General features: G+C 45.1%; 1 protein-coding gene across 2 annotated transcripts; it reads right to left on the bottom strand.

Annotated features, from left to right (window-relative positions):
• Positions 1-19,174: 19,174 nt before the first annotated feature.
• LOC148537844 (NEDD4-binding protein 2-like 2) lies at positions 19,175-71,125 on the bottom strand. 2 transcript variants are annotated; one of them, XM_088460237.1, is made up of 9 exons: positions 70,944-71,125; positions 68,516-69,876; positions 66,938-67,062; positions 62,574-62,662; positions 61,925-62,001; positions 61,463-61,606; positions 28,826-30,111; positions 23,780-23,865; positions 19,175-19,318 (listed from the first exon to the last, which is right to left on the bottom strand). In XM_088460237.1, exons 1-9 carry the CDS (start codon positions 70,986-70,988, stop codon positions 19,286-19,288), a joined length of 3,246 nt encoding a protein of 1,081 aa, XP_088316363.1. In that variant the 5' UTR covers positions 70,989-71,125; the 3' UTR covers positions 19,175-19,285. The 2 variants fall into 2 exon arrangements, with proteins under 2 accessions (XP_088316363.1, XP_088316364.1); XM_088460238.1 differs by lacking the exons at positions 19,175-19,318; positions 23,780-23,865; positions 28,826-30,111 and having other exon boundaries at positions 60,857-61,606; positions 70,944-71,121.
• Between the last annotated feature and the right edge of the window lie 964 nt (positions 71,126-72,089).

Here is a 72,089-nt window from a genome sequence, read left to right as displayed (position 1 = left end):
ATTGGGCACTGTAGTATGCTACTGGCCTCACCATGTTTTTGTGTAAGGACACCTGCGCACAACCATCAGCTTCCGTACAATACAAATCAAAAGGCTTTTCATAATCAGGTATTCCCAATGCAGGAGCTCTTGTCAGACTATCCTTAAGATTAAGGAAAGCCTGTTCTGATTCCTCTGTGTGTATGACACAATCGAGCTTTGAGGAAGAGACTAATTCCTGTAAAGGTAAGGCCAAAATAGAAAAGCCTGGTATCCACATTCTACAATATCCACACATTCCCAAGAAGGTACGAATTTCCTGTTGATTCTGCGGCAGTGTCATGTTTTGTATGGCCTGGATTCTATCTGTTGTGAGGTGTCGTAACCCCAGGGTTAGGCAGTGTCCCAAATATTTTACTCTGGATTGGCACGGCTGTAGTTTGTCCTTAGCCACCTTGTGTCCTGTTTGTGAGAGATGAAGTAACAAAAGTTTAGTATCATTCAAACATGACATAAACGAGTCAGAACATAGCAATAAATCGTCCACATATTGTATTAGAACAGATCCATTGGCAGGTTGAAAAGATTGTAAACAGTCGTGCAATGCCTGGGAGAAGATACTGGGGCTGTCTATGAAACCTTGGAGTAATCGTGTCCATGTGTATTGTAAACCTCTGTATGTAAATGCGAATAGATACTGACAGTCAGGATGGAGAGGCACAGAGAAGAAAGCTGAACAGAGGTCAATGACAGTGAAATGGGTTGCATTTGGTGGGATCTGCATCAAAATGACAGCTGGATTTGGCACTACAGGGAATTGGCTCTCTACTCCTTATTAACACCTCTAAGGTCTTGTACCAGCCTATAACCCCTCCCACCACTCTTCTTTACCGGGAAGATGGGACTGTTGGCTACACTAGCTGTGCGGACTAAAATTCCCTGTTGTAATAATCGCTCAATTATTGGAAAAAACCCTAATTCTACCTCCTGTTTTAGTGGGTACTGGGGAATTTTTGGAGCTTGCCTTCCGTTTTTTAAATTTACCATTACTGGGCTTACGTTTGCCATTAATCCAGTGTCCTGTCCATCGTTAGTCCAAAGGGAATCTGGAATTAGGGACAACATTTCATCTACCTGTGATGGAGTTTCCTTTAAAACTGTAGAGTGATACATTATCCTTTGAGGAGTGTCTAACATATCCCGCACCTCGTATACCATTCTCTCTGGGATATCTAAAAATACACCATCAGGGGTGCAATATATAACACATCCCATCTTACATAACAAGTCTCTGCCCAGTAGGTTAGTAGGAGCCGCAGCAGCCAGGAGAAAAGAATGCCTGGTATGCAACGGCCCAATAGTAACCTCTGTGGACTTTGTTAAAGGATAATGTTCCACTTTACCTGTTACACCCATTGTTGGTACTGTCTCGTTGGTCACCTGCAAATTAACGGGAGATTTTATCACTGACCTGGTCGCCCCTGTGTCTACAGGAAAGGGATATTCAGTACCAGCTACATCAACCATCATGACTGGTTCTTCCCTACTACTTCCCGTTAACCTGACCATCTGTAGACTACAGGTATGACCTGACCCCTAGCGTTGGCTACCATTCTCCAATAAAGCATTTACGGCTACAATTGGAGCTTGTGCCTGCTGAACATTTGCTGGCCTCTGTGCATATCCATTATGGGGATATCTAGGTCTTCCCTGATGTGGGATCACTACTCCTTTTACTGTACAGTTTCTACTTAAGTGTCCTGTTTGTTTACAATTAAAACATGTTCGTGTTTCGGGTGAAGACATGTGGTGTTGTGAGGTTTGCGCAGAGGGTAAAGGTGGTGGATATGGGTAAGGATAGGGAGGGTAAGGGTATTGTGGGGGATAAGAAGTTGGTGGATAGCCTGGGACCTGTGTTTGCATCGGGTTAGTGGGATAGAGTGGTGTTTGTTGTTGAGTGGGGTTAGTGAGAGCACATACTCGTTCAGACGTGAGTGTGTGTGCAAGTGTGTCTGTTGGCTGTGATGTTACCGTCATTCTCTCCAGAGCTTGTATACTGACAGCCATTAGTTTTTTGCTCTGGGCTTCGTGCGTGTTTTTATCATGTTCAATGGCGGTTTCTATGAGGGTATCTATGGTGAGTCCCCGCCAGCCAGGCTGTGAGGTCTGAACCCAAGTTTTTAAACTCTCTTTCAGACCGTCCACAAGTACTGTGACTGTCATCCCCTGGTGGTGAGTGCTATCTTTAATATCCTCTATCCCAGTGTACTTGGTGATAGCTTGCAGAGCCCGATCGCAATAATCTTCTGCAGTCTCACTCTCTTTCTGCGTAATGGTGAAAATTTTGTTCCAGTTAACTACTACTGGAAAATATATACCCAATTGAGTTACAATGCGGGAAATGTTACCTTGGTTTACTTGGTCTGTTAAGGGAACGTCACCATTCAATACACAATCCGTGATAAATTTTGTCACGTCGGTATTGCGTGGCAGACAGGCCCTTAACACCACACGCCAATCTTTATTAGTGGGTTCATGTGAACTACCCAAATTTCTCAAAAATCTTTGACATTTGCCTAATTCCTTTTTGGGATCGGGGAAATCATTTATGATGAAATTTAGGGCCTGATTCAGAGCCGCTCGTAAGCGGCCGCTCATTCGTTCCGAGCGATGTTTGCCCAACTGCGCATGCGTACGGATTTTAATACGCATGCGCGAACCAGTCAGTGCGGCCAAAAATTGTTTGTTCGCTAAATAGCGAATGCCTGCTATTTTGAAGGAGAGGAGGAGGCGTATGTGGGTGGTAACAGGGGAAGGTGCTTGAAAACGGGGAGTGGAGATCCAAACGCGGGCGTGCTTAAAGGTCAAAACGGGCGTTTTATGGGTGTGCATAATTAATACAGCAGCGTTATTGACCACGTCACTGGGTTATTTTATAGTCAGAACTGCTCGCAAGATTGTGGCAGGAAAAACCAACCACAAGAATAGCGAGCAGTTCATACGCTGGTCGATGTACTCGATTAATCTAATAAATAGCGGACATGACGTAGGATGCGAGCGGCCAGGGGGCGTAGTTATCCAAAAAACGACCACAAGTTTTGTTCGCTTGTTCAGACATGGAGGCGTCAACAGACCGCAAAGAGTGAACGGTTCATTTGAATAGCCACCCCCTTTTCCTGAACGACCGTCCGCAAATAGCGCCCGGCTCTGAATCAGGCCCTTAGTTCTGCTCTTGTCCAAGGACAATGCATTACTACTTCCCTCGTGGGCACTATACCGTTTGCGTCTGCATTTCCATTTGGAACAGTTATTGTCCGAATGGGATGCAGACCGGTAGCGCTGCTACCTTTGACCTGATTACCTGGTTGGGGGTTTAGTCTGCTGCTGCTACGTATGGTATGAACAACTTCCTCTACGGGTGCAGAGGGTGTTAACACTTCCCTTGCTGTTACCGATGGAGATGGAGGAACCACTCGTGATTGTGGTGATGCAGCATCTATCATCTGCACAGCATGGGAAATGGCAGACATTACAATAGGCTCATCATCCGTGTCATGAACATTTTCTTTATAGTTGCTTAAGAGAGGGTACAAGTTGCTTGTTACATTTTTATGGGTATTTTTGGTAACTGTACTTGCACCTCCATCCACATAAGGTGGGGGAGGTGAGCGTGAACTGCTGGCAATACTCTCCATGACGCTACCGTGCCGCACGTGCGCGCCATTTTGCGGCTCGCCCGTATTGCAATTCATCGTCGTGGTTGTATTTTCTGGCAATTTGCTCACGATGCTAGTTTGCGTCGTTTGCACATTTTTAAGCCACGCATCCCCTTCATGCTGCCACAGTTTTAAACATTCAAAATATTTAACCTTTTTCTCTCGGGAGCGCATCAAACTGATGTGATCCTGGACATTATCTAACACATTTTTATCAAAACTACCAATTCTGGGAAACGGTCTAACACTCTTCCTCGTCATATTAAACCATAAATCACAACACCTTATTGCATAAGTACCGTACTTGGTATGCATGATACGACGGGCCGATCTGATCGGCGCCTCCATTAGCAGCACATCATTGCCTAACATCTCTACTGTTTGCGTGGCTCCCATTCTGAGACAAAATCCTACGCTTTTCAATAAAGATTTAAACCAGTGAAAGACAATCAAGACACTTTCACTTACCTGTGGACGATTTAAGTCGACGGCGCCCACACACCTGGATAAGATTTAGTAAGGCAACTTCCACACCTGGATATGATTTGAAAAAGGCAACTTCCACACCCGGATAAGATTTAGTAAGGCAACTTCCACACCTATGAGTTTATATGTCGGCTACTCTCATGCACCTCTCTACAACAAAGACAACATGTACACCTGCTACTGTGTATAGAACGGTAAAGCTGCTTACCGAGCGGCTAGACTAACCCTTGCACCTATGCCTTTAGGATCATACGATACCCTTAACTTTGGTCAACAAATATTCACTGCTTTTTTTCCTGCGCAGAAAAATACACGTTAACCCAGATATTGGTAATAGAAAAAAATGTAAACCTCAATGGCTTTGTTCAAACACGTGGCAGCACGACCGGAAGTACGTATACGCTATTGTGCGACCAGTCGCATACACAATAATGCGACTACCACACAACCGTATAATGGCGTTTTAACTGTGTACGCAAAAGTGCATCTTTGCTATGCGCAAACCTGCGACTTAGCCGTGTACTCAGTACTGCGACACCCCTTTAAACGTAAGGTTCTATCAACAGAGGAAAACAAACTTTTTCCTCTCTTGTCCCTGGATTCTAGTCAGCTTCCTTGATTCACACGGAGACGGATAGCGATCTTTCAGCACAAAGCGGTTGCAGGCAAACCCTGCATGTGGCCACTCCATCCTTTGCTGCAATATCAATAGACATATGTACCGTGTGAGCAGGTAAGTGACTTCACTACGAGCCCCCAACTAATGATACTGGATCAGAACCTCTATACACACCTTCCTATACCTTCTAATGTCCTGCCTATACCTTCTAAGGATGACGCTAATTTGCGTTCGCAGTCATACCATAAATAAAGACTTATACATGGAATCTGTGGTTCCAAAGCACAAGTGTTATTCAGGTAAAATTTCAGTCAGTTACACGCAATTGATCTAGACACAATTTAGGCGCAAAAGAAAAATTATACAGACCCAAGTACAGTATACATAAGCAGGCGCTTCCGGACCCGGAGATAGGCATCAGCAAGAGACCCCTAGTCATACAGCGTTCAGCACGAAGACTGAGAACCAGCGTTCGTGCACACATATTTATACCCCCCCAGAATAAACAGGACAATAGGGAAGTTTGTTGCTGATGTCATTGGTTCCCAGGGGAGAAGCATCTGTTACAGCACATTTAACAGGCTGGTTCAAATAGACTCTCCCTGCCTCTAACAGCTGGGGATCTTTCTCTTCACACTCCCTGCAACATTCTAACAGTTCATGAAATATACATTTTGTTGCTTGTAGGTTCTGCGATCCATAACTTGAGTTTGCATGATGCAACCTCCCCACCGATAACACCAGAATACTGTAAAAAGAGTACGCATCAGTACAAGACCAAACACGACTTGTTTAGCATGTATAATACCTTCGTTATCAAATACCTTTATTTCTCAGCATTTAAACTAACTGAACCAACTTAAATCATACACTTTAAAGCTTATTGAACCTTATGTGTGAATATGTAATGTGTGGGTATTCAGGGTTTGATATAAGGATGCTAGTTAACTTGGGGCAGATGCGTGCGCATAAAACTAATAAAACAGCGGTTTCATACAAAGTCCTATGCATTCGCTAATATGCGACTAGTTAACAGCGCAATTGTGCGTATTAATGTGTGTATGAGAAATGGTGAAAAATGCAATCACATGGTGCTAATAGTATCATCGCCACATGTACTAAAATGTGAGTATCTAAAATGGCACTTAGGCGGCCATTCGCAAAATGGCGTCTTGCGATCTCATTTTCAAGATGGCGTCTTGCGGCCAGTCACAAGATGGCATCGTCGCAATTAAATATTAAACTGAACTTGTCTCAGCCAATTATTCAGCTTCGACAAACTGCAGCAGAAAATTAACCCTGAAAGAAGGGAGAGTCATCATGACCTTCCAGACACACCGCACAGCCTCGTCCTGGGAGGAAGCTACAGTACCAGTGTATCCGGTTCCTCCCCATTGAAGGTAAGTCACTTACTGTACTGTACATGTTATACTTATGATTTATTACTTATGTGTAGTATAATTAATAAATCATTAAATGTACTTGTGATTTCTACATTTATTAGAAGCGAAGAGTACTGGAGGTTACGTCATTCTAAATGTAAACATGATGACATCAACACCATAATGTCGACATTCAGGATGTCAACATATTCACAATGTCAACATTGGTGTGAATGTCGACCGCCAGAATGTCGACACATTAATTTACGGTTAGGATTAGGCTGAGGTTAGGTTTAGACTGCCATTAGGGTAAGGCTGCAGTTACATAAGGGTTAGGATGAGGCTGCAGTTAGGGTTAGCCAGCAGTTAGGGTGGGGTTGGATTTGCCTTCAGTTATGGTTATGCTGTAGTTGGGGTAGGTTTAGAATTAGGCTGCAGTTAGGGTTAGGCTGCGGTTAGGGTTAGATTGCAGTTAGCGTATGGTTAGGGTTAGGCTGCAGTTAGGGTGGGGTTAGGATTAGGCTATGGTTAGGGTTAGACTGCAGTTAGCGTATGCTTAGAATTAGGCTGCGGTTAGGGTTAGGCTGCAGTTATGGTTAGCCTGTTAGGTTAGGATTAGGCTGCTGTTATGGTAAGGCTCCAGTTAGGGTAGGGTTAGAATTAGGCTGCGGTTAGGGTAGGCAAGGAATAAAACTGCATTTAGGGTTAGGCTGTAGTGAGGGTAAGGTTAGAATTAAGATGTAGTTAGGGTAGGGTTAGGCTGCAGTCAGGGTTAGTCTATAGTGAGGTTTGGGTTAGGCTGTAGTGAGGGTAGGGTTAGGATTAAGCTGTGGTTAGGGTTAGGCTGTATTTAGGGATTGTTAGGATTAGGCTGCGGTAAGGGTTAAGGGGCCTATCCATTAGCAGATAAATTGAACGACTAAATGAGATATCGTTCAATTTATCTGCTAATGGATAGGCCCTGAATGATGACAGATGCACACTCCCGCGGTCGATACAATTTATCTTTCGTCTCCATGTTGGTCAATTATCGCATATCGCTGCCAGATATTAGAAATATTTGGCATTTTATATGCGGTAAACGCCGAACGATATTAACAGCAGCTACAAAGCACTGGAGAGAAAAAAATCCACTCCCTGAATGATGTCATGCAATATCGTTCATCTTTTGCCAAAATTTGTCATGTACATGACAGATATCTTTCAGCACAGCCACCGGAATTTTCAATAGATATCTTTTGTCTTTCATCGTTCAGAAAAACATCTGCTAATGGATAGGCCCCTTTAGACTGTAGTGAGGATTGGGTTAGGGTTAGGCTATATTTAGGGTATGGTTAGGGTTCAGATGAGGTTAGGCTGCAGTTAGGGTTGGCTGCAGTTAGGGTTACAGTGCAATTAGTGTGCGCAATATGCAGGGCCGGATTAAGGTCTGTGGGGGCCCCTGGGCAACAAACTTGTGGGGGCCCCTATATACCACCGTTTCTCGTCACCCTAGGATTTTTTTTTTCTTTCTATTCACCTTAATGTCCCTCTTGCAATCCCCACTGTAGAAGTGCCCCTTATGCAATGTCCCCAGTAATGGTCCCCCTTATACAGTGCACCTTATGCAGTGCCCCCTGTAGTAGAGTCCCTTATATAATGCCCACAGTAGTGGTCCCCCCTATACAGTGCCCTCAGTAGTGTTTCCCCCCCCTATGCATTGCCCGCAGCAGTAGTCCACCCCTATACAGTGCCCCCAGTAGTTGTCCCCCCTATGCATTTCCCTCAGTTGTAGTTCCCCCCTATGCATTGCCCGCAGTAGTAGTCCACCCCTATACAGTGCCCCCAGTAGTAATCCACCCTATGCAGTGTCCTTTATATAGTGCTCCCAGTAGTATTCCCCCAAAAGCATTGCCCCAGTAGTAGTCCCCCCCTATACAGTGCCCCCAGTAGTAGTCCCCCCCATGCTCTGCCCCCAGTAGGAGTCCCTCCCTATACAGTGCCCCCCAGTAGTAGTCTCTCCATGCTCTGCACCCAGTAGTAGTTCCCCCCCTATACAGTGCCCCCATGAAGTGGCCCCCCTATACAGGGACACCTGTAGCGCTCCCCCCTATCCAGTGACAGTGCCCCAAACACACACACGAAAAAAAAAAAAAAAAAAAAAAACTTATATGAATCCCCGCTCCTGACGCGAGCCCGGCTCTTCTGTTGCACAGTTGGGAGAGACATCAGCGTCATGACGTCTTCCATCATCAGCAGCTGCGGGGGGGAGTCTGCTCCCTCAGTTGATGAAGCAGCCAATGAGAGTCTGTCTGACTCTCATCGGCTGCTGTAACATACACACAGCTGCCGCCGGCGGCTGTGTGTATGTCACTGTGTAGTGTGGCTGCGCTCACTGTGCTGTCTACACTACACTAGCGGTGGGCGCAGACAGCGCATCACTGCTACTGGGGGCCCCTCCATGTTTGGGGGCCCAGGGACGACCGCCCCTGTCGCCAACCCCCCTTAATCCGGCTCTGGCAATATGGTGCATTTTAGGTGAAGGTTAGGGTTATTATAAAATTGTCAACATCCGAAAGCATGAACAGGTGCAGCACTGTAGATAGAGGTGTATCTCTAGATGCATTGGGGTCAGACTAGCATGTGTTATAGCATGTGGAGGCATGTGGTGTGGTCAGAGTGGCGTGTTGTGGTATGTGGAAGCAGGTGGGATGGTCAGAGGGGTAAGTGTGTTGAAAGCAGGTGGGGTGGTTAGAGTTACATCTGGAGACACGTGAGGAGGTCCGAGTAGTATGTGCTCTCACTGCTCTGCCATCCTCTTTTTAAGGTGTGTGGATAGGGACACTTTGGTGTTGGCTCCGCCTACAGTTGATTTGGTGCCGCCCATGTGAGGCCACTTCGACAAATTTTTCCAGGGCCACTTTTAGTTCCCAATCCGCCCCTGCAGGGGACTCAGTACACGCTGATGTCACGGGCCCTCCCTCGTGTGCAGCAGTAGGACGTATAGTGACGGTCAGCCAGAATGGCAGCAGGACAATGTGCAGTGCAGGAACACTGAGAGATGGAGGTATCAGGTTTCATGAGCTGCCTATGGAGCTTCCAGACCAGAGGTGAGGTAGGAGCTGTAAGTACCTGTTAATAAATAAGTGACCCAGGGATCCAAGCTCACCCACCCCATAGGGTTGTCAATGTGATGTGCACCAGGGTTATCAGATTGTAGTCCCTCATCCAGCCTAAACGTACACATGACAGAGTGGGGGAACGAGGCATACACAGCTTTCTATAAACAGCGCACACTGGGGCTAATTCATTATTGTGTGCAAGTGCAATGCTCTACGCAGATTCCCGATTACCGGGAATCTGCTCGTGTGCAGGAGGTGTTCTGCAAACGTGCAGAATGGGCCCTGCGCGATCGCACACAGCCCCTTCTATGCTTCTGCCTGATTGACATAGGCATTTAAGGGGCGGGGAGGGCCAGCGTTCCCGGAAACGGGGTTGTGTCCACCTCATTTTCCGGGAGTGGTAAGGCCAGGGGCTGTGTCCATGGATGCCGTCTCCTGGCCTCGCAAGCTGGCCTGCCTGAGTAAGCTGAGGCTTACTCAGCGGCCCAGCGCCGTCAACCATTGCAGTTATCTCAGCCTGCAACCTCAGTCACAGTGCTGGGATAGCAAATGCAGCAGTGGTGTTATATACCTCCTGCTGCATTTGCAGGTTTTCAAGGACGGAATTGCAAAGCTGCTTGCATGCAGGATTTAGTCGGCATCTCGAAAGTCAGAAACCCGATGCTCATTATACCTGCTGCGAGATCCCAATGGGTCAAAATGCAGACAACTTCAAAGGGTTTGGCTGTTGGAGGGTAGGTTGTGCACGTGTGACATGATGAGGATGCCCACTAGCAGCTGGGCAGGGCTACTGCTCACTGAATCAGACATGGAGAACACTGTGCCAGTTGCTGTGACTGATTCCCTGCACCTTGCTCCTATTAAAGTCACTATGGATCCTAAAAACCTTCATAAAAGGAGAGTGGAAGTATCTTCTTCTTCCTCCTCAAAGGCAGATTCATGACACAGGTAGGGAGGTCAAGTTTTTGGATTTCTTCTGGTGAAATTAAATGAAAAAATACCTTCACAGTCACGCGGTCTCTCACAGGGAAGCCAGTTCAGGCAGAACACCAAATTTCCCTGGTATTGCCCGAAGCAGGCAAACTTTTAAAGTTCATACCGGACCACATTCTCCTTCCTGTAGGAGGTAGAACTTTCCAGCCTGTAGCTGCCATTAACCTGTTCCCAGCTCTAAGCATGTATTACAGGGTCCAGCCCATATTACAGACATCCGCAGGTAGTGGACTGGGAGTCTGAGGAGGTAGTCCAGAGCTTGCTTTTCCAAAAGGGGAGAATGGAGAGACATTCAGATGGCTAGAGTAGCCCTAGCAGGTAAAACACCACCAGCTAAGCTGTACCGCACATGCTGGGCCTTGTCAGAAATTCTGAGGTGTTTAATTCACTGGCCTTTAGTTCTGCTCTGATTAAGGATGAATGGGTTCTACATAGGCATGCAGGTTTACTTGATATACCTGCTTTATTCGCTGCATGTATAGATCCTTCCCTGAATGCCTTACTGGGACACTCCTGACCTGACCTGATAAGACCTTTACAAAAACTCCAAAATAAAATTGCAGATTCCTCTTTCACTTTATTGTATGTCCAAGGCTGAAAGAGAAGGCAAGCCCATCCCATCCATTGTCACTAGGAGCTTCTAAATTTGCTTTGCTCGAGGCAGTCAGTAGAGCAAAATTATACAGTAGAGAAAATTTTTAATCACATTAATAATTTACACAGGGCTCCTTGTCTTACTAGGGTTGGTCTCTCTGGTCTTGCTCTCAAAGCCATTAATTTTCCAAGTTTCTGATGAAAATGTATTTGGCCCTGAATTTATTAATGAGGTCTGCTCCTGTTATAGTGCTAGAAAGTCCTTTGCTGACCATAAACCAAAAATTCATGAAGTCAGGAAGAAACCCGGGTCAAGCAGCCTGAGCCAGGGCCCTGACCCAAAACATTTGTGGCTTCATCAGTTCTCAGAGAGAAGTTTTCACATCCAAGTCCACAAAATGCAGGAAAAGCCCCACCACCTCTTGGTCCAATCCAGCCAGAGGAAGGATGGCCAGTGAGTACTCCTCCCCATGTAACTCTGTCACATTGCTTTCACAAATGGGCCCAGATTACCTCAGATGCATGGTATTCATTTTAGCCTAAATCTGCCTCTAATCTCTTTTCATCAGAAGCCCTGTACACAAAAGAACTGCAGTTGAGGTTTAGATGCCACATTGCAGTCTCAGACCTTGCCAGAAAGGGCTGGATAAGCCATATTTTCTTCATCTTAAAACAGGACGGCTCAGTTTCTCCATTGTTAAATGTAAAGGCTCTGACTAGTTTTCTGAAAGACAAAAAGTTCCATATGGAAGGTGTGACCATCGCAATGGGTTACGGCGATTCCTCAAAGTCAGAATCTCCCTTGCTCCATGTAAATGGCAACATTGCTAGGCTGTTGCCGGACTTACCCCTAGCTACATCCACAACAGCTCTTATTGACGCTTCCTTGAGACCAAGGACGAAAGCTAGATTTTCTACAATGATTAAGGAGTTTATTTCTCAGATCTCTGATTCTCATAGGGCATCTATTCTTCAAGTAGGCCTAGATTTCTTGGCCCACAAATTTGAATTAGGGATGATATCAGCCACTATCAGATCATAAGAATCAGAATTTAATCTTTTGACTCCGCAGGATTCAAGGATAATAGAATTTACCTACACTTGCTAAGATATATTCTTCTTTCTAAACCTGCTGGGTACACACTGGCCGATATATTGGCCAGTGTGTACAGACGATATGTCTGTGAACGGCGTCGTTGACAGACAAATCGCATTGGCTGTGCTGCACAGCCAATTAACAGATATGACTGCAGACATATCTGTCCATCGTCAAGTGTGTACGGGCGGATCAGCCAATTGTCCGTACACAGGGGTGCAGAGAGGGGGGGGAGCCGCGTGCGGGTACTACTTACCCGACTCCGGCACAGCTCCTCATCCACAACAGCCCAGCACATGCTGCTGTGTGCTGGGCTGCACTAGGAGACTAAGCAGTCTCCTATGCCAAAGGGGGGGGGAGCGATCATGCTGATCGCGCCCCCATTTGGCTGTGCGCCGGGCTGAGGGACACACAGCGCCCCCCTCCCCAGCACGCAGCACCGCGTCGGAAATGTGTTTTTTTTCCTGAAGGGGGCGTGGCCACGCCTCCCACAATTAGGCCATGCCCCCCACCCGTCCCCAGTCCGGATTGACCTGCTGCAGCAGCAGATGAAACCACATATTCTCATAACTCAGACCTCAGGACCCCAAACAGTGCATGTTTTCCATGCTTGCCGACAAAGTCAAATTATTAGCTCTACCTGTGGATCTTTTAAAATGTGGAAAAGGGTCCTAAGACTGCACACCCTGAATATTTATAATGGGAGGTGCTACCTGTTGGGACTATTGTTGCAGACACAAAAAGAAAAAGTACAAGTGCACAACACCAACATTACTAATTATATATAAATACATTTTGCAATAAAATATGGCAATAATTAAATAGAGGTTTTAGCATAATCATGGCCAAGGTTATGGGCCTACCTACCGCATCCAGGTAACCTCTTGAGGTAGGTCCCTAACATACTGGGGTTGAAAACCAGAGCGCAGGACCTCCCCAAACCAGCCCACTGCAGTTTCTACATAATTTTATTTTTAAAAGCAGCTTGATAAATCGGCTTCCTAGTCTTTTATGTCTGAGTAAGGTAGGTTATCAGTAAGTATGCTCAAGTAATTCTTGGACCTTCCGTGTTCCAGGATGTCCAGAGAAGTGAGTGGCATGAACCCAGTTAAGCACTTTCTTGAATAGTTTGGAATTCGAACAGAGATCGGCCTGCTTGGCGAGGATTTACACATTGTGTGGTTTTCATATAGAAGAGATTTTTATGGTCAGCAAAAACTGTTATAGGAATCTGGCCCCTTCTAGCAAATATCTACACTCCTCAAGTGCCAGTTTCATTGCAAACAACTCCTTTTCTCCACTGGTGTAACTAATCTCTGCAGGAAGACATTTCCTACGGAAAACAGCACATGCATGTAGTTGTAAGTCTTCTCCTGATTGAGATAGTACAGCCCCAACTCCGACTGAAGAAGTGTGAACTTCCAGTATGAACTTTTGAAGTGTCAGGTTGATTAAGGATTGAAACAGATATAAACGCTTGTTTGAGAAGATGGAAGGCGTGTTGTGCTTCTTCTGACCAGTGTGAGGGATCAGCTCCTTTGTGACTCAATACAGAGATGGGAGCTGCCACCGCAGTATATCCACGCATGAATTTTAGAAATAATTGGCAAACCCCAAGAACCGATGGACTGTTTTAAGGGTTTTAGGCTGAGGCCAATTAAGAATCCATCACCAAACCTGAATCTGAAATTATGTAGCCCAGGAAAGGAGAAGTTTTGACTTCAAAAGTGCACTTTTCAAGCTCGCAGTAAAGCTTATTTTTTTCTGAGTTTCTATTGTCGGAGTCTTGTCAGGGAGGAGATTGATGGAACAGTCCCAGTCTCTGCCGCTTGCTTGCTAGAAAAATAAATTGGTAAATTCCATCTAGATGGATGGGAGTAAGATCTTCTTAGAAGTCCAAGTAGTATGAGTGGGTAATATTTGCTGGAGACAAGTGTTTGCACGTTTCACCCTAAGTCAAGACTTGGGGCGTTAACGAGTCTATGGGAGGGTTATACCTTTGGAGCCATGGGTAACACAACAGTACGAATGCAAAGCATGAGAGATTATATCAAACTTGTTTCCCTCGTACTGCAATCCACTTTCAATTTGATAGGGGCTGTTTGATGAGTTACAAGTCCCCCTGGTATGTGACTTCCATTAACAGCTGTAAGGTATAGAGGTGTTGACAAGGAATCAAATGGAATTTTGAATGCATGTGCAATTTTGGAAGAAACAAAGTTCTCTACTGAGTTAACAAGAGCAGAAAAAGTTAAAAAGTCCCAATACCCTGATTAACCTTTAGGGGAACAGGGAAAACACAATCAGGATGAGCCTGAGAGTTCACAGTTACACCTAGACGAGCCTCTCCAGATGCTGCTAGGTGCGAGAGTCTCCCAGGCTCTTAGAACAAGATATGATATCATGCCCTGGACCTCTAGGGTAACATGGAAAATACAATCAAGATGGGCCAGAAAGTTCACAGTCACACCAAGATGAGCCTTTCCGAATGCTACTAAGTGCAAAAGTTTCCCAGACTCTTAGAACAAGATAGGATATCATGCCCTGGACCGGCACAATATAAGCATAGATTTTCATGAACTCTGTCATTCTTCAGCAGAAAGTTTAAGGCGATTAATTTGTATAGGCTATTCAGCAGATGAAGTTGATGTTTGAAAACGAAGAATGACACAATTCTTGTCTTTTTCCACTTTGCCTCTCTCTAAGGCTCTCTCTCTCTCTCTCTGAAATGAAGGTCGACTTTATTACATATTACATAGCAAGATTAATTTCTGTAATCCGGCAGGGAGGTTTCTAGTGGCTAGTTCATCCTTAATCTTGTCAGAAAGCCCCTGCCAGAATTTAGCAAGCAAGGCTAATTGTTCCACTTGACTTCAGATGCCAATTTACAGTATGGAATTAGATGACATATTGTGCTACAGTTTGAGATCCTTGGCGAATGTGCAGAATGTCGCTGGAGGCAGAGACCACTGTGCCGGGCTCATCAAACATTTTCCTCTCAAATCTTTCACAATCAGAAAGGATAGGGTCTGAACATTCTCAGAGAGGTGAGGCCCATTGCAAGGCTGACCCAGAGAGTAAGGCTATTAATAGGCAGTCTTGGTGCGAGCCGATGGGAAGTTGTGAAGCTGCAGTATGAAATAAGTCCCACACTGGGGGGCAGGGGCTGGCTGGCAACTTTCAGCCTGGGGGGCAGACACAAGCAAGTGGCCCAGTTTTTCTACTAGCGAATGCAATGTAAAAATGGGCGTGACAACAATGCTGCTGGCATGGTTTCCATAATGTGCGCGTGGTTTAAATAGCAAATTAAATATATGAGGGTAAAATTGTTATGACAAAGAGCTATAAATAAATACCATCTATTGTATGCGTCTCCTTGGGGCTGGGTTGAGTAGCTGCGCCCGGCCCTTTGTTCCGCCTTCCCTTAAAGCTCCGTCCCACAGTGTGTGTGTCTGACTTGGAAAAGGCAGGGCGCAATTCATCAATCACAAAACGGGCAGAATGCATTTCACAGTTAACAAAATGGGCAGGACATAGTGCCCTGCTAAAAGTACCTAGTGGGAACACTAATATTTCTATACATACAGACACATTAAGGGCCATATTCAATTAGAGGCGAAAAGCCTTTTTCACCAGTTTTTTGGGGAAAATATAGCCTAAAAACTTTTTGCCTAATTCAATTCCATGACGATTTCACCTAAGCAGGAACTCGATGCATTGAATTAAGCAAAAAAGTATCTCCAATGAACAGCAGGTGAAAAGAAGTGCAAAATCTTTATTTTGGGGTGCAAATGTGGGGAAATGACTCAGATCCCTTGGGACAGCCCCCCAAAGGACAAATCTGCAAAAAAAAAAACACCTAAGAAAACCCCCAAAAAGATATGTCATTTTTGGAGTGAAAATGTAAAAAGTGGGGGGACAAGCATAAAAACTAGTGAAATAGGCTTCTTGGGGGTCCCCAAGTATGGGTCAGATGTTTTTGGGATTGCAGGTGCATGCCGCAGGTGGATTTTTCAAGTTTTTAAAAGGTTCACTTTAGAGACATAAAAATATGCTAGTACCCATTTTCAAGTACCCCAAATTTGACAGGACTACTTATTTTCACCAAAAAATACTGCTTTATGCCATTCTTCACTGCTTTTACAAAGACGCTAATAGCAAGCAATTTACACGACTTAAGTACCCAAAATAGTCTTATTACTACACATCTATATTGATTCCCTATGTTCTGACAGTACTTTTAGCCTGTTCCGCATTCACCTATTTCCGTTATCGCCTGTTTTGCAATTGAATTAGGCGAAAAACGGGAGCGCGCACGGAATGAATTCGCCTCTGAAACAGGCGAATGAGGCGGAAAGTCAGTCAAGAACTTTCCGACTTTTCGCCTCTAATTGAATACGGGTGTAAGGGCTTGATTCAGACCCTCTCGCAAGCGGCTGCTTGCTCGGAGCGAGCAATGTTTTTCAATCTGCGCATGCGTACGCTTCGTATTGCGTGTGCGCAAACTGGTATGAGCGATGGGGAAACTCTTGCTCGCCAACCACAGACAGCCTAGCTGAATGAGTGACAGGTCAAGCTGTTTGTGGATGGTAACTGGGGCAGGCCACTGGAAACGGGGGAGTGGAGGTGCGATCGCAGGCGTGCCTGAGAAATTCAACGCCGCTTTAGAGGCGTGCATAATTAACAGCCAGCGTCATAGGACACTTCACTTGCTTGAAATCTACACTGAAGTGATCGAAGTGCTTGTGGCAGGGTATAGTCAACCTCAAGCGCTGCGATCGCATCCGATGGTGCTCAATGTACCAATGGTTTCTTGCACTTCTTGGAGATGACGTACGCAAGTGGGCGTATTGACAGGCTGGCGGGCGTCTACAAACAAAAAGTAATCGCTCGCCAATACATAGTGGGTGTGCTTATGACTTGCCCTGCGAGCGTCGTCACTTAGCCAAATTTCCATACGCTGGGAGCGAGCGATCGCATCTAGTGAGCAGGTCTGAATCAGGCCCTAAGTCCACACACATGCAGGGGAATTCAATTCAAAGCGATGTTGAATAGCCTCGGGAGGGAGCTCCCAAAGCTATTTAATTCACTGTCCTGTTTGGTCGTGCTAAGGGATTTCTTCTCGCACCCCCCTGGGGATGCGAGGAGAAATCCGACAAAATTGACGGCCGTGCGGCTGTTTGCCAGCTTAGCGCAACGCTAATAGCCGCGCGGCCAGCACTTTAGTCGGAGAATACCGGTTCTCGCGACTAAACACCCAGGTTAAGTCATGAGAACCGGCATTCTCCGACTTAACAGCAAACTGATTTGAATAGCTCCCGGAGCCTAGATAGATAGATATGAGAGAGAGAGATAAATAGATATGAGATAGATAGATAGATAGATAGATAGATAGATAGATAGATAGATAGATAGATAGATAGATAGATAGATAGATAGATAGATAGATAGACACACACACACTATATATTAGCTCCACCCTTCGCTTACCTGGTTTTTAAAAGTGTAGAGAAGACAGGTAGCACAGGATCTCCTGCACTCTGGATCACTACTCACCTCTGCCCTCTCTGTCTCTCTCTTTCCTGGGTGACATCGATCAAACTTCTTTTTCAGCTCCTCTTCCCTGACAGATTCCCAGACAAGCCCCGTCCCCTTTTTTTTTCCACTTTCCAGCCTCTAGGGTTCCTGGGAAAGTAAACCTGGCTCCCCATTGGTCGACAGCGGCCATTTCTTTGTAGCTTTGCATGGGGGCAGCCATTTTTTATTAGCCTCTGTAGCTAGTCTCAGACCTCTCTAGCAGCGTGGCTGGGCAGCAGACTGTCGGACTTGGAGCTGAAGTATCATCTGCGACTCCTGCCTGACAGGCGGCCGTGGAATGCAAACATTGTACCGGCCCAGGGCGCAGATGGCACCCTGCCCCCCGGCCCAGTCCGCCACTGCTGGGGGGCCTATTCATCAACACTAAAATAAAGTTTTTAAGGACATTTTCCTTAAATAACGTTATTTTGGTATTCATGTAGCCACTTAGCACAAGAGATATCACAGATATCTCCTTGCTAAGTTCCCCTGCGTTAATTTCCACACTCCCCATACATTAGTATGGGGATGTGGAAATTGTGGTATTCATCAAATTCCGAAAATTATCAATTTTCGGAATTTGATGCAGTTACTATTCGTCACTGTGAGGTGGCAAATAGCAGAATCGACTTACCTGTATCCGCGTGTGCAGGTCCCCCGACGAGTCCCTCCGGCGCTCTGCTCCGTCCTCAGGCTCCGGAGGCTGGTCGGACATGTGTGCTCCCCAGCAGAGCACAAGAAAGTTTTTTTTTTTTTTTTATAATCTGTCATGTGGTCTGCTGCGAAACCACATGACAGACCAGCAGGACGGAGCCGGAGGCTGCTGCGCGGACAGGTAAGTCGGGGGGGGGGGGGGGGGGTACACAAACTTAACGCATCTGTAGGCAGTGCTGCGCATACGCTGGTTTTACAGATGTAACAGCGCATGCGCAGCACTGTTTCCAGATGCGATAAGGTAGTGTAGGCAGGGAAAAGTATCTATTTCCCGAAAAGCTGTCATCACAAAAATGACAGCTTTTCGGAATAGATACTTATGGAGAGGTGGAATGATGAATTCCACCTATAATTAGGTAGAACTCCATGCGAGTTCTAAAGCTAATTATCTCCAGAGAATTTTTAGGTTTAATGAATAGGCCCCTGAGTAAGGAATCCTCTGCATAATTTTGGTTCTGGTGTAGGCAATTTCAAGAATGGAACTTATTACTCCACGTTTCACTGTGCTGGAGCAATCAAGCATTTAATAAACAGATATTTAATATGCTATATCCACAGACATCCACTGCGCCAAATAGACCCCCACGTGTGCTGACAAGGGTGTGTGGTCTCATGGGGAAGGGGGCATGGCCTTGTGGCATACCTCCATTTTCATCATTCTGGGGGCAGCATTCCCAGGCAGAGAGCGTCTGACCCCCAGAGACTCTCCCCTGCCCTGTAGGCTCCTCAGTGACCGGGAGCCAGGCGCTGCATAATAACATCACAGTGAAGCATCCGGATTCAGGTCACTGAGCAGAAGCCATCATTTTGGTGTCACCCCCTCCGACAGGGACACCCGGTGTGGTTCGCACCCTCTGCACCTCCCTAGTGATGCCACTGAGTCACAAACTTTAATATTAGAGTATTGAAATGTTCAGTGTGTAGAAATCAAAAAGCAGCCAATGTATTTTGAGCATTACAATCTTATAGGTAGTTAGGACCAAAGCAATTATACTGTTTTATAGATATTAACGTGAGTCCATCGGAGTTTACTTCGTTGGTAGAGGACTTTGGAATTTAACCTGTTAAGGAAAAAAAACAAACAAAAAAAACAATTACATAAGCACATTCAAAAAATTATATATATATATATATATATATATATATACACATACATACATTATATATATATATATATATATATATATATATTATTGTTTTCATTTTATTTGTTTCAAAGGCAGCAATTCCATCACAAAAATCCATGACAGCCACAGTAACATTATGTAGTGAGCAGACACTTTGGAATGCCCCTCTGAGCTCTACACACACTGTGTACTGATTATAGTAATTATTAATAGGCCTTTTTACATTATATTATCAACACCTGTATAGTCTATAAATACACTATTACAATATTAGAAGCTTCACTGTTGTATGGGGTGAGTTAGTACCAGCAGCAGCTCCTACCCTCTTAGATGAGGGGGGCTGCTGAGATTGGGAGGGAGGGTGCAATTATTCACCCCGGTCACCTGGTCCTCCTGGCCGGGTCCCTGTGCCTGCGCAATCGATCTATCAGGCGCCGGGACCGGAAGCCGCTCCCTGCTAATAGCAACCCAGACTGGCAGTCCCATGGGGAGGAGACACCTTCCCCTGGGACTGCCTGTTGTATATGTGACTGGCAGGTGGCACTTGCAATAGGAAGCCACTTCTAGTCACAGTGTAGCCAGTGCAGTCACTTACTGCACTGACTACACTGAGGTGGTGGATTTTGCTGGGGGGCTGCAGCCTCGCAGGCCCTAGGCAAAATCCGCCAATGGTAAGTACTAAAGGAGGGCTTGCAGTGGTATTGTTCCCAAGTGCACTGAGGGAGGAAAATCAAGTTACACACTTATATTCTTTTACTTTGATAGTAAGTAAGGATCAAGTTGTGTGACATGGAAGCTTATGTGTACAGCTACAGTTAAGCCAAATTTAACAAGAGAGAGATAGGGGTAAATTTACTAAAGTTTGATTTTTGAGTGATTTGGCTTTTGGGTATTTACTAAAGGCCAAATCGAATGTAAAAATCGAACTTAAAACCGAATTTTACTCAAATCGAACAGCGGTACTTTTACATGGATCAACACACAAATCCCTTATTTACTATTATTCGATTTGAAATCGAACACAAAATTGAACTTCAAATCCCCAAATGAATAGACCTGCTTCATGCTTTCAATTTGCACATGAGCAGATCAGATTGACACAGATACATGCCCCGCTCCTGGGCGGTGGGTGGCGGGTTGATAGTGTAAGTGTAGTGTAAAAATAGATAAGTGTAAACATTCTCTTTACAGTAGAACTGCTGGTCCCAGCAAGCCTCCCCCGCATGCTGGTACTTGGGGAACCACAAGTACCAGCATGCGGGGCATTAAGGACCTGCTGGTACCTGTAGGTCACCTGTAAAGAAATTTTAAAATAAACACAAGACACACACACCATGAAATTAAAGGTTTAATACATACACACACACACACACACACACACTCACATATACTCACCTACATTACCTGGAGTGGTTCTCTTCTCCCTGTAGGCATCCATGGTCGTCTTAAAATAAAAAAAAACATAAAAACACGAACCACGCACTAAGTAACTACCACGATGATTGTTACTTCCTGAATAAAGCGCTCAGATGCGGCTTCTGCCTTTGTAGAGCCATATCTGAGTGTTCATTTGCTGAGAGAGGTCAGCCTCTGCCTCTCTCAGCCAATGAACATCTCCCTCCACTGAAGTCAATGGTGGGAACCGCAAAATAAACTTTAGTTACCCTGCGGCTCTCCATTGACTGCAATGGAGAGAGACGGTCATTGGCTGAGAGAGGCGGGGGCTGACCCCTCTCAGCCAATGAACGCTCAGATAGGGCTCTACAAAGGCTAGAGCTGCGTCTGAGTTCTTTATTCGGTAGATAACCATCGTGGTTGGTATCTGTTGCATGGCTTGTGTTTATTTGTTTTTTTATTTTAAGAAGACCATGGATGCTTACTTTGGACCGAAGAGGACCGACCCACACATAGGAGAAGGTGAGTATGTTTTTTTTACTACAGGTTCTCCAAGTACCAGGATGTGCGCAAGGCTTGCTGGGACTTGCAGTTCCAAAGTAAAAGACAATATTTAAAACTATTTCAAATGCACTACACTTACAGTATCAACCCGCCTGGTGTGGATAGCCCTGGGCTATCAGCCTAGGCTAGGGGTGCCCTGGCCTGGGCTGACTGGCCGGCAGGGCTGATGCTGCACCTGGGGGCCTAGTGATGGGGCTCCCCTGGCTGTGGAATCAGCCCCCACTAGAAAGGGTCCAGTGCTGGTTCTGGAGATTACAGGGGGACCCTATGCAATTTTTGCCTCTGTAACTCCAGAACCAGGAGAGGATCAGAACCCAGTGCTGGTTGTGCTAAGTACAGGGGGAACCCTACGCAGTTTTTCCTCTGTACTTAGACAATCAGGACTGGCTATAAAAAGTCCGGGATTGGTTCTGTTTTACTGGGGGGGGGACCCCACGTAATTTTTTAAAAAATTTAACCGTTTCTAAGCTTGTTACAGTAAGATACATGCAGGCATCTCACTGATGTATGCATGTATCTGTGTGAAAACTAACTGCTCATGCTGGTTCACAGTGCAGGAGCCTGGAGACCAGCTGACTGGAGCCCTGGAGGACATCTTCGGAGCACCGATCACCGGACCTGGAATTGGGTAAGTTATCTTTGTTTGTTTTTTTTACTATATATATTTTTTTTTTTGCAGTGGTCAGCATGTGGTCTACTTAGACCACACAGCTGATCACTGGGGACGACTCCCGGATCAGCTCTGCCTGTTCGAGCAGAGCAGGAGTTGGGGAACTGGGGGAAACCCTGGATAACGCCATCTGAAGGTATTTTTTTCACATTTTATTTTTAGTAATTTTGGCCAGATCACATTTCCCATTACAATTATGGGAAATGTGATCTGCTTACTAAAAATTTGATAATTAGGGTATGGAGTAGAATTTTACAAATTCTACTCCAATTGCCCTTTAGTAACTTTATGTGAAACTAAAATGTGAAAAACACCCAATTTCACCCTATTTTTGTAAAAATAGTGTTAATAAATAGAGCCCTAAGACTAAATGAAAAGAACATTGTGGTCTCCCGAGTGTTCATATTAGGGAAAATGCAGATCTGACCAACAGATTGTTGGATGGGATGGGCAGAACCTAGTCCTCTTGGTATTACACTAGTACCAATAACAAAAAGTTAGGGGATGGATCCTCAAAAATATTTCTGAGAAATTGGCTGTGAAGTTAAGGGAAGGCCGTCTGAGGTACTATTTTCAGATACAGCATTTGTGACACGCTATACCACACATATAGCAGATACGTAGGTAGTACCTTTCCCAAGAATTAGAAAAGAAAAAAAAACTACACAGGGGTTTGTATTGAAACGGATATTCAATATTGTAATTAATAAATAAAAAAATATATATATATTTTATAATGGAGTATTTGAGAAATAGTAATTGTGTTTTCGGGGCCATAACTAGGGGGTGCGAGCATTGCCATTGCCCAGGGCCCTGGTGGTGGCACTGTTGCTGCCCCAAGGCCCCTGCATATGGCTTGAGAGTTATTGTGTATCTACACGTGAATGTTTTATTCCTTGTCTATGACATACTTGCCTACTTTTGAAAAAGTATTTGAGGGAGAGTGTGGAAGCAGCACCTATGAGTGCGGCAGTAAAGTGGGCGTGTACAGCTACATCTGAGAGACGTGTCATAAACCTGACTTACATCCAAATGTTACTGAGCCCCAAAGCAGTTAGTAAGATCTACTTGTTGATGAAAACACACTGATACTTTCCAGACTTGCTCATGTATTGTGTTTAACAAGTGGTTCCATATAAATGGCCATGAGAAACCTTATATGAAAATGCATGTAGCCATACGGATCATTATAACTAATGCAGGGAAATGGCACTGATTATAACATTTGAATATATATATATACATACTTTTTTGTTTTTTCTTCCAAGTATAAAACAGCTACATAATGGGGGTAAGGTGTAATCCGGGAGATTGCTAGACTCTTCAGGGAGTCTCCCTGACAATCAAGGAGATTTGGCAAGTATGGTCTATGGCCCATTCATTTTAAAGATGAAGCTACATTGCACTGGTACTATACTAATCTCCAGCGTAATCAAAGCAGGAATTCCCCTTACCACCAGTAAAGCACAAACTAGGGAAAATAGCTTCTGATTGGATGAGTGACAGAGGGGCGTGCCATTTAATTGCTTGTTCTCTCACTCGCCAAATGGACAGTTTGCGTCATCCTTTTTGGTATTGTATTTGTCACTTGAATGAGTGAATGCATTCCAAATATTGAATTTATGCACAATAATGGGTTCGATTTAGAGCCTTAATTTTTTTATCATGTATCAAACTGAATAATGCAGATCATCAATGATGGAAATCACATACATAACAAAAGACTGCCCAGCTTTAGATCGGGGAAAAAAAAACAGTAGATTTACCTCTAATGAGTGTTTCCATTTTAAATATATTATTCTGGACAATTCATGGCCAAGTGGTACAATGAAGTCTTCTGGTTCCAAAGCTTCTGCAGAATTTTGGAAAATAGATAGTTTACAATAGATTACATGTTTTCATGGAGAAAAAAAAAGTGAAAATTAGAAATGACTACTGATGTCACACCTGATCGTTAGCTGATGTCAGAACTGATCGCTAGCTGATGTCACACCTGATCGCAAGCCGATGTCACACCTGATTGCTAGTCCTGACCAGTTTTATGTCACTGTAAGAGGGGACTGCTCCTACTTTAGGAGTTACTAGAGTTTAAAATTTTAACATCTTTGAAAAAAATTGTCCCAGCCTTTTTTGGAAAAAATACCAGTACCAGATGTTATATGTGGGAATAACATAGTGACACCTGTGTGGGCCTGATTCAGAGCAGTACACAATACATATGTTGATAGAGTTTAGCGTAAAACCCTCTAAACAGCTACGACACATGTGTACCACAGAGTGTGAGCATAAATGAGCTAGTGAGTGACACAGTATTGGAGATTGCATGGAAATGTGCTGGACGTTCCTGGGAGGTGACTGGGATGTGGCTAAACAGACATATGGACATGGTCGGTCTTATGGCCATATTATTGGAGTGCATGTCACTGACGTATCAGCATACTCAGACGCTCAATCGTTCACTTTGGAGGCCCTCCTCAGATGGTAAATCTGCATCTACCATAAGGCTGGTGCAAGTTTTGATGGTGGCATCTAAAATCTGTACCACCAAAAGGAAGAGGGGCGCGAAAAGGAGCATGCCGCAGACTGTCAGAAGAAGGTAAGTTGGAGGGGGCCGGGAGGGGGTTGGCTCTTGAAGTGACACAGCAGGCTGGAAAGACAGGAGGCTGAAAAGATAGGAGACTGGAGTAACAGGAGGCAGGAGGCTGCAGAGACATGGGGCAGGATGCTGGAAATAAAGGTGGCTGGATTGACAGGCAGGAGGTTGGAGTAATGGGGCTGCAGTGACAGGAGGCTGAAATTACTAAACAGGAGTGAAAGGGGGCAAGAGAGAGTGGAGCCATGGGACAGGTGGCTGGAAAGACAGAGCTGGAGTGACACGGGACAAGAGGCTGGAATGACATGGGCAGGAGGCTGGAGTGAAAGAGGGCAGGAGGCTGGAGAGAGAGAGCTGGAGTGATGGGATAGGAGGCTGGAAAGACAAGAGGCTGGAGCGACAGAGGGCAGGAGGCTGGAGCGACCGGGTGCAGAAGGCTGGAGAGACATATGTCAGTAGTCTATTTGAACCTCTGTTGTATGATGACGACATTGGTTATATTCCAACACAAACAAGCATCTTGAATAGTGAATACCGACTGAAGACAATTTCTACCAAGGGAAGATTTTTTTTTTTTCCAGAGGTACCCCATCCCAGGGAAACCACCATATAGGTAAGGTGCATTTTTATTTAGTACACAAAAAACCCCCAAAACAATATAGACTCTTTACCTAGGCTTTTTGGAGGGGCCTGTGTCAGTCGCAGAAGGGGACAAATCTCAGTTTGCAGCGCGCAAGTATTTTTCCTAATTTTGTTTTGGGAGGGGGCGTGGTCAAGCCTCCCGGATTTGGCCACACCTCCCCGCCCTGTATTTTGCCATAATAAAGGCGGCAACCTTGGATAGAGTAAACAGTTCACCTTAAACAAAGTGCTTTTGACACAAAAGATATTAGTACTGTTAGATCCATTTTTATATATTGTTAATTATTATTTTGGAGGGGATCTGTTCTATCTGGATCTCCGTTCGAGATTTCCTTTGCATTGGTTTTCTGCGAGATAAAACCAAATTATTATGGAGGAGACAGACTTAATGCATACAGGAATAAGTGTATAAAGATATTTTTAAATTTAATATGTTGTAATCTACAGAGTCTACATCTGTTCTGTTGTCATAATCCAATACCTCTTTACAATAAATTAAGCCTCATTGTTACGTTGCTGTTTCATTAAATAAGTACTCCCTAAAAGGTTATAAGTCACAGGAATGAGATAGATATGGGTCTCATCATTCTCAGGTTATATACACAATTGCTACCTAATATATACAAAAAATGTAAACCAATTAAAAAAAGCTTAAAAACATATTTAGGTGTTAGATTATATTAATAGATAATGTTATTAAATTGTACATTGTGTTTAGAAACTAATTTGATCATAGCTGTTGCCATGATTGAAAGTAAATGGTTTAAATAGGACTTTGGAAACACTATGAGTTTGCTTTTGATCAAGTCATTTGGCTATGAAACACGTTAAGATACAATAGTTTCTGTATACTTCTGGTATTGCAGTATAGCAACCTGAGGGTTCTATATCAAAAAGCCATAATCAAATAGATTAATCAGTAACTGGTTTTCTATATGTGCCCTGTTCAGCACCACAAATACTTTGTGCTACCTCATAAGTAAAAGAAAATTATATTATATATACACACACACACACACACACACACACACACAAGTTTAACTAGAAAATGAATGCTTTATATATTGAAATAAAGTATTTATTTCCTCTCTCACACCCTGCCACCACCATCCTGCTATGACAATAGCATTGGAGGGCAGCAGACAGTACCTCTGCCCTTCATAAGTTTGTGGTAAGTAGCTTATCACCAAAAAGCTCAGGTGATGGGCGCTGATGGTGATGGCTATCACAGTCTGCAATGAATGGCAAAATAGCTAGAATCTCCAAGTCATGTGGAAATGGCCGTTTTTGGAAGACTTAAGGTGCCTACACACAGCGATGTGCTGCCGATCCGACATCGTGCACGATTTACCTTGAAAACTCTCCTCGGCAGCTCAGCACACGATTTGGCATTTGCAGTGTCCAATCTTCAAACGATCTATCGTACAGCCAGACATTGCTCCAGTGCATCGGGTCCCAGATTGTCAGATCTACCCTACAGCCTGGCAGATCTGAAGATGCGATGTGCGACCTGCGGGGACGCACATTGCATCATGATCGTGAGAGGGAACTCACGATTTTCTCACGATTTGGCCATATTTTACACGATCTGTCGTTCCAATGCGTCGGAATCGCCAGATCGTGTAAAATATCGCTATGTGTGTAGGCACCTTAAGGGATCTTCTCCCTTGAAAAATATCACCTGAAGTTTATAATAGCAGGATATGTCTAGCTTCACGTGTGTCACAGCGCAGCCGAACCCAGCGGTCACTTACCAGGTCCAGCGGGCTGGAAGTCCCTGGCGTGCACGTCAGCGTCTCTCCCTCCTCTCCTCCTGCATACAACAGGCTACGGTTCCCATAGGGGCACGCCACTCTGTTTAAGATTTAAAGGGCCAGGCGCTGTAATAGGGGAATCTAATTGGCGCCAAAACTGAACTTTGACCTATATAAGGAAGTTCCTGGGAGCACTCCAGTGACAGAGTATAGGCTCATACCTTGCTCCAGCGCACCTGACCTTGTGCTATTGTCTACCTGTTCCTGATCTTGGCTATTCCTTGTGACCTTTTTCCATCTGATCCCCTGGTACTGCGTTTGGCGTTTCCTGGTTTTGACTTCGGCTTCCATGTGACCGGATTCGGACTTCTTCCTGGTACTTCGCTGTCCATTATGGTTCTGATCCGGGTTGTAGACTATGCCTCACACGCCTGATTACATACTTCTAGCTCCACTTCTGAGCACACCAGCACCTGTGGAAGGGAACCTGGGCAGAGGGCCGTGACCTGCGTGTAGGGTGCAGCCAAGTCCATACCTCTTTGCGGTGAATACCACTGGCGCCTCTGTTCTGGGTCTCCGCCAGTCCTGAGTATAACATCTATTACCCATCCGTGAGTTGTGACAACGTGATCTACCTGTAGAGTGCACTACAAATTAAGGGCCTGACTCAGCAAGGAACGCAGTTGCTAATACGCATGCAATCGGCCGATTGTTGCGTTCTGCGATGGCAATTACGCAGACCCAATGCAGAGTGATTGGCAGAAAGTGCCGTTTATGGGTGGTGACTGGGTTGAGGCCAAATGCAGGTGTGCCAGTGCATTCACACGCCGCTTCAGGGGCGTGCATGAATTATCCACTGCTAAGCCACACACAGTGTGAGGTCTCATAGCGTGCGTAGTTCTTAGCAATTTCAGGACTTATGCACGTGTGCGTATGGGTCTGATGGTACTAGATTATACAGATTGTTTTGCTATGCTGCTAAGTATTACGGATGTGCGTATGGTAAAGTGGGCGTCCTTATGTGGTGCTTTGCATTGCGATCGCAGTGGTTTGGCTTGCTATCTCAGTTGAACTGCGTGTGTATGCAGTATGGGGATCTGTAGTGGATCAGGCCCTAAATTGCAGCATTTCTTATGAGACTGGGGACATCTTCCTTCCTAAGAGGAGAAGACTTTGTCTGCCCTACATTCCACAGGTTCAAGTGGTTTTACATCAGTTACATATCTGGAGTCTGGATTATCCTCGCTGTCCAAAACCAGACACTGACTTGATTAGTATCAGTGTTTTAGTATACTATCGGTATTAATATTCAACCGGGTTTCATTTACACATTGGTATGCATTTACTGCTTCTAATGAGAGCATAGGAATGTTTTGTGGGGGGTTTTTTTATAAGTAAAAGGCTAATAATGTTTTTATTACCAAATTATTTATTACTAATCTAATAATTCATTATATAGATCTATAATCAGATACTCCCATTACAAGTAAAGTATTATTAGCACCGATAGTTTTTTTTTTTTTTTTTTAATATCACTGTTCCCTGAATTGACTGCCACCAGTCTTGACTCTTGGATATATTGGTTTAGCAGGGAGGTTGCTAGGTAACAGTGAGGATAAAAGTTGGGGTAGACCCATTTAAGTTCATATAATATTGGGCAGGAATCATTGTATAATGGTCATGAAATAAAAAAAATAGATATTTATTCCACAACGTTGCCAAGAACACCACCCATCAGACACAAAATGTCACACCAAAATGTGCGAAGTGCCTCTCCATGAACAGTGAGACCATTCCAGTGTGACGCTGTTTAATAGATTTACCCAGCTCTACTCCAGGAGATCCAAACAGCTCAACAAGTTGCCTGGCGAACTGCAGCGGCAAACAGAGTCCATGAGGAGAGCCTGCTTGTACAGTTGACAGCACTGAATTGTGATGACCGCTTGAGTGCTCAGAGTCCACTGCACAGAGTTCATCCTGGGAAAAGCCTGGTCTGCAGTCTCGGTGTTCCATCATAAGGGTTGTAGTGTTGTTGCCGTTCAGCCCACTATTACACACAACATGCTTCAATTCATCATGTGCCAATGTATTTTGTATTGTTAACTTTGATTGTTTTACATAAGTAATTTTATATTCATTATGCAGAATATCTGCCCCAGCTTCAAAAATACAGCCGTTTCTCCATGTAGTTGGTGAGGGTGCAGGAAGGATTCTTGGATGTTGAAAGTTAGGCGCTAGTTTGTAAACGTTCCTGCGTCCTGTGTGTGTTCTCACCATTTCCCACTTGGCCTCCGCCCCTAGCTTAGTTTTGTCCATGATCCGATCGCACTCACGTTCCAGAGGAGGATCATTGCCTTGGTTGCATTGTAAATATTCCCGAGTAGTATTTCCATTCTGCACAGTTTTGTGGTCACTTTTCCTGCAGATGGGTTGTTTTGTTTGACAATTCATATATTGTAACTGAATAACTTTCACACTATACAGATGCAATGACCGCTGGACTGCAAGACCTCTAATTAGACTACAGCAGAGATCAGTGTCTGCATTCCCAACATACTGGCTTTCTGGACATGAGTGGTCTGAAGTATGGAAAGGTTTCTGAAATTTTTGGTGCCACCTAAAGAAAAGTTTTCCGCTCTTCATTCCTTCACACAACAGAACACAGGTCGCCAAGGACACAACAGGAGAACAGGATAAACTCTGATTCACAGCATCTGCGATTGGAGCTTCAAGTGTTGGCATAGAGAGAGGTTTATTCATTAGAACCATTACCCTGGTCAGATTTCCAAACAATGAGACAGGACTGGAGCTTGTGCAAGGTGACAGGCCTTCTGCTATACATTTTGAAAGATATCTCTCTTTTCTAAAATGACATATTACAGTTGAATAACAGGTTTTCATATGAGGCTTCCCATTTCCATCCATCATAAAATTTGTTGCATTATAATTATGTTCCACTTCTTTGCATCTTTCTTCTAATACGGTGCCTTCAGCGTCATATCGGTCTCCTTCCCTTAGGGCCAGTACATCATTTTTCTTATACAAGATCTCTTCCCCCCTCTTCTGCTGCCTTTTTCTGCGACCCCGTTTTTTCTTCAGATTGGGTGCCCTTTAGAAAATAAATAGAAAAGAAAAACCTTTTTATTTAACTTATTTATTATACCTAAACTTCATTTAACATTTCTACACTACAGAGGTTTACTACAAACACACATAAAAATACACATTATATTAAATAGTTTGCTCCCCTATACAATTAAAAGTATTAGTATAAAACGAAGGCAGGCCTGGCCAACCTGTAGCTTTCCAGCTGTTGTGAAACTACTAGTCCCAGCATGCTTTACCAGCTGATCCGGGGGGCATTGTGGGAGTTTCACAGCTGGAAAGCCACAAGTTGACCAGGCCTGAACTAAAGTATATCTAATGTGTAACACTATCTCCTATTGCTTAAGCCAAGCAAGTGGATGACTCATAAAAAAAACACTGAAGGACACCAGTTTCTCAGGGCCGGATTAAGGCCCACAGGGGACTGGAGCTGAAAATGTTCAAGGGGCTATACTGAGAAGGGGAGGAGCTGTAACCAGTGCTGTGTGGGTGAGGTCAGAGTCACCTTTTTGTTGGGGTAACTAGAAAAACTATTTATATACTATGGCCAGTGTTACAGGGGCAAGTTAGGCACCTGGTAATCATGCTGTCATGTTGATGGGCCTATTTTCATGTGGAGGCCTGGAGCTGGAGCTCCAGCTGCCCCATTGTTAATCTGGCCCTGCAGTTTCTATGCTACAGTAGATCTTTGGGTGGGGGTCAACAGCTAATTTTGGGGTCCATTTATCAATGAGTTTTATCATATGCAATAAGTTTTAAAACTTGCGTATGATAATGGTGCTCCAGCCAATCGGCTCCCAACTGTCATCTGTTTGATAAATGACAGTTGGGAGCGGCTTGGCTTCAGCACCATTTATCATACACAAGTTTTAAAACTTGTGTATGATATAACTTGTTGACAAATGGGCCCCTTAAAAGGAAATGCAGAGGTTAGTAACATGTTGAGCAAGACGTGCAAACTACTTACAACAAATATTAACTGTATATCCACAACTTGTCATGGAGCAATGACTATATGTCTCTAGCAAGGACCAGTACCTATTTAGAAGACTTAGGGGTCTATTTACTAAGCCGTGTTAGGAGACAGAGTGAAAAGTGGTAAGAAAGTGATAAGGTGCCAGCCAATCAGCTCCCAACTGTCATTTATCAAACACAGCCTGTGAGATGGCAGTTGGGAGCTGATTGGCTGGCATCTTATCACTTTTCACTCTGTCTCCTGACACTAAATAGACCCCTTTGTCTTCATTAGACAAACAGTGTCCCTCATTTAATCCTCTCATATGATTTGATTCATTTTATGCGCAGAGGAAGACAAAAAACTGCCCAAATCTCATCTTTAACCATGAGCTGGATAACTTGTTTGTGGAGCTATATTGCAGTGTGGATTTATTATTCTCAAATAAGGTTGGCACAGTGTAAATAACAGCCAACAATTTTTCCTGCTGGTGAGCCATGTTTGCTGGAGACGGGCAAATCATGAGGGAATGTTAAGTGTGACAACAGCCAGAGCCTGGTCTAGAGGATCATCAATTCTACTGTCAGTATTTATAAACTTCTACACAAGCACATTGGCCATCCTCCAGTCCTTGCTATACTACTATCGTGCTGCAGAATCAGAATCCTCCCGAGAATGTGCAGACTGAGCCACTGACATACAGCAGGAAAACAGAAGCATGAAATATTAACAAGCTGGCAGTATGAGCTTTGTTACATTGAGATGCTATTGACAAAACACAATCTTCCCCACAGATGCCTCCAATCACTCTGTGCTGCTGTTAGTATTTTGTAAATATATTGGGGGAAAAAAGCAAATTAAAAAACAGTATTAATGAACTGTGACAGGTGCTTCAAATAGGGAAACACTATTTCCCATTACTACAATCCCACAATGATTGCAGCCCTGTGATGCACCAGGATTTACTCAGCCACTGGTCCAGGCTGCAGCTGTACATGATACCGCATAAGGGCATGGCCTGATGCTGTATAGGAATGGAAGAAATACATACTTTCCAGTTAGAAGTTTTTTTGCACTTGGGAACAGTATGTGCGTTCTTGGATAGGTATGTAAAACCCTTAGGAGCTCATTCAGACCCGCTCGCAAGATGCGATCACTCGCTGGCAAAAAGGGGCCAGATATTTAAATTAAGCGCTCGCACTGCGTCGCGTAAAGGACGCCCACTATGTTTTAGCGAGCTACAGCAAAGTGCGGTCTCAAATGTCTGAAGACGCCCCCTTGCCACTCGCAACACGTCATCTCCGGGAAATGAAGGATTAAATCGGGACCATGGTGAGCCATCGGAGATGCTCGCAGCCCTTGGGGTTGCCTTTCCCTTCCGCAAGCACTGCGATCAGTGCGGGCTGAAATATATGCAGGTGACGTGTACAATGACGCTACTTTGCTAATTATGCACTCCCTTTAAATGGCGTTTTGGCAGCCAGACACACCTATGTTCGCACATCCACTCGTTTACAAGCACCTTCCCGTTACCACCCACAAACGGCACTATCTGTCACTCAAAGCAGCGACCTAATAGTGGCTTACGACCTACCAAAATCAGATCGCAACAAATGGCTTGTGCATGCGCACTGAGAATTATACGCATGGGCAGATGGGCGAAAATCACTCAGAGCGTGCGATCGCACCTTAGCGAGCAGGTCTGAATCAGGTCCTTAGCCTGCAGCAGACCAACAGCATTTTATACACAGCGGCACTGTACTGTAAAAACGTGCTAAAAGCAGTTGACTAGGTGAGCCCTAATGGGTAGGTACATCTGGGAATAGGGCTGGACAAGAGGTGATGACTGGAAAATGTATTTGGACATTAATACTGTGTGTTCTAGGCAATGGTAGTGAGTTTGGGTAAAGGGAGTGCAGTTAAAGTTATGTAATGTTCGTGGATACCACATAGCAAATTACAGTACTCGCCTAGAGTAGCCGACAGCTGAAAATGTTGGTGCGTTTTGTAAGTGCTGGAACCCCTACCCTATGCTGTACATAGCCAGGTAGCGTTTGAGCTACAATTTGTCATCCTGCGCATCATATGTCAATTTAAAAATAGTTACTACTTAACTTAATTATGTTTAAAATATGATAAGTATGAAATTAGCTACTACCTGTACTACTAATAAAAACACAATTTGATGTACACAACATGTTTGCAAAGAATATTAATGGCACCCAAACATTATGGCATGGGCACCTAAGTTTTGGTCATGACCATCAGTTTGAGAACCGGATTCATTAAGTGATCAGTCTGTGCAGAAAGATTTTACTGACCACTAACATTGAAAGAGCTATTCACTCTCCCATATACGACTACTTCTATGAGAGTCTATTCCCTGGCTTCTTCCATGGGAGTCTATTCCCTGGCTTCTTCCATGGGAGTCTATTCCCTGGCTTCTTCCATGGGAGTCTATTCCCTGGCTTCTTCCATGGGAGTCTATTCCCTGGCTTCTTCCATGGGAGTCTATTCCCTGGCTTCTTCCATGGGAGTGGTACAAAAAAAAAGAAAAAAAAAAAGGAGGACATTGATGTTCAGAATGTCGTCATGCCAAATGCTGACATTCACAATGCTGACACTAACATACGGTTGACATTGTGAATGTCAGCAGTTGGCATGTCAACTATGCTGTTTTCCATAGAATTATCAACAAACCCTAACTGCAGCCCGATCCTAACATTGGCTGTCGGCAATCTGTCCGAGCACTGTAAATGTTGATATGCTGAATGTATACCCCACTCGCCACACCAAGCTGAATTAAGCAAAATCCTGCTAGTCAGCGCCCTCTGCAGGTTAGCTATAGTATCAATATCTGCTTATTGGCTCTAAAAACATGGGATTTAATGTAAGCCAGCTCCTCATCGATCTCTGCTTATTGGATCTAAAAACATGGGATTCAATGTAAGCCAGCTCCTCATCGATCTCTGCTTATTGGATCTAAAAACATGGGATTCAATGTAAGCCAGCTCCTCATCGATCTCTGCTTATTGGATCTAAAAACATGGGATTCAATGTAAGCCAGCTCCTCAGACAACTGCTCAGTCATTTAATCAGGAAATAACTCTATTGATGTCAGTGTATTTGATCTCTCACTCACTCAGTAACCCTTACTGAAGCTGACCTGCAGGATCCTGCTAATTTAAGAAGTGTGGTATAACCCAAGGAGGACACCGCCACCAAAGTACGAAAATGGGGAAGAGAAAGATTTAAAAAACAAAAACAAACCCCCAACAGATAATATCGTACTATAAGATAAAGCTCTCCATTAGGTTTGCCAAATCAGCCACGTACAATGGACACCCCCTTCTCATTATATGCAACAGTAATGCGACTAATTTTCCTTGTAGCAAAGAGAGCATGACAAGGCATCATCCATGGATATATAAACGGTATTCCATAGCGTAAGTGTTAGCTGTACCCATACGGTCCATCAGCACCGGGACCAACTCTGCTTCAGATAATAAAGGTTCCTTACACGGAGGGGCGGACATAAGTGGGCTTTTCTTTTTCTTTGGGGGGGGATGGGTTTGACAAGGATGTTGGAATAGGTTGTCCAAAGACATGTAAACCCCATTAAACTGGATGCACATACATTTTGCTTGGCCTCTTAGGGTTGCCAAATAATTCACATAATTACTAACTATCAGGTTTCAGACCCAATAATTATAATATGAGATATGGTAAGAACTTACCTTTGTTATCTCTATTTCTACAGTCCATAGGGTTCCACAGGATCCCTTGGGGTATAGGTGATGACGTCAGGCATCGGGCACCATAGAGTTAAGTTTTCAGCCTCCCAGGATGCACTAGGGTCCCCCTCCTATACCCCGCCCCCGAGCCAAGGCATCTCAGTTACGTACCAAGCCATAGGCCGGAGGAGGAGAAGGAAGAGAGAAAAAAAGATCTGGACACACACAAGAATCACATTCTCACCAGAGGGAGACGGAAAAAACGGTGACCAGAGTAAAGCCCATCTGCAGCACAGGTGCGACAGGGTGGGAGTCCTGTGGAACCCTATGGACTTCGTAGAAATAGAGATAACAAAGGTAAGTTCTTACCATATCTCATATTTTCTACTTCAGGGTCCATAGGGTATCCACAGGATACCTTGGGGATGTCCCAAAGCAGTATCCTTCAAGGGTGGGGACGCTCCTGTGCTGAAAGGAGAATCCGCCGCCCGAAGGAAGCATCCTGAGAGGCAAAGGTGTCAAGCGCGTAATACCTCACAAATGTATGGACCGAGGACTACGTGGCAGCCTTGCAGATCTGGACTGCAGAGGCACCACGTCGAGCTGCCCACGAAGGACCCACAGACCAAGTGGAATGAGCCCTCACAGAGGATGGAACCGGCAGGCCTTCATGAAGATAAGCTTCTGAAATGGCCATACGGATCCAAGCTGCCAAAGTTTGCTTTGAAGCAGGCCAACCCTTTTTACGGAAGCCATAGAGGACAAACAAGGCGTCCAACTTTCTAAACGAAGAAGTGCGGTCAACATAAATCCTTAAGGCCCGCACAACGTCCAAAGTGGCCTCACCCACCGACAGGTCAGGTGAGTTAAAAGCCGGCACAACTATTTCCTCGTTGATATGAAAAAGGGAAACAACTTTGGGAAGAAAATCAGGACGAGTGCACAGCACCGCCCTGTTCCCATGAAAAATCAAGAAATGGGGTCTACAAGAGAGAGCCCCTAAATCAGAAACACGTCTGGCTGAAGCGATGGCCAGAAGGAAAATTGTTTTAGCTGTCAGCCATTTAAGATCCACTGAGCCCAGTGGTTCAAACGGCGGTCCCTGGAGAGCCCTCAGGACCACAGCTAAATCCCAAGGCGCCACCGGTGGAACAAATGGTGGCTGAATTCTAAGAACACCTTGCATAAAGGTGCGCACATCAGGGATTGTAGCAATCCTACGCTGGAACCAGACAGACAGGGCAGACACCTGCACCTTCAAAGAAGCAAGGCGAAGCCCATGGTCTAGTCCCGCCTGTAGGAAGGCTAGCACTCTAGACAGACGGAACTCCCGAGGTGCATAACCTCTCGCTCGACACCACTGGAAGAACGTATGCCACACACGATGGTATATTCTTGCAGAAGACGGTTTCCGAGCTCTCAGCATAGTGTGTACTACAGAGCTGGAAAACCCCTGGACCATAACATGGCCGTCTCAACAGCCACGCCGTCAAAGACAGCCGAGTTAGGTGCGGGTGAAGACAAGGACCCTGTGACAGTAGGTCCGGTCGTAGCGGCAACCGCAGAGGGATGTCCACGGACAGACCCTGAAGGTCTGAGAACCAGTGCCGTCTGGGCCACGCGGGAGCTATCAACAGGAGCGTCCCTCCTTGCTGTTTGAATTTCCGGATTACCCGTGGAAGAAGGGAAAACGGAGGAAAGAGATAAGCAAACCGGAACGTCCACTGGACGGACAGAGCATCCACCAGAGACGCCTTTTCGTCTCTTGTTCAAGATCCGTACACTGTTGTTGTGCCGTGACGCCATGAGGTCGATCTCTGGAAGACCCCACCTGTCCACCAGAAGTTGAAAGACGTCCTGGTGCAGAGAACATTCCCCCGGATGAACGTGCTGGCGACTGAGAAAGTCGGCCTCCCAGTTGAGGACTCCCAGGATGAATACCGCTGATATGGCCGGGAGATTGCGCTCCGCCCAGATCAGGATGCGGGACACCTCTACGAGTGCCGCCCGACTTCGGGTTCCTCCTTGCCGATTTATGTAGGCCACGGTGGTGGCGTTGTCCGACTTGACCTGCACGGAATGACCGTGGAGAACCCAATGGGCCTGCTGGAGAGCATTGAAAACGGCACGGAGTTCCAAGATGTTTATCAGAAGCTCCTTTTCCGCCTGAGTCCATCTGCCCTGGAACAAGTGTGGACCCGAGACCGCTCCCCAGCCCCAAAGACTGGCGTCCGTCGTCAATAGGACCCAGTTCGCCACCCAAAACGGACGACCCTTGTTGAGATGGGTCGTCTGCAACCACCAGGCAAGGGACAGGCGAACCTCCGGAGTGAGCACCATGGTCTGGGACTTGAGACTCTGAGGCAGTCCATTCCATTTGGACAGGATCAATTGCTGCAGAGGTCTGGAGTGAAACTGGGCATATTCCACCATGTCGAATACGGACACCATGGAGCCCAGTAACCTCATTGCCGAGTGAAGAGGCACACGACGACTCTGCAGACAGCTGCACACCCTCAACTGCAAGGCAGAGATCTTTTCCCCGTCACAAAGATCCTCTGCTGACTGGAGTCCAACAAGGCTCCGAGGTGCAGAATCCTCTGAGACGGGATCAGGGTGGACTTTTGCCAGTTTATCAACCAGCCGTGCCGTTGTAGTACTGCAATCGTCAGATCCAAATGGTGTAGAAGCCGCCATGACTGCCATAACCTTGGTGAACACACGTGGTGCTGTCGCCAGGCCAAAAGGTAACGCCCGGAACTGGAAGTGATCGTTGCGGATTGCAAACCTGAGGAACTGTTGATGGCGCGAAAGAATAGGGACATGCAGGTAAGCATCCTGTATGTCCAACGACACCATGTAATCCCCAGGTTACAGCGCCAGAATGATGGACCGTAGGGTCTCCATCCGAAACCTCGGCACCCGCAAGGACTTGTTGAGTGCTTTGAGGTTGAGGATCGGACGGTACGACCCATTGGGTTTCTGCACCTAAAAAAGATTGGAATAGAAACCCCGGCCCCTCTGGGAGAAAGGAGCAGGCACTATAACTCCAGCCTGGAGCATAGTGTGCAAAACCTTCCGCAGTTCCGAGGCTTTGTTCCGGTCTGATGGAAGACCCGTGGTGAAGAATTGGGATGGGGGCCTGTGCCGAAAGGAGAGGGCATACCCGTGAGAAACCACCTCGGGAACCCAACTGTCTGTCGTGGTTACCGACCAACACTGGGCGAACCGTAGCAGGCGGCCTCCCACTCTGGGATCCCCCAAAGGGAGGCCCGGACCGTCAGGCCGCAGGTTTGTCATCGGACTTAGGGGCCGGATGTCTGGTACTCCAGGCCTGCTTCCGGGGCCTGGCCGATTTTTTGGGGCCAGCCTGACGGGGAAAGGACTGTGCTTTAGGCCTACCCTGGGCCCTGTAAGGCCGAAAGGATGACGTACCTAAACTGGAAGGAACTGCAGCAGACGGGAGACCTGCCGATTTGGCTGCCGCCAGCGTGGCTACAATTTTGTCCAGATCCGGACCAAATAGGACTTCTCCATTAAAAGGCAAAGCTTCCAAACCCTTTTTGTAATCAGCGTCCGCCTTCCAAGATCGCAACCATAAGGTGCGACGAGCCGCCACAGCTGCCGAAGAAACCCGAGAAGTCAGGGTACTGATATCTAAAGCCGCTTTGTTAATGTAAGTGGCTGAATCCCAGAGATTGCCTATCAACTCGGTCCGTTCAGCCGAACAGTCGGAATCGAAAGACGCCTCCAAACTATCAGCCCAGTGCTCCATAGCTCTGGCTACCCAACAAATGGCCATAGCTGGCCTGGCTGCCCCCCCCCCGCGAGGGAATAAACGGACTTCAGGCAGATTTCCACCTTACGGTCCGTGGCATCCTTTAAGGAGGACATGGAGGGCATGGGCAACGTGGCACATCGGACCAGGCGTGTCACATGAGAATCCACCTGTGGTGGGGATTCCCACTTAGCAAAATAATTGTCCACAAATGGATAAGCCACTGCTAAACGTTTTTTGAGGCTGATACCGTTGCCAGGATGTTTCCACGCTTCCTCTAAGTGGTCTACCAAGTGACCCGAAAGAGGAAACACTGGCGTCACCCTTAACATCTTTGAAAAAGGCATATTTGGATTTTGATACCGGAGGTTCATCATCCTCAATAACTAAAGCTGTGCGGACTGCACGAATAAGGCCAGGTATATAAACCTTAGACTTAGCGTCCGACTCTTTAGTATGGAGAGGTTCTTGGTCCGACAGATCCAGAATCTCCTAATCATCGGTCGTCCCCTCGTCATCATAAGGAGTGGACAGAGACGCCACGGGCCGCTTGTGAGGCCGCAACACAGACTCCCCTTGTAACATGTCTAGTAAATGCTTCACAGAACTTGTCAGAGAATTAACCCACGCAGGCTCCTGAGAGAAATAGGGAGACTGTGGGGTACCATCAGTTGTCTCGGGAACCCCTGCATGGGTGACGACACCACTGACTTCTGGGAAAATTGCATTTGAGGGAACGCAGGTTGCGGAGCTAACTGGCCCACTAGGGTTGTAAGCGCTTTAGCGAAACAAGCCCAGGGCGGTTCCTGTACCGGAGCAGTGACAGTAATTGGCCGCGTCAATAAAAACCACTGCCGACATAGCCCCTCCGCACTACCCTCCCCCTCCGCTATGGGTACCTTACATGTAGTACACAGAAGCTGGAGAGGAAAATCACTTTCAGACATGATGGCAAGTATGTGACCCCTCTCACTGATACGCGTTAGTATAGTGAGAGAACCGCCCTGCAATCACCGCACCGCAAGGGCTTTAGCAGAAGAGCAGGGACAGTGAAAAGGCTGACAGTAGAAAGTGAAAGTACAGGCAGCAGACGCTAGCAGAAGTCACATACAATACAAAGAAATCAATCCCTGGACTATCAGCGCTGATCCTCAACTACGCACGCAGACACAGAGCCTGGTAGGACTCAGCGCTGCATACACAGACCTGTTCCAATGGAGGAGAGGTATGCCGGGGGACCCAGACCGCGATGCCACCGATCAACAGCTTCCAGCAGCGTTCACCATGCTTCCATAAAGATGGCCACCGAGGAGCAGAGAGGAGGCCGGCCTGGGGGAGGAGCGCTGCCACAGGGCCAATCGGCAGGTGCAGAAAGGGCTGTGTGGTGCGGGGGAGGCGCCGGCTGTGTACAGGGAAGGCGCGGTCCCCTGGCATGCAATTAACCCCTGGTACGCCGCAGCACTACCGCTCAGCTGCGGTCCGCTGTCCCAGGAGGGTAGTGGAAGCGCAATTCCGAAACCTGGCTCCACGCTGCAGACCATGTTCCAGCGGGGACCCACCGCGGGACCCCGCTGCTTACCTGCTGTCCCTCTTAAATCCGGCCATGGTCCCAAACATCTGGGGGTCACCGCTAGCTGTGACCCCAGATGTCTACCAGCATCCCTGGATCAGTACCGGCGTTCTAGTACCTGTGGGGGTGTAGGGAAGACAGCATAGACGTCAAGAATGACTGTCCATGCTGTACCTCCAGATGTGCAGCCACAGCTGCCTTGTAGAAAACTTCAGGGGCTATCCTTAGCCCCCCTCTAAACAGGTGCATCGGACTCCGAGCCGGGCACCAACGAAACAGATGCCTTGACTCGGGGGCGGGGTATAGGAGGGGGAACCTAGTGCATCCTGGGAGACTGAAAACTTAACTCTATGGTGCCCGATGCCTGACGTCATCACCTATACCCCAAGGTATCCTGTGGATACCCTATGGACCCTGAAGTAGAACATTTCTTAAAGCCACTATTCAGGGGGATAAGAAATTCACATTTGCCTGAATTTACGAAAAAACAACATGCCAGCTGGAGATGGCGTTATCCTATCGGGGCCAGACTCCATAATGCGTTACAGAGCTTGGTAAATCTGGGAGATTCCCACAGAGGGTTGCAGCTGCTGTGGGAAATGGAGGGACTGCAGCAGGTATTGGAGATATCTGCTGGGGTCTGCGGCTGTTGTGAGAAATGGAGGGTCCGCAGCAGGTATCGGAATTATCTGCTGGGGTCTGTCCTTCATACATTCAATGGATTCTTAATATTTGTGTGTATTCCCTGAAAACGGCTGTTTTAATGGAATATCGTGCAAATATTACTTGATAAATAGGCCCCATAGTCACTGTTGCAACTCCTGTAACTAAAATGTGGCTTCTGTAGATCACAATATACTGAAAGAGAAGATCAAATCCAGACAAGGTAATCTACAATAAGTAACTCAATTTGGTTTCATTTCTACAATAAATGAATGCACATTAATTACCTGAAGACTAGTACATGACTATGAGTGGTGGTCACCATTTGGTCTAAGGGCCACGTGTACAGTGCACTAACACTGTGTATAATGCTGGGGAGACCATGAATGTATCATGAAGTCACTCACCAGTGTACAGTAGATAGCCAGTCACAGATTAACAGTTTCATTTTAACCTTACAATGTGAACAAAAGGGAATATGCACCTACTTCTAGGATCTGTGCACATTTGCAAAGTCACTAAAAATATCTGATCTACCTACCCTTGTTTAGATGGGGTATAAATTGATATACTGTATGCCAAGCTATTCTACCTCCCCCCCACATTTTAACTGAGCTCTGCACTAGCTGCATCAAGCATTATGCCTGGAAAATAACCATATGATTGTCTCTCATGTACACCAGAACTTTCATATACAGCATCCAATGTAAAACACTGAGTAACCAGCGCTATACCTCCAATGATCACAGTACTTCCAGAAATAATGGGAAAGACCTGCATTAAACCATTTGTGCAATCCAAGCAAAAATTTTAAAAAAAGAAAAGTGCAGTAAAACATAAATCAGTAAATTGGTCTATCAGCTCCTAGCCGCCTGCCCATCTCACAAAGAAGGGTTACCCATCCTGATGCAGGGCGGTACATTGAGTGAGAGAAGGCACATTTAGGGGCACATCCCGGCTTTGCAGGTTGGCTCACAGCTACTTTCTCCTTACAAAAGAACTAGAATTTTGCCTACTAATGGTGATTGTGCTTCTAACATTGCACATTTATTTAAAAGCACATTGCTAGGTGTCACAAATGTAGTAAGGACTGTGATAATGTCCCCTCACTCTTGTACTACATTTATAGATTAGACTAGACCAAGTAGTATTTAGGAGAAATATGTACAGCTTGAAGGTGACGTTTCTGTCACTATGTGCACTTTTAGGAGGATCTTCAAATGTGCAAAATTAGTCACTAGGCACACACTGATATTCTGAGAGCCAGGTCCCCAAGCCACAGAGTGAGAAGCACACACATACTGGTTAGTTATGCTGGTGAGAAGACTTCATCCCATGATGAGTAAAGGTTCAGAATAATATAAAGTAGAATAGATATGATACAAAACACTGGCAGACAATTTGTTCATTATTTCATAGCAGCCCTATTAATGTTGAAAAATAGTAATTGCTGTCTGTATTAGTAATATTACATTAGATGCATGGACTCAATAAGATGTTTATTCTGGCGTGTGGAAATGTGACACTAGCAGCTGCCTTGTAAGAATTTTGCTGTGTATTGCCGCGTATCCACTAGCCGATAAAATTAACGATTGAATGATATAGATATCGTTCATATCATCGGCCAGTGGATATGCAGTCAACGACCAGCGATGTGCGCTCCCGCTGGTTGTTAACGACAACTATCATCGGTCGTACTTGCAGGGCAACCTGACGATGTTGTCAGGTTCTGCAAGTACGGGGATGAGGGAGGGTGACGTCACTGATCAATATATCGTTCATTGTGGGTGCTCAATGTCGTTAAGGACATTAAGCACATCACTGCGGGGGACACAGTATACGACATCGCTCATGGAGCGAATCGTGTAGTGGATTATGCACCTTAAGGATGATAATAAAATAAGGTCTGCTTTATAGAGTTTGCTTTCCAATTTGTGAATTTAATACAATTACCCTGTTGCAATCAAATAATTAATACATTTCTGATAATCTTTAAATTAATTGTAATGCTAACAAATTAATCTTTTTAAATGCAATTAAAATAATAAAACACTTAAAATGTTTAGCTGACATCACTAACTTTTCAGCATTCTAGCCGTGAATGCGTGTGTAAGAGTTTTGCTATAATAAGAGTTATGGTAGACTTACCTTTGTTAACTCTTTTTGTCAAGGCCCATAGGGTCCACAGGGATACCATGGAGATAATGTGGTTGGAGTGATCCAGGCACCAAACAGTTAAGCTTTCAGCTCCCAGGATTCCCCAGATCCTTCTCCACATATACCCTGCCCCTGGCCACAGGCATTCAGTTTGTAAACAAGTCCAAGGCCAGAGAAGGAAAAAGGAGAAGGAAGAACAATCGTACACCAGAAATACTCACAGAAAAAGCGTGAATCTGTGACCGAAAGAAAAATTACCCAATACAGCCAGGTGAGTCAGGGTGGGTGCCCTGTGGCCCTATGGACCTTGAGGAAAAAGTTAATAAAAGGTTTGTCTACCATAACTCTAATTTTTTTCTTCAGGGTCCAATGGGATCCACAGGGATAGGATGGGGATGTCCTAAAGCAGTTCCCCTAAGGGTAGGGACGCTCCTGAGCAGAAAGGAGAACCTGACGCCCAAAGGAAGCATTCCGAGAGGCAAAAGTGTCAAAGACGTAGAACCTATGAAAAGAAGACCATGTGGCTGCCTTGCACAATTGTTCAGCAGATGCACCATGACGGAAGGCCCATGATGGTCCTACAGACCGGGTAGAATGTGCTGTCGCCGCGTTTAGGACAGGGCGATCAGCCTGTGTGTAAGTCTGAGCGATAGTCATACGTAACCAAAACAAAAGTTTGTTTGTTAGCTGGCCATCCTAGTTTGTGAAACCGTATAAAACACAGAAAGAGCTTCTGATTTTCTAAAAAAAATAAAAGTCTGTACGATCCACATAGATACGGAGAGCATGAACCACATTCAGGGAGGCTTCACCTACAGAAAGGTCTGAAGACTGAAAAGCTGGAACCACAATTTCTTCATTCACATGAAAACGGGACACTACCTTAGGAAGGTAACCCGCCCGTGTACGGAGAACAGCTCTATCCTGGTGAAAAATAAACAAGGGGGAGGGAAAAGAGAGCGCTGCCAAATCAGATACTCTGCGTGCAGAAGAGATAGCGAGGAGAAAAAGGGTCTTCGCTGTCAACCATTTGAAATCTACTGAGTCCAGAGGTCAAATGGCGGAATTTGTAGCCCCTTGAGAACCAAGGACAAATCCCATGGTGCCAACGGTGGGACAAAGGGTGGCTGAACTCGTAGTACACCCTGTAAAAAAAAAATTTAACATCCAGCAAAGCAGCAATCCTTCGCTGGAACCAAACTTACAAGGCAGAAACCTGTACTCTCAAGGTGGCCAGGCGGAGACCGAGGTCTGGAAAAAAGCAAGTACCCGAAAAACCGTAAAAACCTTAGGGTCATACATTCTGTGGGAACACCATTGACCAAAAGAATTTTAAACTCTAATAGATGCGGGCAGAGGATGGTTTTCGTGCCCTAAGCATAGTTTGAATCACAGAGCTGTAGAAACCTTTGGCTCTTAAGAGGGAAGATTCAAAAGCCACAACGTAAAAGACAGATGGGGTAAGCCCAGATGCAGGCAAGGACCCAGCGCTAACATACTGCTATAGAGGAAGAAGTAACGAAGATAGATTCCGTATGCCGGTGAACCACTGGCGTCTGGGCCAAGCAGGAGCTACTAGTATCACTGTTCCGCCTTCCTGCTTGAATTTCCTGAGGACCCTTGGGAGGAAGGAAATCGGAGGAAAGAGATACGCCAGCTTGAAGTCCCATCTCACTGCCAGTGCGTCCACGAATGCAGCTGAGGGGTCTCTGATCCTGGACCCGTTCGTGGGGACCTTGTGATTGTGACGTGAGGCCATGAGGTCTACGGCTGGTAGGCCCCATTTGTTCACCAGGAGTTGTAAAAACGGTGTGCATGTCCTGACTACTTCAGTTGTGAACTCGCGGAATAAATATTGCCGAGATAGCGGGGAGATGACGCTCTGCCCATATCAGAACGTTTGTCACTTCCCTCATGGTTCTGTGACTTTGCATGCATCCTTGATGATTGAGATAGGCTACTGTGGTCACGTTGTCGAACTGGATCTGGACCGGCCTGCCCTGGAGCAAGTCCTGTGCCATGATAAGTGCTTTGTATACTGCTTCAAGCTCCAGAATGTTTATTGGCAGATGACTTTCCTGATTTGTCCATCTTCCCTGAAAGGTGTGATGACCTGTCACCACCCCCATCCGCAAAGTCTGGCATCCATGGTGAGGAGCACCCAATTTGAAATCCAGAATGGGCAACCTTTGTCCAGATGATCCTTTTGTAACCACCACGAGAGAAAGAGAGTCGAACCTCCAGGGTGAGAAGGATCTTCTGGGACTGTATTAGAGGATACTCTCCGTTCCAAATCAATTGCTGCAGAGGCCTGGAGTGGAACTGAGCATATTCCACCAAACAAAATTGGATACCATTGACCCCAAGACCTGCATCGCTGATAGAACAGATAACCCTTCGATTGCGTAGCAATTTGCGTACTCGCAATGATAGGGCCACAATCTTGTCCTCTGGCAAAAACACCCTTTGTGTTTGAGAATCCAGAAGTGCCCCCAGATGTACCATCCACTGTATTGGAGACAAAGAAAATGTCTTTCAATTGATTATCTAGCTGTGCGTCTGTAGGCAGGCAATGGTCAGTTGGAGATGGTGTTGTAGAACAGCCGGAGATTGTGCGAATATCAGAATGTCGTCCAAGTATGCAGTATTGATTCCTTGATGCCTGAGGTAGGCAGTCATCACCGCCATTATTTGGTGAACACCAGAGGGATGGGAAATTGTGGGTGGGATGGCATAATAGACACATGCAGGTACGCATCCTGAATGTTCAGGGAAGCCATAACATCCCCAGGTTCCATTGCCAAAATAATTGATCGGAGAGCCTCCATACGGAACTTGTGTACAGGGATAAACTTGAGGGTTTTCAGATTTGGAAAAGGGCGATGAGGCCCATTTGGTTTCTGAACCAAAAATAGATTGGAATAATAACCCCTTCCTTGTTGATCACAGGAACCAGGATTATCACCACTGCCTGCAGCAGTGAGTAAATGGCCTCCTGTAGGGCGAAGGCCTTGATAAGTTCCGATGGAGGAGTTGTACAAAAAAAAAAAAAAAAAAAACTTATGGGGAGGATGCCTCCAGAAAGAGAGCATACCACTTGGAGACCACTTCTCGGACCTAGGCATCTGTTGTTTGATGCCAGTAGTCCGAAAATTTAAGAAGTCGGCCTCCCACCCCGGGATCCCCCAGGAGAAGCCCCGCCCCATCGGGCAGAGGGTTTGTCATCCGGCTTAGGAGCTGGATGTCTGGTCGGCAAGGACCTCTTAGTTTGCTGCTTGATGGTACTGCGAGAACTAGAAGGCCTGGAGCAAGACTATCCTTTTGCTTGTCCCTGTGGACGAAAAGACGAAAAAAATTACTGCCTAGATTTTAATGTAGCTGTTGATGGCAGACCTGCAGATTTTGAAGCTGCCAGAGTAGCCACTATCTTATCTCTGCTTCAAAAAGTAAATTTCCGAAAAAATAGGTAAGGATTCCAGAGCCTTCTTTGACCACGTATCTGCTTTCCAGGACCTTAACCAAAGGGCTCTACGAGCCAAAACTAAGGCTGCTGATGCTTTAGAAGCTAGGAGCCCCGCATCTATTGCAGCTTCTCCCAAATAGGAGGCCGATTCCCGTATGTGGGAGATATAAGTCAGCTGTTCTCTGGTAGCATTTGGTAGAGTATCTTTCAAAGCCCCCGTCCATTCTTCAACAGCCTAGGATACCGAAGCCCCAGCTATAGCTGGCCGAATAACAGCTCCAGACAATGAAAATACTGCTTTAATACGTTTACATTTTTCTATCTGTAGAATCTTTAAGAGAAGATGCTGACAGAATGGGCAACGTAGCACTCCTGACTAAATGCATCACATGAGCATACACAGTAGGAGGGATTTCCCAGTACATTCAGTAGCTGGGAAAGGATACAAAGATACTAATCTTTTCATAACATGGAACAGTTTATCCGGATTACTCCATGCCTCTTCCATAAATTCAGTGAACTGCTCAGAGTTAGGAAACTCAGCTTGTACCACCTTCTGGTGTTTAAACACTGGAGCCTTCCGTCTAGGAGCCGGCTCATCATCCTGTATATTTAGGATTGATTTGACCGACCTCACCAAAGAAGGGACCATCCACTGTAGAAGGATGGTCCTCCTCTACCGAGATAGACCCTGGAGCAGAACCCGGCGCATCATCTAATTCCTCCGATGATGCGTCTGAATCTACATGCTAAGCAGACTGATATAAAGATAACGGCCTTTTAGGCACTTTAGTGACTACCAGTCTGTTTGCAACAGCTGACAGCCATATTCTGACTTGAGTGGGCATAAATATCCATCCAAAAAGGATGTATAGGGGGAGCAAACATAACATACTGAAACGGCTGTGGGTTTCCCATTAAAGGAGGCCTGAGACAAGGACGATACCCAAGATGGCTCCTGTACAGGGGGTGGTAGACTGGGCTGGTGAGGTGGTTCTTTATAACAGACCGCACACAAACCATCCTGTATAAAGTCCTGAGGGGACAAACCCGCCAAACAGGATTTACATGAAACCAGCACAGAGGCATCCACCTCCTGTTTCCCTTTACTTTTTGACATATCAATTATAAAGGAAAACCCCCACCAACCTGTAACAGAGGGATGAGGAGAAAAAAACAGTGATAGTTATAACTGACAGTCAGAAATAAAAGACAGTATCAACACAGCAGCTAGCAAAAAAGTCACATACAATGCATATATAATTCAGTTGCAATAGACCCTGAATCAACTACTCAAATCTTGGTAGGATATAGAGCACCATATACCTGAACCAAGTTAGAGGTATACAGGGAGACTGACCCCAAACCTCCTGAGACCAAACCACTTCAGCAGAGCACAGATAGTGGGCTGTGAGTCTCTCATATGCATGTGGAGGGTAGGAGGAGCGACCCAGACGTGGGAAAACCTTTGATGGATCTGCGTCTGGGGAGGAGCTGCTGGGGGCGAGCCTACCTCCCCTAAGCTGTATCAATCAGCCGGGGACACTGGCCTCACGGCAGCAGAAGGGTCTACTGCTGATCCCCGGCGTCAAACGATAAGGCCCCGGTGGTCTAGTGAGGGAGCGGATGGCCCTGGGCCCTCACTGCAGTGGGTACCTATGCGTCTCCAGCGCAGGAAGCAAGGAATGCCACGCACAATTCCCCGGAAGCAAGGAATCGCCTTACCCTGACATCTCCGTGCGTCTGGTTGCAGTCCGGGCCCCGGGGTCACTGTTAGCAAGCTCTGCAGTGACCCACCAAAATCACCACAGACGTTACTGGTGTTGCGGCTTGGTGGAGGTAGACGGGGGTCGCAGTGCAGGAGCCTTATTACGCTAAGCACTGCTAACTCTACAACATAGAAATAAAATAAAACACAACATTAAAGCTTTGGACTGCCTGAGCAGTCCCCCTGTTAAAAAGGTGCAGATGAATCCTGCCACACCAAACGAACAACTGAATGCCTGTGGCCAGGGGCGGTGTATATGTGGAGGAGGACCTGGGGCATCCTTGGAGCTGAAAGCTTAACTGTTTGGTGCCTGGATCACTCCAACCGCATTATCCCCATGGTATCCCTGAGGAGTCGCGTGGTACATCTGATTGAACCAAGGGTGAGGCCTGAGCTTCCGTGCAACTGATCAGCAAATAAAAGCAATGGACAAAGCCACTAAATCAACATTGAAGTCTGCACCTTAGGATGTACACTACATGAGCAATATATATTTTATTTGTAAGGTGACAAGATGTAAACACAGTAAACAGAACAAATACTAGCAGGAATATAGAAATCATGTGGACAGCCTTGTAATTAGTGTTTGGCCACACCCATTGATAACAGGTACATCAAAACATACAGCCATGCACTCTCCATGCTCAAAGATCAGGAGTAGAATGGGTCACACTGAAGCGCTCAGTCAGTGACTTTGAACGAGACACGGTCATAGGATGCCACCTTTCCAACAAATCAGTTTGGCAAATGTCTGCCCTGCTGGTTGACCTGTCAACTCGTCGTGCAGTTATGGTGTGAAGTGGAGATGTCTGGGAGCACACAACAGCTCTGCTGTGAAGTGGTAAGTAATGCAAGCTCACAAAATGAGACCAGAGTGTTGAAGCTCACCGCACAAAGATATTCTCCTCGGGTGCAACGCTCACTACAGAGTTCCAAGCTGCTTCAGAAAATAACTCGGCACAAGAAATGTTTCTGCCAAAGTATGTTGGAGCCTGTATTTAATGGATTGGCTTGCAATGACAGGACATCTAAATGCTACAGTATACAAGGACATTCTATTCAAGTTAATAGTCCCTTTTCTTTATGTTTGGGAAAGGCCCTTTTCTCTTTCTGTAAGATAATGCACTAAGGGCACAGAGAGGTCCTTCAGACAAATGGTTTGCTGGGAGTGGACTGTCCAGAAGAGTGGAAACTGTTATAGCATCACAAAGGGAAGACAACTATATTAATATTTTTGGAAACAGATGTTAAAAAAAAACAAATATGGATGCGATGCTCGAGTGTCCACTGACAGGTCATGTTTTTTGATTTTGTTAAATATGTACAGCTGTGTTAATCTATTTTGCTGGGACAGTAATTACCCACAGAGAGGAATCCTCAAAATATGACTCATTGGGAAAACTTAAGGGTTGAGGCTGAGCACCACTGATGTGGAAAACAAATAAACTGGGATGGGAAAAAAGGACAGGTAAAAGGAGAGTTATGGTAAAACTTACCCTCATTAACTCTCTTTCTTCGAAGTCCATAGGGTCCACAGGGGAGACAATGGGGTGTAGGTGGGACCTGGAGGACCGGACAATCCCAGGATGCTCCGATCCTTCCCCCTATACCCCACCCACAGCCTAAGGGCAACTCAGTTTTGTTAACAAGCCCAACGCAGGAGCAGGATTGGAGAGAAGGAAGACTGGTACACTTAAGAATCACGCTCTCACACAGAAAAGGAAACAAGTGATCAAGAGAAGAAACCCATAGAAGCCAGGTGTAACAGGGCAGGTGCCCTGTGGACCCTATGGACTTTGAAGAAAGAGTTAACAAAGGTAAGTTTTACCATAGCTCCTTTTCTTCTTCAAGGTCCATAGGGGTCCACAGGGTGAACAATGGGGATGTCCCAAAGCAGTTGTTAAAGGGCGGGAATGCTCCTGAGCTGAGAGGAGAACTCTATGCCCGTAGGAAATATCCTGAGAGGCAAATGTATCAAAAGGCATAAAACCTAAGAAAGGTGTGGACAGAAGACCAGGTGGCCGCCTTGCATAGCTGTTTAGCTGAGGCGCCACACCGGGCTGCCCACGAGGGACCCACAGAGCGAGCAGAATGAGCAGATACTGTAGTCCACACAGGAAGGCCAGTTTGCATGCAAGCCTGTGAGATAGTCATGCGAATCCAGCTGGCTAGAGTCTGTTTGTTAGCTGGCCATCCCTTCTTGTGGAATCCATATAGGACAAAAAGGGAGTCCGATTTCCTGATGGAAGTAGTGCGGTCCACGTACATCTTAAGAGCACGGACCACATCCAAAGAGGCCTCACTTGCCGAGAGGTCTGGTGATTGAAAGGCCGGAACCACAATTTCTTCATTAAGTTGGAAACGAGAAACCACCTTGGAAAAGAAGCCCAGGCGTGTTCTAAGAACAGCCCTGTCCTGATGAAAGATTAACAAGGGGGGGTGACATGAAAGTGCCCCTAAATCAGATACCCTACCAGGAGATGCTATAGCCATTAGAAACAGAGTCTTCGCAGTAAGCCACTTGACATCCACCAATTCCAGGGGTTCGATGGAGGTTCCTCAAGTGCGTGGAGCACCACAGACAATCCCACGGAGCGACAAATGGAGGTTGCATATGTAGAACACCTTGCAGGAAGGTGTGAACATCCGGTAAAGAACAAATTCTGCGCTGGAACCAGATTGACAAAGCAGAGACGTGTACTTTCAGAGATGCTAGGCATAGGCCTAGATCCAATCCAGCCTGCAGAAAGGAATGTATTCTAGAAACCTTAACAACTTGAGGGTCATAGTTTCTAGGAGCACACCATTGGAAATATGTATACCATATTCGGTGAAATTCTGGCTGAGGCCAGTTTATGTGCTCTGAGCATGATCAGAACCAAAGATCCAGATCCCTTAGCAGTTAAGAGGGACGTCACAAGAGCCAAGCCATTCAAGACAGACAGGCTAGGTCCGGATGTAGACATGGACCCGAGACAACAGGTCTATTCGTAGAGGAAGTTGAAAAGGAAAATCTATGGAGAGCCTTTGAAGATTGGAGTACCAATGACGTCTGGGCCAAGCCCGAGCTATCAACTGGACTGTGCCCCCTTCCTGCTTGAACTTTCAAAGAACTAGAGGAAGCAGGGATATTGGAGGGAATATACACCAAATGGAAGGTCCACTTCACAGATATTGTGTCCGTGGTGAGGAGAGCCCAGTCCGGGATCCAAAAGGGCTGACCCTTGTCTAAATGGGATGTCTGTAGCACCAGGCTAGGGACAGGCGAACCGCCGGGGGAGGCCCATCGTCTGGAACCTGAGCAGATGGGGTGGCCCATTCCACCTGGAGAGGATCAGGAGTTGTAGGGGCCTGGAGTGAAACTGAGCTAATTCCACCACCATGTCGAAGGTGGACACCATGGGTCCCAAGGTCTGCATTACAGCGTGAATTGACACTCGGCAACTGCGGAGCAGTCTGCACACTTGTTGCTGTAGTATTGAGATCTTGTCTGCTGTTAGGAAGATTCTCTGAACCTGAGAGTCCAGGAGGGCTCCCAAATGTACCATTCTTTTAGAAGGTGTCAAGGAAGACTTCTTCCAGTTGATCAGCCAACCGTGCGTTTGTAGAAAGGCAATGGTTACCTGCAGATGGTGCTGAAGAATTTCTGGGGAGCTAGCCAACAGCAAGACATCGTCCAAGTATGGGAGTAGTGTGATCCCTTGACGACGAAGATAGGCAGCCATAACTGCCATGATTTTGGTAAAGACCCGAACAGCAGAGCCTGAAATTGGTAATGCTGCTGTAGTGTAGCAAACTGTTGAGGAGAAGGCGCTATAGGTACATGTAGGCAAGCGTCTGTCTTGAAAGTCCAGAGAAAACCTGGGCACCCTGATAAACTTGTTCAGAGATTTGAGGTTGAGGATAGACCCGTTGGGCTTCTGAACTAAGAAAAGGGTAGCATAATAGCCCTTGCCTTGTTATGAGGAGGGGACCAGAATTATTACTCCTGAAATCAGTAAGGACTGAATGACTTTTTGGAGCAGCAGGGCCTTGCTTGGGTCCGATAGAGGGCAGCGGGGTCGCCTCTGGAAGGATACAACATTTTCGTGGGAGACCTTCTTACCCAGGCGTCTGATGTGGTCTGACGCCAAAACTGGGCGAATTGAAGAAGTTGGCCTCCCACCCTGTGAGCCCCCAGAGAGAGGCCCGCCCCTTCAGGCTGAAGGCTTGTCCTCATATTTGGGAGGTGGATGTCTAGTAGCCCAGGTCTGTTTGGTCCAAGGCTTGGAGGCCTTAGTCGATGCCTTGGGGATGAAATTGCCGAAAGGATGACATCCGAGGCTTCGCAGTATATGCAGAGAGCAGGAAAACTGCCAAGGTAGTCACGATTTTGTCCAATTCTGGTCCAAACAGGATATCCCCAGAATAAGGCAGAGACTCCAGAGCCCTTTTAGAGTCAGAATCTGCCTTCCATGAGCAGAGCCAAACAAACTACAGAAGTGGCAGATGCCTTGGAGGCTAGGAGAGCCGTATCCATAGCTGCATCTCTAATGTGAGATATGTAGGACAGCTGTTCCCTCAAAGCATCAGGGGGAAATGTCTCTTCCAAGGCCTCTGCCCATCTCTCAATGGCTTTTGCCACACAGGCCGTAGCCCTAGCAGGATGAGTAATAGCTCCAGCAAGAGTATATAGATTTTAGACAAGCTTCTATCCGTAGTCTCCTTCAAGGAGGTTGCAGTATGGATAGGTAAAGCAGCAACCACAGTGGGAATCCAATGCTGGGGGAACTTCCCATTTCATGCAATCAGTAGTGGGAAGAGGATAAAAGGAACTTAAACATTTAGGCAGTTGAAATCTTTTACTGGGCATATTCCATGCCTCGCTTAAGTGATCAGATAGCTGGTCAGTGTGAGGAAACTCTGGTAAAACTACCTTTTGTCGTTTAAAAAGTGTCTGTTTTGCCTTAGGAGTGGGTTCTTCTATTTGCAGAATAGATTTCACAGCTCTCACCAGTGCAGGTATATTCATTTTAGAGGAGGGCTCCTCATATACCAAGGGGGAGTTAGAGTGAGAGAGGTCTGCGTCTCCTGCCTCCCCAGATCATACATCAGACTCTGATAGCTGGGTGGACTGGGAAGATAACATAGCTTGCTTAGTAGGTTTACTAGGTAAAGGCCTCTCTTTTTTTCAGCAGTTGCTGAAAAGCTGTAGAGGTATCAGCCAAACACTGTACCAAAGTAGAAAGTACGTCTACCCATGGGGGAGGGAAAGGATTTGCAGTGAGTACCTGCTGTGGCCATCCCATAGGGGGAGCTACCACGAAGACCGCTGAGCCGCAATTTTTGCCAGCACCTGTGAAAATGTAGCACAGGGTGGGTCCTGAGGAGAGGACACTGGGGCTGTTGACCCCGAGGCGGTATAACAAGTTGTACACAGACCATCCTGAATGAGGTCCTCTGGGGCTAAGCCAGCTGAGCAGGACATACAAGTCACCAGAGTAGGAGCAGCAGCCTGCTTGTTATTCTTTCCTCTGCCAGGCATAGCCACAAGAATAATGAAATACACAATCTGACAATGTGCAGTGAGCAACCCAGATACAGGTGTATTATGGCACCGTGTAGTGCGCAACTGTGCTATATAGTACGTGATAGCCCTCACAAATATATGGAGATGTGAGGTATAATGAACCCCTATACCTTAGTATGCCAGGGTTATAGTAGAATAAAGGGAAAGGTATAAGCTTGACAGTATAGAAAATAGAGATCAGCGCTAAAACAAGACACACACAAATGCAGAAAATACAATTTAACTGCAGTGGCCACTAAAATCAACTACACAGACCACAGTGGCTGGTAAGATATAGCGCTGTATAACCTGGACATTGGGGAAGGTATACAGGGAGACTGGACCCAGCGTTCCCGGTGATCTGCTTGCAGAAAATGGCTGCCGTGAGTCTCAGAGGGGGCGGAGGGTGAGGGAGGAGCAGCTCAGGGAAGCAGCAAGACCGCAGTGGAATGGTGCCCTGAGCTGGGGGAGGGGCTGCAGGAAGCGAGCCTTCTCCCCTTGCTGACATTAACCACCCGGTCCCCTGGCCTGCAAAGTATGCCCTGCACCAGTGATATATATTCCCTGGTGGTCTAGTGGAGTCCTGGGTGAACCAGTGTCCACACCAGCGCTTCCGATCTGTCTCATGAGACCGGAGGCAAGACTGCGCAAAGACGCGGGTCCCCGCCTTACCTGTTCCCTGGATTCCCGGGCTGCAGTCTGGGGTCGGGGGAGCCTGCTAGCTAGTCCCTCTCAGAGTCCCGCCGGGAGAACCTAGCCGGGGGCTGGTGTCACGGTGCCACGTAGGGGTGAAGGAGCAGCAGTGCAGACGTCCAAAAGGACTGTCTATTGCTGCAGCTCAGTTAGTAAAATAAATAGATATAAAATTAAATTTAAAAAAATAGGCTTGGGCTGCTTAAACCAGCCGTACTGTTAAAATGGTGACCCAGCTTCTACCAGACACCAGCGAAACGGAGTTGCCCTCAGGCTGTGGGTGGGGTATAGGGGAAAAGACCAGAGCATCCTGGGATTTAAAAGCTTTGCTGTTGGTGTCCGGTCCTCCAGGTCCCGCCTACACCCCATTGTCTCCCCTGTGGAGACCTATGGACCCTGAAGAAGAAAAGTTGTTACATTTCACCTGCGAAGACAAACAAGGCGTGAAACATTACACCCCAGCATCGCCTATCTATCCTACATGGGGGCATAGTGAATCAGAGACCTGCTTTTGTACAAGTCTGCGATTTCCCCTATCTCCCAGCCATTAATGCATGCAACCTTCCTGAAACAACCTCTAGAAATCCAAATTTATTGCAATTGTGTCATACTCCAGCAGGCTACTTTCAGCATAATGCCACCTCAGATGTCGCCATAAAATAGGGATCACTGAAAGAGAATGAGGCAATATCATTAGCTATGCTACCTATCCAATCACCGTCTGTCTATGGTGCCCAATCCAGTTACTACATGAACCATCAGAATTCAGAGGCTCTACCACAAAACCTTCATAACACACAGACAAGTTACTGGAACTTAATTTAGACTTTTAATGGAGACGCACCAATTTAAAGTAACTAGGGAGCTACCTAACCAAGGCTTAGAACCACCTATACCAGTTTCTCAAACATCGCGATGACAGCCCAGGATCAGGATATTGATGCCTAAGCACAGGTGACTTAATTAGTACTTCAGTCAATATGATTTATCCATCTGGACTCAAGCATGGATATCCTTAAAACCTGGACTGTAAACTAGACAAAGCAAATGACAGCATTTATTTACTCCATTAAATAGGCATACAAACGGTCTTAATTAGCTCTCTTAGGGGCCCATTTATCAAAGTTAATTTGAGGTAAATTCCCCGAAAACACCTGTTTTCAGGGGTTTACCTCAAATATTAAGTATCCCCCGGATGTATGAAGGAGGGACCGCAGCAGCTATTTCCGTTACCTGCTTCGATCCCTCCATTGCCGCCTGCAGCCGCCTCCCCCATAGGTTTCTATGGGGGATGCGATGCTGCCAAATGTATCAATATCGGGAATGCGAAGCATTCCAGATATTGGCCCCAGCAGCTGAAGATAGCGTTAGCCGCAGTAGTCTATGGGGACTTACCGCATTTCAGCCGGCGGAGGGATCTGCGAGATGACAATGGGCGCTGCTCATGTGCAGTCCGCGGGACTGCACATGCGCAGCTGTCCCGCACACACTCCGGCCACATCGCAGCCCGTCTCCCTGCATCTGCCGGATAGTACATTCAGCCGGTAAGATCGCATTTTGCAATGCGATCATGGGAGGTAGTGGATGCCCTGATCGCATTGCAAAATGTGATCATTAATAAATGGGCCCCTTAGTCCAGAAAGATAAATAAAACTTGAACTTTTCTCTATTTCAGACCTTGTCGGTTAACTTTCGAAATACAACTCTCGCTACAGTATACATGGAACAACTTTATCCGAGGAGGAAATAATGCCAGAGCTAAACAAAAGATTATGGTAAGACATACAGTACAATCACAGGATTTGGTGTTTCCTCTATTCCAGAAATACCAGAGGGTAAGCCAGGCTAGCTTGGTACACTTGCCCAAAAACATGGTTACTTGACCCTTTGGGGCCCATTTATCAAAGTGCATTTGAGGTAAATTCCCCCAAAACACCTGTTTTCGGGGGTTTACCTCAAATACTTAGTATCCCCCGGATGTATGAAGGAGGGACCGCAGCAGGTATCTCCGATACCTGCTGCGATCCCTCCATTGCCGCCGGCAGCCGCCTCCCCCCTTGGTTTCTATGGGGGATGCGATGCTGCCAAATGTATCAATATCGGGAATGCAAAACATTCCCGATATTGACCCCAGCAGCTAACGCTACCTGAAGATAGCGTTAGCCGCTGTGTCCTATGGGCACTTACCTGCATTTCAGCCGGCGGAGGGATCTTCCAGATCCCTCCGCCAGCAATGGGCGCCGCTCATGTGCAGTCCGCGGGACTGCGCATGCGCAGCAGCCCGGAATGCACTCCGGCCACATCGCAGGGACGGGTTCTTTTCGGAGCCCGTCTCCCTGCATGTGCCGGGTCATACATTCGGCCGGTATGAACGCATTTTGCAATGCGATCATGGGCGGTACTGCATGCCCTGATCTCATTGCAAAATATGATCCTTATAAATGGGCCCCTTTGTTCCAATAAGGAACTACAAGAGAATAAGGAACTGGTTTAATTATCGCCACTTTAACAAGATTAAACTATGCTTTGTTGAGTAGTTACAACTAGAACTTGATATATCAACAGATCTCTACAAATTATACACTTTATGCTGTCAGACAAACTCCAATGCAATATGAACATGTATGCACTTAATCAACATACATGAAAGGGAGCTCACGTGTTTACCATCCCCTCCGTTACTTACAATGAAGATGTTTGACAGTCACATGAACCTTTCCTATAAAATATATACAGAAGCTGGCACCTAGTCCCCAAGAGAATATCCGCTGCATAGTCATGGGCAGAGCGATTCATTCTACAGAGTTGAGCCAGTGTTTCGGGACACGATTCTTTTAGACTGTGCAGACTACTGAGCATTGGCAAGCAGGGGCGGCAGCGACTCCAAGTGAGTCTCTGCCCCCCACACTACTGCCGATTCATCCGTACTGACTCTGCCAAGTCAGCACACTCACCCTGGGACCCAGCGCTAGCGGCACAACTCTAAGGGGTCTATTTACTAAGCAGTGCTAGGAGATAGAGTGAAAGGAGATAAGGTGCCAGCCAATCAGCACTTAACTGCCATCTCACAGGCTGTTTGAAAAATGACAGTTGGGAGCTGATTGGCTGGTACCTTATCACTTTTCACTCTGTCTCCTAACACTGCTTAGTAAATAGACCCCTAAATGAGTTGCTGACAGCTCCGCCCCCTGCAGCCATGCACTGCTGACTTCAGAGTCAGTGAAGGCACCCGCGGCATGGGCGCACTGGCAGGATCACATCAATGATGACTCTCCCGAGTCCTTGAGCTGGCGCACACTATAGTAATGACACACTACACTGACACTCTGTAACCTCTGCCTCCTGGCTCCCTCTGACTGTGTGAGAAGGAGGCTAGAGACGTGGGCGTCTAAATGATTCAAGTCATTGAGACTAGACACTCCTTCACTAGCCATCTCTACTGCTGCATCCTGGCCTCAGCTCCTGACACATGCTGGAGAGTTGCAGGCAAGACCGTTTTGCAGGCACACCTTGTGCGCATGTTCCGTAGACAGGTAAGCGTATGGACAGGAGATTCAGAGTCATACGCATCTCAGCCACATATTAATTTTATGCTGAGTAGGCATAACCGGGGGGCAACAGGACGTCCGTAGATAGGCTGAGTGTACCGAGAGTGTGTAGGCACAACAGTGAGGTACGCAGAATTAAGCATACGCAAGGATCCATCCGAATTCAGACAGATGTGTTATACCTACACCTGGTGCAAGTACTGGCTTGTGATAATAGCGATGGCTATTTATACAGGCGCATGGATTGGGGCAGCGCATTTATTTCCGGAGACACAATGCAAATGCAATTCCGTCTGACCTACAAGTCAATACTAGTGTGAACATATATGGCCTGATTCAGAGCTGGACGCTGTACCAATGTTCGCGTAGTTGAGCGATTCGTTACTGCGCATGCACGGAAAGATCGGAAAACCCCTACGGTGAATGCACCACCAAGTGTACGGCTCACCACTCCCATAACACGTCCCCGAGACGGTCTAAAGTAAACGCAAAAAAGTCAGTCTCAGGGGCGTGTTATGGAAGTGTAGGAGGCGTCAGTGAAAGCAGCTGCATTATCAGACCCAGAGCAGAGGCCATGCTCAGTGTGTCTGGCATAGGCTGGTACAAGTGTCAATGGTGAACGAGCCGGTGTGCAGATGGTGGAGTATTTGGAGCTGCCAGTGGAGTTGCACCACCCAAATGTGGGCGTCTCAGGGTTGGCACATTCCAGTGCACGCTAGAACACTAGGGGCAGGCTGACATCAGTATCTGCATACCATCACTCCTGCGACTCCGCAAAACGTCACAGTGGCATTAGCGCCAACCTCTGAAACAGGGCTATAGGCTTCTTTATTTATACATGGTGGTGCTCCCCAGTAACGTCTATATTCTGGTCCAAAATAAATACACTCATTGAGAATATAAACAAACACCCAATTGAATCCGTTATTTTGATTCTGAAGAAACTGCTGGGCACCTAATCTGATATTTATTATTAATGGAGCTAAAAGACCACTAACCACTGATCTATAACTTGATGGGATACCTCACATGTCCCCTTAAGGATACCATTACAAAATACCTTCACATTTGGGAACCTTGGTATTTCTACCAAGACATCATTGTCAGGTCTCAACTACGGATAACCGGGCTGGCGCTAGCATTAGGCTGCTGTCTACGGCAGCACGACCGCAGGTGGCGGCACTGACTCTGCCAGCACAATAAAAAAAATAAAAATTTTACTTAACACTGGGGGCGGCCACGGTGTGCATAAGCCGTCATCCCCATGCTTATGAGCTGTTGTCTGGCCGAGACTGCAGACATATCAAAGTCTGACATGTCGGGTGCAGCACAGCTTGCCACAGCAATACCAGTCGGCTTTTTGTCCCTTCTCCTTCCCTCAGAGGCTCCGTCCATTCCAGCTCCTCTGCCCATCTCTAACATACAGAGCACAAGGGACTTGATAAGAGTGTGTGTAATATATATATATGTATATACACACACACGCATATACATATACACACACACTCTTATCAAGTCCAATGTGCTCTGTGTATATAATTATATATATATATATATATATATATATATATATATATATACACACACACACACATACATACATACATACACACACGTACACACATATACTTGCACACTATACGCTCAGGGCCGTATCAAGGTAAGGGGGCCATGTGCAATCTGGGGGGCCCCCTCCTCTCTAGCCAGCAGCACATTAATGAGCACTTGTAGACCCTGGTGCTGTGCCAGAGTCCACTGCGCATGAGTGGGTTTCTGGGAAAATGGCGTGATGGAAAATTGCTTGCAAAATGGCCACGGCACCATTTTCCTGGTGATTGGTGCAGCACTGCAATGTGGGACTCCAGAGAAGTACATATGGCAGAACATAGGTGCCGGGTGTACGATGTGGGGCGATTGTGTATACTTTATGTGAATATATATGTGGGGTGAGACAGCCCTCAAATATTCCAAGTATAAGGAGTGGTGCAGGGTCCAGACGGTTACATCTGTATAAGTATATTTACCCCATCCATCTGGCTAAAGTACAGACCAGCACTCATATTCAGCATTAAGAGATGTTTTATTGAAGGAAAAAAAAATTAATCAGTATATCACAGCAGGTGCCTGTTTTTCCTTCAATAAAACACTTCATGCTGAATGTGAGAGCTGGTCTGTACTTTATACAGATGGCTGGGAAATGTGTGTAATTTTACACACACACACACTTATGGGGACGGATCCCCTGTTAAGTGAGGTATTATTAGTAAAATTAAGCATTTTCTCCTTTGTTTCAAAGAAAAAATAAAAATAAATAAATAGGAAATTAAACTTTAATTTTCATTGAACTGCATCTGGTAGCACCAGACCAGGCTTCCAGTGTGTGACCCAAGGATTTAGTAAGTCTCTTTTTACTGCTTCCTGCCACTTTGTTCTAACATTTAGTCCCTCCCCCTCCAGACTACAATCTAGAAATCTTGCAGCAGCAGTGGAGTCTGGACAGCATTCTGCATCAGACATCCGTGCTTTTTCAAAAGCCACTTGTGAGGGTATTAGAGGGAGGAGGGGTGGTAAGCTAAAAATTTGCCTAGGGCACCATGACACCTTGCACAGGCCCTGACTGATATACTATATGTAGTACCTGTACAAACGCTAGTCCTAACCAATCATCTGCACCTCACATCCTTTTGGTTAATCTTGATGCATTAGGATTACATTTATTTTTCTGTTCATGGTTTCATTTTATACCATAACAAATATATACTGAATTTCTGCCAATGTTTTACTTGTCATTTACCCCTGTATATTGCTATCTCAAGCTCATACAAAAATAAAGAGAATTTAAAAAATTAAAATTAAAATGTACATTTATTTTAAAACTTAAGAATTTTTCTTCCTTCAAATAGTATAATACATGTATGTTATCCCCCATTAACAAGTCAGTAAAACAAATAGAATACCAAGTAACGGGAGAGGGTTTTATGAGGCCAAGTTCCACAATTAATATGAACTAAATTCAGTGGCTCAATTTGTGGGGAGAAAAATAAAATAAATCCTTTACAGAAAGGTTAAAACTGTTTCCTGAAACAAAACAATAGAAATAAAAACTACTTATTGATAAAAAAGAAATTTCTAGTACTAAAACAGACGATGAAAGGGGAAACTTACCCTGAGAGCCTTCTGAAATATATATATATATATATATATATATATATATATATATATTTTTTTATCTGGTGCAAAAAAAAAAAAAACAAAAAAAAACAGTATTGCACCAAGATTAATATTTTTTTTTGAATAAAAAAAAGGTTTTGCAGACGAAAGGGGACTTTTTTGTGTGTGTAAAATTATTGCACTGCTGTACACTTGAACACTGAATATGGAGAGTTCCACGTAATTTAATTGCTAGTGCAATTAGCAGCATCGTTATCTGCTATGGAATGATGTGCTGTGGTGTGAACAGTCTACAGTGGCTCCCCACCTCGGCCTGGGCTCTGGAGGGGGACGATTAGGGCGCACATGACGGGGTTCCACTGAGTTCATGATAACCGATACAGTCATATCATACTCGTAGCGTTCCAGCATTTGGGAAATCTTCTCACGGGGCACTCTGTGTGTGTTTCTCCTGAAAAAGACAAACCAGGAATATTTACTGTTTACTTCAATATTATGAATTAAAAAGAGCCTCAACATTATATATTCTATGAGATGGAACTACTCCCTACTGCTAGGTGACACGCACCCATCTATATAACAACATTTGTATTCTAGAAGTAAAACTAAGTGGACTTTGCCAGGAAATCCCAAAGGATGCTCATATAACATGCTGAAGAAAAACAGAACAAAATACATAGGCTACACATACTGTGTATCTACATGTAGTTAATAAGTCGAATTAGCTGGTATAATTATACGAAAACATGGGAGATACACAGGGCCTTACTTTTCCAATTCATAAGGGTCCAGTTTCCACCATGTATCCGGTTCCAAGATTTCCACATCATAACCTCTGTCTATGGACTAGAAAAGGACATCTCCATAAGAAAGTGAGAATGCACTAAACCTGCAACTCTACATTTGTTTAACAGATCTGACATCCATACAACTGTACACAGTCATTCAAATACTGATTTGTTAGAGGACAGGGTTAGAAACAGGCCTATGTTATTGACCTATTTTATCCTCCCTTCGAAGTACAGTGGTTCACTGTTTTGTAAGGTGCATTTAACTAGACTCAGAGTGCCTTAGTACAGAGACGGAGCAACTTGTAACAAACTGGATCATAGGGATGGTCAAAGCAGCACTGATCTTGTGTGACACAATGACCGGTCCATATGATTGTGCAAGCGATTACTTGACTGTATGTGATGTAAGGACAGGGGTGTGATACCTGCACTGTCAGTGTGGCAGTATAGTCATACATAAAACATAATAGCAACGTTAGAATCTGCTGCTGATACCGGCCAGTTTCCCACTGGCATAGCATAACACACGCCTGTCATATAAAATATGAGCCATTCTCAGACCAATACACTTGTAATAGGAACAATTTATATACAGTATAGAGTTATTAACATCTTCTGAAATCTTACCATTTGTACATAGGGCTTCATTTCCCAGCCCTGGCTATTAGTGTTGTCTATAATAATAGGTGACCTGTCATCATCCATTGCTCTTTTGGCTGTGATACACATAAAAGCAAATGTTACTTCAGATGTTAGGAAACAAAAATTATCGTAAAATGTAACTAAAATACATTTGTCATTTTCGTATAAAAAAACACTGTATAAGGCTGTTGGCTGTGTTCACGTCAAAAGGTAAATCATTCATTTTTAAACATTTTTTTTTCCCCCATCCTTTTTTTTTTTCTAGTTAGAGGGAGAGATCATTTTCTTTATGACTCTCACATCTGATTAATCTGTTCCCTTACCCTGATGGGCACATAATTCCAAAGACATATTGAGCTGCCAGCAAAAGTAATGGGTGGGACACGGACATATCCACAGAACTAAAGAATACACAATTTCCTCTACACACAGCAAGAGTACATGGGAGACACAGGACTATTTCACGGCAATACTTCCAAGGGAAATTCATAACAGATCAAAAAACATGGGAAAAAAAACAACAAAACAGCTACAAAAAGGAATAGAAGTGATACACATAGAACCATGTCATACAAGACCTTGTGCCCATGGCAGTATATCATTTGTGTAAACTTCCCCAAATCTATCTATCTATAGTCACCTTAAAGACTGCTCAAACTGACAGTATTTGAGTAAAAAAAAAAAATATATATATATATATATATATATATCACACACACACACAGTACATTAGCGTTTAAAGAGTAAGACCAAAATGTATATAAAAAAAAAAAAATTATGAAGGTGTCTTTCACTAATTGCTACACTTCATTCATAAAAGTATTCAAATATACATGCTATTACAATTAACCATGATTATACACCTATATAAAGGTAACAGTTGTGTATAAAGCCAAAGAAAATACCTTTACTGCAGAAATTTTATCTGGTTCCCAATATATACGGAAATTGACCCAATGGGGTGAACTCAGAGGTGCTTGTAATACCCATTTTCCACCAAAAACCCGGGTCTGACCTGGGTTTTCAGACATGGTTCCAACCCAGGTCAGACCCCATTTACACTGTACCTTTGGTCCGGGTTATTCCTGGGTCAGTCCCGTTCACACTGAACTCTGGTCTACCCTGCGAAACTTGTGAGGACATAAAAAGTGTGAGGTGACTGCTCCACAGCCACCAATCAGTTCATTTGAGGCATGACCCGAGACAGATAACCTGGGCCGCATCATTTACACGGCACCATAACTCAGGTCCTTCCCAGGTCCAACCATGGTAGCTACCTGGGTTGGATTCCCAAGTCACTTGACCCAGGTTATTTTTCAGGGACCCTTTTCCACTGAGTCGCTACCTGGGAAGACCCAGCAATTAAGGTTTAGAAGAGGAGAGAAAAAAAAAAAAAAAAAAAGACTCCTATCGGGGCACACTCCTGTGCTGTATTGATGGCTACAAAATTAGTATAGGAGAAATAGGACAAACTGATTACATCTAAGTGAGATCATGATCATATATGAAATTTACATTAATGTCTCAATTAGCAGACAGACCACCATATATTTACAAATTTAATATATCTGAAAATAGATGTATTGATGTTGATATTAAAACTAAAGTTTATTAAATTCTTAAAATGAAACAGACACTCGAAATCAACTTATTATACAAAGACAGCATAGACAAATAAGAACATTAATAGTGTATGATACACTATATCTATTAACAGTGATCCACTATATCCAGGTTTATTTGACAGTACTGGAAGTATAGTTATAAATATTTGCTAATGATATACACAATTGAAATCGACAATTCATCGAAATGCCACCCTAAATAGTACACATGCGATACTTCACTAATCACAGAAACCATGCATATGGTGCTGGGGGTATAGTTATAAATATATGCACAATTGAAATAGATAATTCATCAAAGTACCACCCTACCTAGTACACATATTAAGATGCAATATTCCAATGATCACAGGAAACATACATATGGTATGTCTAGTGAAAGTAGTCCCTCAATAATCCACCGGAACCAGTGAAAAAATAATACATAAGATGAGCCCACCACAGCCTTCTAATGTGATATTAGTTAATAAAGGTGTAATGTACTGTTATCTAGGGTAGGATATTCTAAGGTTGAGTGGATCCACCTGTATATTTAGATATACAAATAACATATAAATATAAAAAACATGTATCACAATTGACATACAAATACAAAACTAAAGGCGAAATAATAAACAAATACATACAACATGCAAAAGGTATAATGATACCACAATATTAAAATGCTGAACACCACGGATACCACCTATATATATAATATGGAGGTTATTAGAGGCGTCCCTCTATTCCGATCTGGGAGAGTACATATGGTACTAAATATTTTCCTGATATAGATACAGGTATAGAGTGGTGTGCTTATATGCCCAGGATCTGCTGTTGCCTGTCTTAGATATTAGAGGACAGGGAATGAGAGTCCCAGGAACTGGCACCAGAAATTAGAAAGCTGCTTTCTAATTTCTGGTGCCAGTTCCTGGTGGTATCCGTGGTGTTCAGCACCATATGCATGGTTTCTGTGATTAGTGAAGTATCGCATGTGTACTATTTAGGGTGGCATTTCGATGAATTGTCGATTTCAATTGTGTATATCATTAGCAAATATTTATAACTATACTTCCAGTACTGTCAAATAAACCTGGATATAGTGGATCACTGTTAATAGATATAGTGTATCATACACTATTAATGTTCTTATTTGTCTATGCTGTCTTTGTATAATAAGTTGATTTCGAGTGTCTGTTTCATTTTAAGAATTTAATAAACTTTAGTTTTAATATCAACATCAATACATCTATTTTCCGATATATTAAATGGGTAAATATATGGTGGTCTGTCTGCTAATTGAGACATTAATGTAAATTTCACATATGATCATGATCTCACTTAGATGTAATCAGTTTGTCCTATTTCTCCTATACTAATTTTGTAGCCATCAATACAGCACAGGAGTGTGCCCCGATAGGAGTCTCTTCTTTTTTTTTTTCTCTCCTCTTCTAAACCTTGATAATATTTACTCCTGGGATGCACCTCCAGTTTTTGAAATATACCTAGATTCGTGTATCCAATAAATCTATAATTAGATCGTTAGAATGAACTGTTTTCCTGTGCAATCAATCTTCTTCCCCTTTTCCTGTATGACAAGACCCAGCAATTACCTGGGTGGAAAATGGGCCCTCGTCCATTTTCTGGTGAAAGTAAGCCGTCATTACTACCGTGCACATCTTCACCAGCCTTATATCTGGTGCAAGAGAACCGTCCGAAATCAGACGGATCACTGGGTACACTAAACTCTTCATAGCCCGCAATTCCGCCTACACGCCCTCAGAACACTATGAACACTGTGTGAACACTTCATTGCTGCCAGTTACACCCGTTCAGCTGTGACCGAGGTGCACATGGCTCGGAATTGCTTGCACTCTCTCATAGCTGTGTATGCTCGGACACAGAGAGTGCTAAAAATCACAGGATCCATCCGCAAACTGGAGTCATGTGCAAGTCTGAAAAATCCCCCCTGTGCTTTTGTAACTGGGCTATTCTAACCCATTACAGGCCTCTAATGCCCTTAGTTGGTTCTCCGATAAAATTTCTCCGTATACTGTCTGGAACACATTCTGCCAGGGAAAGTTGCTTCCTAGCCATTTAAAATAAAAGCTGCTTTGTTCTTTTAAATAAACGAGTTCTCTTCTCTAATGACATCTAATGGAGGCCCCAAAATGTTATTTCTTGCTGGCAATCAAAAGCACCGGATTCTAAAGCACCAGATTTAAACTTGCGATCTGATCGAGCGGGTTCGGGCTCTGCAATTGAGTGATGCACAATCAGTTCCCATTGGAGGAAAAGTGAGCGAATGAGGGGAGTGGTTACTAGTTAATCATGGCGGGAGTTAATGCCAGGTTCATGAGGGAGAATTAATACTAATGCAGAAAAAAAAAAAAAAAGGTGAAAATCAGGGTGACGGAGTGAAATCGGGGCAGAGTAAGGATAATAAAAGGGACAAGATGAGGTGTGTAATGGAGTTTAGGTTACAGGTAACCAGGGTTTCCCCATAAAAAGAATGTACAGCAATATAAGGGTGTGGGGAGAAATTAGGGTTAGGGTGTACATGAATTTCAGTATAATTACCAACCTAAAAGTGAAAATATAACTGATAAATACACTACTATACAGTACACAGATTTTTTTTTATCTATTTACTGTCAACTAATTCCAGTTATGCGGTTTGTCTGTATTTGCCCAATTACTGTATGTCTGCTGGTTGCCTGTATAATAGCAACACACTTAACATACCTCTGTCTTGATTCCAGTTATGTGCACCCCCGAGCAGTTTAACATCATATGTATATCCAGTTTCCTGGCAAAAGTAATCATCAGTGCTGAAGACAATCCCACCAGGAGACTGACCAAGCAGAGTGCTGTGGAATTAGAGAAAGAAATAAACAATCACAACTTATTTTTAACAAAATACAATAAATTTTGTCCCTAAATTAACATTGTTAAAATCCAAGAGTAAATAGCAGACAGGGGCTAATACAAATTATACTACAACAAAATACAAATCATGTCTTTAATTCGTCAAAATGTTGTTTTTTCTTTGGCCACTATATTGTACGGTTAATTTATCACACTTTCCCCACCTGCAGCCTCAGTATGTGGGCATAAGACAGCTGATCCGGTACTTAAGCTTGGTACACACAATACCAATCGGTGACCCAGCAACGGTGCAATGCAATATAATGATACATCGCAGGCGCTGTACACACTGCACAATCCAGTGTGCGCCGGCTCAATGTGTCGTAACATGCTGCATTTTGCAGAACAGCAGATAGGACAACGCGATGAACGACCCTAGTCAACGATGGATAGTCCGTACACACTATACAATATGTACGATATATCGTTCTGATCTGTGTCTAAACAATGTATCATATAGTGTACCCAGCTTTAGGCTGGGTATCAATACACAGGACGTGATAGAAAACTTACAGCATAATATAATTACTACAGAAAGAATCGTTACATCTACGCACAATGAAAAGGACCAGTGACGTGAATCAGAAAGAAATGTATTAAATAGTGATTAAATCGCTATAAGGAAACTCAACCATGTTTTCCTTTAAAGCAGATCACAGAAGATTCTACTATTGAGTCTCAGTTACAGGAGAGAACAAGTACCAACAATCCCTGTGTTTACTGCACATAATTGCCACCATACCCTAAGTGAGCTGCATTCTATTCTGTGCACATACAACGGGTTCATAGACTCAAACTTACTACTCAGAAATAAAAGTTATTTGACTGCCCTACTTGGGACATAAGGCATAGATAGTTCCCTGACGTGGCTTCATTCATAAAGATTTGGTTAATTATTTTAACAGACTGCGTAAGTGAGAATCAACCACAACAAATGTGTTTTGTAGACCACTAGAATTATTAGTGCAGATATTGGTAAAATTTTTTTTTTTTTTACTTCTGTAGCACTTTCTGGAAGTTTGTCCAATGTGTCAAAAACTTGATAATGTGCTTCCTGTTACCTGAAGTATAGTAGAAATCACTGGGACCCCGGCATAAGGCAAGTGCGGTATTCAGAAGCCTTTTCAAGTAAGCAATTCGGCTCATGGTAAAGCAACAAATGTATTAACCATTGAAAATGACCTCTGATAAGTTTTTATAAATTCCCCAAAATAATAATACAAAAGAAAGACAGTGATGCCCGTAACAACCAGATTAAGTTATCTTTGAAAAATGATAAAAGCAAACATATGATCAGTTTATATGCACAAGAGCAACTGTTTTTTAACCCTATGAACCAGACTTCAGAAGTGTTGCCAAATGCCAATGTCCAACTAGCAATATCCTCATACTAACCGTGCCAGTGTGCTCTTCCCCGAGCCAGGGAGGCCTCTCAGAAGCACAAGCTTTCTTTGAGAATTCCTACATGATGAAGGCTCTCTGAATTTGTGAGGATATTGTTCATGAGATGCATTACTATCATGGTGTAATGGCAGTTCCCCAAAATGTCTATATTTCCGTTCACAAATGTCTTCACGCTGATGGTCTTGTTGGGTCCTTTCACCTATGCTTGGTGGAGACGGTTTTATGTAACTCATCCCCTGAGAGGTGGCCCTACTCTCGGGAGGTAGATTCGAACTGTGCCAAGGAGGGCGGTTATTATTTACAGCATGGTATTTATCGGTTGGATTATGTAGAGGGGGCTGTAGATTATTTTGCCTTGGAAAAGTCAATGGATAGTTGTATCGTGGAGGAGGTGGACCATAAGGTACAATAAATGAGGGTGGTGGGAGGCCTTCAAATCCTGGCGGTGGCATTGAATGGTTTACAAAATAATTATCCCTTGTATTAAATGGAGTTTGCCTATCAAAAGAAACCTGACTAAAAGGAGGTAGAGCAGGACATTTAACTGGTGAAGTTGATGCTCCTTTAGGGTGACAATTGAGAGGCACCAAGGTAGGGGATTTGTAGGGGACATGACTAAAGGCCTGCAAGGTTGGTGCTGGTCTTTGATTAGAACCGGTTGGGAGGGTGACTGGTGCTTTGCTATTGGAGGGTGTGAAAGGTTGCCAATTATCCACAACCGTGTGATTGACGTTATTAACTTGGTCGTCAGTCTCGGAATCAAGTTCATTTAGTTCTTTGTAAAACTGACGCAGCTCATAATCTATTCCATCCTCACCTTTGGATTTAGTCACAGTTTTCCCCAACTCCACAGTGGTGATCTTAAAGGCAGGAGACGCAGACTTTGGAATATTCTTGGCGTCATGCTCAGAGCTTACTGGAGGACGGGTTTGAAAGAGTGGTCCTATAAAAGCAGAGCTGGTTTCTGAAAATGATGCATCACTGCTATTTTTGCATTTGTCTGAAACCGCAAATTCAAATGGACGCTGGTTGATATTATTGTAGTCTTTCCCATCACAAGGTGCTTGATGGGACTGATTTCTAAATGATTTCGCACTGTATTCCACAGCAGAATCATTTCTTGAATCTCTAGTGACTCTGGGTCCTTGACTTTTACTGTAGTTGGAGTGATAGAATCTGTCCTCAGAAACCATCGACAAACTCCATTCCTGTGGCTGCGTCTCACGGTCTTCGTGCAGGTCAGTATCTCTCCTTGCCCTTGAAGTGGAATATTCAGGTCTGGACTTTTTCACACGAGGTTCAATGGACGAATCATACACATAATGTGAGAAGTTCTTTTCAACATGAGGCATCTAGATTGAAAAATAAAAATACACAACCATAATAAAATTGGAAATAAAACCCATCTGAGCAGTAAGAATAAGGATAGCGATATACAGCCAAAGATGTATTGTTCTGTTTGGATGGTTTAAGTGGAGCAACAAGCATATTTCTAGGGAAAACATTGTTTAACTTTGCATTATACCTGGAAATTAGGGTCGATAGGCATCGGTATTTCGACGCCTATCATAAATCCCTAGCCAGCATTCTGCGGCCGCCAGTCACAATAACTGCATCCCGGCAAGTATACAGGTGCAGGAAAGAGGAAGGCTGACGGGGGTGACCCGGCATATACATGATCCGATACACAAGTATATCAAAATTTAGTGTAAAGACAATTGGGAACACTTAAGCTTGGTACACACCATACAATAGTGTGACGCAGTGACGCATTGTAATGATATATCACGCACGCTGTACACACTGCACAGTCCAGCGTACAACAGCATGATGTATCGTTACATGCCGCATGTAACTACACCGCGTCATTCATCTGACCTACACAACAGCAGATGGGACAATGAACACCGGTTCGGCAGTAAACAGTATACAATGTGTATGATATAGTGTACATTGGATCCTATAGTATGTACCCAGCTTTACACTTCAGATGAATAATCTCAGTAGCAGTATAAAGGCACAATATAAATTAGGCTATCCAGGTGCCCACCTAGGGCCCAACAGTCCCAAGGAGGTACCCAAATTACTAAAACCTGATTTTATGGGTGTCTTATTCAATTCTCAGCAGGGTGTAGTTCGGATTTGCACATCCCCAAGAATTGTGGTAACTTAACAGCGCTCCTCTATGTGGTGAATGGGGAAACAGACAATGTCGGTGTCCGCAATTAAAATTGCATTCCCCCTTAAATGTGTTTTGTTTTTGTTATTATTTACAAAGGGAGAGGGGAGGGAGCCTGTGGCCCCATGAGGTCAGGTCCTGACTACAGCAGCCACACAGGTGCGTTACTGGATATGGTGAAAGCACACAGAGAGGCCTGGGTGACATGAGGACAGGCACATGCCTACATTAGTACATTACCTCCGGTGCGCTGTCCAGAGAGAAGCCCCTGACCGGCCGCAACATCCATAGAGAAACCAACACAGGGCCCAAACCGCATTACCCAACAGCCAACTGGCCTCGTGACGTCACATGTAACTGCCGGGCATGCCGGGAGATGTAGTCCGGGCGTCAAATGTAACCGCCGGGCATGCCGGGAGATGTCGTCTGGGCGTCAGATCATGTATTTGCCGGGCATGCCGGGAGATGTAGTCCGAGCGGTGACTGCCAGCCAGACTGCAGGCCGCAGTGGATCCTGACTTGCTAAAGTTACATGTACATTACCCAGCATGCTGCACTGCACGGCGTTTGCCATTATTGTATATGCATAGCTCCTCGCTGTGTGCTGCCTGCCACCTGTGACTCGAGTAGGGTTGTGTCACCTTTGTTCTGGCAAAATGGTTAGAGATAGATTCCCTTCAGTAAATGTACCCTGACGTCATCATTTACTATTATTATCTTTTATTTATATGGGGCCACAAGTGTCCAATTACAGTTTCGGTTACAAAGTAAGTAAACAAGTGAACAAGAAGCCAGTGACTTACAGTACAATACAATGCAGGACAGGGACATGGTTTTTATACATTGCTGCATTATCGATCATAACACTGAAATAAGCAGCAGGGCGTAGGGAACCAGGTGCCCCAGTTGGGAGTAAGGAGAAGATGAAAGTATAAGAAAGGAGAAGCACATGAGGGTACAGGTAGAGGGCCCTGCTTGTGAGAGGGGAGGGGCAGACAAACAGATGTGACACAGATGGGGTAGACGGGGAGGAAGGAACATGTAGCAGCGGGTTAGGATGGGAGCTGGAAGGCTTTGATGAAGTAGTGGTCTTGAGAGCCCGTTTGAAGATTTGTAGAGGTGGTGAGTCTGATGGGGAGAGGGAGAGAGTTCCAGAGGTAGGGAGCAGTACGGGCAAAATCTTGAGAGGCGGCATGCATTTGTTGAGTGAAGAGGACGGACACGAGAGTGAAGAGAGATGAGGTCAGAGATGTAAATAGGAGAGGAATGGCTGAGGGCTTTGTGAGTGAATGTAAGAACCTTGAATTGGGACCTGAAGGGGAAGGGGAGCCAGTGAGGGCTTGTAGGAGAGGGGAGGCAGATGTAGAATGTTTGGAGAGGAATATG

The sequence above is a fragment of the Taudactylus pleione genome, unplaced genomic scaffold (assembly GCF_031769625.1).
Source record: "Taudactylus pleione unplaced genomic scaffold, aTauple2 ptg000043l, whole genome shotgun sequence".
In the NCBI taxonomy this organism is placed as follows: domain Eukaryota; kingdom Metazoa; phylum Chordata; class Amphibia; order Anura; family Myobatrachidae; genus Taudactylus; species Taudactylus pleione.
This window is presented reverse-complemented; position numbering and strand designations above follow the sequence as displayed.

Coding starts and splice junctions, on each gene's coding strand:
- LOC148537844 (XM_088460237.1), bottom strand. CDS start 70,988: ATGTTGCGGCCGGTCAGGGGCTTCTCTCTGGACAGCGCACCGGAG. Junction 62,663..66,937: donor TAACTGGAATCAAGACAGAG/GTATGTTAAGTG, acceptor TGTGTATCACAG/CCAAAAGAGCAATGGATGAT. Junction 19,319..23,779: donor AATGGAAACACTCATTAGAG/GTAAATCTACTG, acceptor TTTCCTTAACAG/GTTAAATTCCAAAGTCCTCT.